Source organism: Xenopus tropicalis, chromosome 2 (assembly GCF_000004195.4).
Source record: "Xenopus tropicalis strain Nigerian chromosome 2, UCB_Xtro_10.0, whole genome shotgun sequence".
Classification (NCBI taxonomy): Eukaryota; Metazoa; Chordata; class Amphibia; order Anura; family Pipidae; genus Xenopus; species Xenopus tropicalis.
The window spans coordinates 75,166,135-75,238,223 of record NC_030678.2 but is presented as its reverse complement, the minus strand read 5'-3'; the positions used below and the strand labels follow the sequence as shown (position 1 = coordinate 75,238,223).

The window sequence follows — 72,089 nt, the reverse complement described above, 5'->3', positions numbered from 1 at the left end:
CAACTTTTCGCGCAAGTTTTAACGCTATGAAAAAATCGGGCGATTTTGCGCAACTTTCAGAATGGCTATGAAAAACTCGCGTTTTTTCGCGCAAATCGTATTGGTAACGAAAAAGTCGTAAAGACGCCGAAAAAATCGCAAAAATACAAAAAAGTCGCAAAATGTTCGTTTTCAAATCGGAATTTTTCCAATTCGTATTCATTTGTAGAAGTAGTACGATAGACAAAAAAGCTTACAGGTTTGTTAATAACTTTTTATTGCAGGTAAACCAGGATCTGTCAAACAGAATATTTGTACTTGGATAGAGATCTTACTGCATGATAGATTACAAAGACTAGTGGTAAATGGAACATTTTCTAATCAAACTAGCTGTGTTAATAGAGTAGTTGAGGAGTCCTTTGCATTTTAATGTGTTTATGAAAGGCTGGCATTGTAAGTGCTGTTTGTATTTTTGCTGATACTAAATTGTTCAAAACTATTGGTTCTCTGCTGGATGTTTCCACCTTGCAGAGATTTGACTAAATTGGAGACTTGGGCAGCAAACTAGCAAATAATGTTGGTAAATACAAGGCTATTAGAAATGACAAAAAAAATTTTTTTTGAGGCTACATTTCTTCATTTAAAGGTGTGTCTCACTTTAAAATGTCAACACCAATTGAATTTTGAATTATAATTGTAAAGATGGACAAACTAACAACTTAAGTAACAAGCAAAGAATTAATGTGAGTTGTGTTTTTTTAAGTAACTTTAATGCTATTTTAGAATGCATTTTATGAATACAGTATTTAGTTATGGTAGACTTACTGGGTAATCTTAAAACCTTTCACTATTTATTCAAGCGGCTTCTAAAGTTGGACCAAAGAATCAGCTCAGATGAGTGCTGAATTTTTTTCAAGTTTGTTGCTTTATTAACCCTACTATATACTTAATAATGTACCTTTTTTTGTTAGTTGTCATTAAATCCAAACTACACTTCAATAGAACACAGTAGAATACAGTCTGTTTGTTGGCTGTTAATAATGTTTAGTGTCAGTGTTTTTATGAACAAATCATTGCCCTTCATCTTACTGAATTTTGCTATTTTCTATTTTATAATAAATTTCACTTAACATTGCAATATATTGTTATAAATACATAGCTACAAGTCAAATATATATATTTCAAACATCTTTATATTAAGCCTTATATGTGCTGATATTAGTGAGTTCTTCTCCTCTTTTTCCTCCTTTCCCTTCCATCTCGACTATGCTGTATTTGTAGCTAATTATTACTATTTCCTCTGTTAAATTTGTCAACAATTCTTAGGATATGTGAAATGTGAATTGATTTTTCTAAACTTGGCCAACTGATATCCACCAGCTCCTATGTCACTGAAGCCATTTTATAGAATCTATCTCATAGTTGCTTTGCCCCATGCTCTGTGCCCTTTGTAGAGGTCAAGTACAAAATTAAGGAAGGTGGGCTATGATTTGTCCTTCTATTGTGCTGTTTTATAAAGACTGACTTTGCAATCCCATTACCTAAAGTATCATATTCCTTGTTTGTACACCTTTAGTCTAGTAATCTAGGCATTGATTATTGTCCTCATTTTGATTCCCAGGCATTCCAGAAAAACATTTTCTCAGAGAAGTCTTATTCAGAAACTCCCTCAGTATTTCAAGTTTAAAATGACTATCTTCAGAACTATAATCTTTTCAAAGCAAATTCTATCATCTCAGATACTTACGAGTAAATGTAGTATATAGATATATATATATATATATATATATATATATATATGGAATGGCCTATCTTTCAAAAATGTCTTTCTATGTTACATTCAGTCTATTCATTTCTCGATAATAAACTCGGGTGTTTTATGTCTGCTGCTGTTTCAACTTCCACGAAACACAGTATGTTATATTCCTGATTAAGTCATCTTGCCCCTCTTAAATGTTACAGTGCAATCTGCAACCCAGAAAAAAAGGATCAGTTTCATTAAATAAAATAACACATTCAATTCTAGAATTCATAGAACATATTCTGTTTGCAAAGTTACCATTTCCTGCACTCTGCACTCTACATTTGGGTTTCACCTTACTATAGGGATAGCTCACCCTGCCATTAACAGTAATTTAAAATAGCCTTCAGCATATGGTCACACAATAAAGTAAATTCATTAACAGAAATCAAACTCTACCCATTGGAGGCTATTTAGTTAAAAGTGTTTGGTTAGGAAACTTTGTTATTGGCCACCCTCTGCTAGAATGTCTTCTGTGTGTCTGGAATATAAACTTCACTATACTTGCTTTTACCCAGTGGCGTAGCGAGGGGGGTGCCGAGGGGGCCATGGCCCCGGGCGGCGTATCAGAAGGGGCGGCGGCGGCTCCTTCTCTCTTACAGGCAACAGGCGCTTTTATAAGGTTGCGCCCGTGCGTATGACGTCACACGTCAGCGACGAGGCGCAACCTTATAGAAGCGCCTGTTGCCTGTAAGAGAGAAGGAGCCGCCGCCGATGGTCTGTTGGGGGTATGTACTATGGGGGAAATTGGGGGCACTGTGTGGGGGCTACTGTCTATGGGGAAATTGGGGCACTTTCCATGGGGGGGGCCAGGTCTTTGTGGGGTATTGTGTATGGGGGCACTTCCTATTGGGGGCACTGTGTATGGGGCAATTGGGGCTCTGTGTATGAGGGCACTTTCTATTGGGGGGCAAGGTCTTTGGGGGGTATTGTCTATGGGGACACTGTGTATGGGGCAATTGGGGCACTGTGTATGGGGGCACTTCCTATTGGGGGCACTTTGTATGGGGCAATTGGGGGCACTGTTTATGGGGGCACTGTGTATGGGGGAACTTTCTATTGGGGGAACTGTGTATGGGGCAATTGGGGCACTGTGTATGGGGGCACTTTCTGTGGGGGGGGCAAGGTCTTTGGGGGGTACTGTCTATGGGGGAACTGTGTATGGGGAAATTGGGGCACTGTGTATGGGGGCACTTCCTATTGGGGGCACTGTCTAAGGGCAATTGGGGGCACTGTGTGGAGGGGGCTGTCTATGGGGACACTGTGTATGGGGCAATTGGAGGCACTGTCTATGGGGAAATTGGGGCACTTTCTATGGGCAATTGGAGGCAATGTGTGTGGGGGGCACTGTGTATGGGGCAATTGGGGGCACTGTGTATGGGGGTACTGTCTATGGGGCAGTTGTATGGGGGGACCGTGGCCAGAATAGCGTTAGGGGGGCCTGGCCAGCATAGTGTTAGGGGGCACTGTGGTAGGGTGACCCCAATACTTTTTATGTCTGTGTGTCCTGTACTGATGGGAGGGGCCCCGTGATTTCTGATGGCGGCCCTGCCACCATGGGCAGCCACGGACGCACAGCTGAATCCACTTTTGACAATTATGACATGCGCACCGCATTTCAAATTCAATCAAAAAAAAAAAAAATTTAATGCTGCTTTTTTTATTTTGTCTATTTTTTTTAAGAATAACTAAATAGAGGGGCGGCAAATTTCCGGTCGGCCCCAGGCGACGAAAGCCCACGCTACGCCACTGCTTTTACCCTTACCTGTTAATTACTTTTGACCAAAAAAAACAAAGTAAATAAATGTGCAGCAATAAACAAGTACATACTCACCAAAGGCTGTACACGTCCTGTAAGGTACTCTCTATAGTCTAGTAGTTAGTTCATATGGAGAAACAGAAGCTAAAACTAAAATAACCTAATTATAAGCAAAATACAGCTGACACAGTAAAACCTGTAATTATGAAATGCATACTTGTATTTGTTTGGGAAAAATATCTGAAAAGTGTATTTAAGACGAAACAAAATATGCTCATTTGTCAGGCTAATCCACTAGGACAAACATTTGACTGCAAAACCACCCTATGCCTAAGTACTATATTGAAATCTATGTACTGTATGTACAGTCACAAAGCTGCACAAATGCTAGTCTTTCCCATAATAATGGATGGTTGAGCATTGGGAGCATTCCCTGTGAGACTTCCCTGTGAGCTGACAGGTAGCGATTTTTACCTAGAAACACTTCAGCAGCAGCACCCATCTTCTCAAAGAAGCACAAGTAGGCACATAACTCTTGGTCAGATTTTTTTTTTTTTTTTAAATAAAATTGATTTTCTCTGGAGGGGTTTTTTTCGGATAAAATGGTTTGGGGAGGCTTAGCCTTAATAAAAATCTGCCCATGGTAATATTGGTGTGTAGGCAGCCATCTCAGTGCATTGTGCCTGAGCTTTCAGAAGGAGCCAGCGCTACACATTAGAACTGCTTTCAGATAACCTATTGTTTCTCCTACTCCCATGTAACTGGAGGAGTCCCAATGTGGACTTCTTACTATTGAGTGCTATTCTAATATCTACTGGGAGCTGCTATCTTGCGACCTTCCCATTGTTCTGTTGATCGGCTGCTGGGAGGGAGGTGATATCACTTCAACTTGCAGCATAGCAGTAAAGTATGACTGAAGTTTACCAAGCACAGGTCACATGGCTGTGGCACCCTGGGAAATAAAGAATATAGCTAGCCCCATGTGAAATTTCAAAATTAAATTTAAAAAAATCTGTGTTTTTGAAAAACGGATTTAATGCAGGATTCTGTTGAAGGAGCTCTATTAACTGATGCGTTTTGAAAAAAAAACATGTGTTCTTATTTTGCTGCCATATATAGAAATATCTCTTTAAAAATTCTTTCTGCAAGATATCTACAGATTTAAATGGGAGCTGTGTAATTGATTAAAGAGGATATTTCACCCAAACATATTTCCAAATGTATTGTATTTTTAGGTGTGTCCAGTGGAGTAACTAGATGTTACTGGGTGCCACAGCAATCTAATTTAGAGCCCCAAACATTGGTATGTTCAACTATTTAAGATAATAAGATATATTGAACTTGCTAATTAATTAGGGACATTCTAGACCCTCTACACTCCTAAGCCCCCGCCCACCCCTGAAAAAGTAGGGTCTGCCTTCTTTGTAGTTCCCCCCCTTACTGAGTCTGCTTCGGAGGCAGAATGAATCCAGGTACTACACTGTAGATATGTGTTACCTTCACATTATAAAAGCAAATTTAAGCATACAGTGGGAGTAATCAAGTGCAGTGTAGTAACAATCTATTTTGGATCTTTACTCTAGACATATGTTACTTGTCATGTGACCTATCAGAGGAACTTTTTTGTTTTCTTTTGAGAACAGGTATGGGATCTATTACCCAGAAACCCATTTTCGAGAAACCTTTCAATGCCACTGTCCATAGAGTATTATTTAATTAAACAATTACTGATTTTCTTTTTTCTGTAATAAAAAGGAAGTACATTTTATTTGAATGTACTTAAGCTAGAAAAAATCTACATTGGTGGTAAAACAATCCTAGTTTTTTGATGCATTAAAAGAGGCAGATAAGCTCAGATGGAGAACCAGTTAGATGTTCATGGGCATCAGAAGTCAATTTGAAAGTAAATCAAAAATAGTACAGGTATGGCACCTGTTTTCCAGAATACTTAGGACCTGGGGATTTCTCGATAAAGGGTCTTTCTGTAATTTGTATCTCAATACTTTAAATCATTTAAACATTAACCCTTTCACTGTCAGCCATTTTGGACAAAGCGGAACTTCTACTGCCAGACAGTTTTTGAACATTTTGCACTGTTTCACTTTAGGGGCCTTTCCTCGGGGGGACTTATAGTTTACCAAGGAAAACAATATATCGTTTTTTTCAGGACAAACTAAGCTTTCAAAATTTGGTAGAATTTTGGTGTAATTCCAATTCTGTAACAAGATATAGGCTTCTAAATGTCTACAAAATGTAAAAAAATCATATTCCATAATATAAACACACATACCAGAAACAAAAATTATTTTATGCACAGAAATATAACTGGTTTGGAAAGTCCCATGTCTCCTGAACGCGCCAATGCCAAATATATATAGTTTTATGGAGATTTCTCACTTATATAGGTCAAAAACTCCTAGCAGTACACTACCAAATTTCCAAAGCACTGCTTCAGAAAGCTGCATACATTCAAGGCCAAAAATTCCACTAACAGAAGGTTTATCCCAGAAAATTACACATTTCTGGAAAGAACAGATTCTGGGGAATCCAGAATAGGCACAACTGTCTGTCTTCTCCAAACTATCAAGTCGCAATGCTTTCCAAAAGTTATAGGTTTTTATCAAAATTTGTGAATTTTTTTTTTTTAAAGCTTCCAGTCTATAGTATCTTATCCCCTACAGGTCATGAAGTAACCAAATAAAATACTCTAAATATGAATGCCAGGAGTCCACTGAACAGTTTGATGCCAAATATGTATAGGTTTACCTAAGTATGTGGCATGTAGGGGCCCCAATGTGAACATACCCCCATATGATCTATCATTTCTGTCATTTCAGCTCCTCCAAAATCAACACATTTACATCATTATATGTGGGATAAAGCTAGTAAAAAGTACACTCACCCCAGAAAGGCATATATTTTTGGAAAGTACACATTCCCCCGAATCTAAAATTAGCAATTTTGATGACCTTTCCAAAAATCCGCTCAAAGCTTCCACTTTGCAGCATATTATCTCCCACATAGTGTTAGGTACTAAGATAAATACCCTGAATTTGAATGCCTGGGGTCCACTGAACAGTTTGATGCCCAATATGTATAAGTTTATCTAAATATGTGACATGTAGGGGCCCCAATGGGAACATATCCCCATATGATGTGTCATTTCAGAAAATCAACACATTTACATCCTTCTTTATGTGGGATAATGCTACAAAAAAGTACGCTTACCCCAGAAAGCCATATATTTTTGGAAAGTACACATTCGTTTGAATCTATAATGGGTACACATTTCCTTTTACTCCAAAGTACCAAGCTGCAAAGTGATCCTAAGTTTGACGATTTTTATGATATTTCAGAAAATCGCCTAAAAAGTTGCAGTTTGCCACATTTATATCACACAATTTCTAGCGTACAATGGCAAATCACCCCAAATGGGAACACCAGAGGTCTACTGAACAGTTTGATGCCCAATATGCATAGATATACCAAAGTCTGTGAAATGTACTGACCCCAAAATGAAAATAGCGCATATGGATTTCTCGCCTGCCAACTCAGCTTTTGCATCCAGAGCCCCCTGACAGCATATTATGTACCGTAACCCCCCCTAACTATACAGAGACCCCAGAAAACCATATATTTTTGGAAAGTACACATTCTGGTGAATTCAAAATAGGTAAAGTTATTTTTGTACACCAAAGTTACACCTGGCAAAGCTATGCTAAAAACAGGTCAGGAACACTTATACAGGGATAATAATGCAATAAAACCACAAAAATTGTGCAAATCAGCGAAACAACAAAATAAGTCACACAACAGTGTAATTAGTGGTCAGAATATCTGATCCAATAGTCACGCTGTCAAAATAAACAGTTTTTAGGGAAAATAAACCAAAAAACGAGTGGTAAAATGGAAAAAAAAAAATAATACAAAAAAAAGTTTGTGTATACACGTGTGTACATATGTAAAAGTAGTGTGACAGTATGTAAGTGTGTATATGAGTGTATATAAGTGTATATGGTGTGCAAAATGAAAAAAAAACAAAAAAAAGTTCTAAATTGTGTGCTGTATGTAGGTATAAATGTATGTAAGTGTGTGTAAGTGTGTGTAAGTGTGTGTAAGTGAGTGTAAGTGTGTAAATGCAAAAAATAAAAATACATTTACCTGTCCAGAAGGGGATCGCATGGCTGGTCGTCCTGCTGCAGTCCTGGTCAGTGGGCCGGCTCTTGGGTGTGAAACAGGAAGCGGAGAGCAAGCAGCAGACGTGATGCAATCGCGTCTGCTGCTTGGGGGGCGGCCCTGCGACGATCGCATCGCAGGGCAGGCATGACAGCCCCCCTTGCTCGTTGCCCAGGGGGCTGTCATTGCTAAAAACTCTCCGCTTCTGCAGAGAGAATCTTTATCTGCCGAAACACGTACGGCGTACGTCGTTGGCAGATAAAGCCTTTTCCTGCAACGACGTGGGCTTATTTATCAATTTTGGAGTTTGTGAATTCAAGTTTTCCTAAACATATTAAATGCTCACATGTTCATTACAAAGGAAAACTTGTTTGAATAAAAAACTCAAATACCTCAAAAAAAACTTGAAATTTTGAGTTTGAAAATACTGCCTATGGCAACTCCCATTAACTTCTATAAAACAAAAACTGTAGTACCGTGTTAGCCAGTGTCAAAAATAATAATAAAAAAAACAACAAAATACAAATACAAGAGTATTGTAGAAATGATACCTATATTGGCTAACAATAAAAATACATTGCAAGCTTTCAGAGCTCTAAGGCCCCTTCATATTTTGCCTGATGAAGGGGCCTTAGAGCTCTGAAAGCTTGCAATGTATTTTTATTGTTAGCCAATATAGGTATCATTTCTACAATACTCTTGTATTTGTATTTTGTTGTTTTTTTTTATTATTATTATTAACTTCTATAGAAACTCACAAGCTTTTAGATGGCAAATTTTTACATTTGAGTTTTCAGGTTTTTTGCACTTCATAAATCCCAGACATTCAAGTTTATTAGCACAAAAAAACTAAAATTGTGAAGACAAAATAAAACTAAAACATTGCTAAATCTCCCCATAAATAAACCCAATAGGATTGTTTTGATACTATGAAATCTAGCCATTGACTCTTATTATCCATAGGGCCCATTTTCCAAGTATGGGTGGAAATGACAGAATCAAGAACAATTCCATTCGTCACTTGTCAAATTCGGATAACACTATTACAATATAATCATTGTGCTCATTGACATACCAAATATTGATTCTTACATCACCATGATTTATGCTAAATCAGTATTGAAATAAATCAGTTTAATCATTTGTAAATCATCTAGTAGTAACAGATCATTATTTTGCCCATTATTTAATATCGGCATGGTGATTCAAGGTTCACTTACAGTGTTGGGGTCCCAAGGTTGATTCATCCAGGACACTTCATGCTATCTTTAGCCTCGATATTGTCCTTGTGTTTGTATGGCTTTCCTCCGGGTACTCATGTTTCTCCCTTTTTCAAAAATATAAAGGAAGTTTATTTGGTTCCTGATTAAATTGACCCTAGTTATGTGATAGGAACTTTAGATTGTAAGCTCCCCTATAGCAGGGACTATGAATGATGAAGAATCTTTGTAAAGACCAGTGTAAATGGCAACACTTTATAAGTAAGTAAGGGATAAAAATAATGATGATGTTAAATTGAAATAATGGTTACAGATGTGGTATGCCATATTTTAATATTGAAATAAAAACTGTAGTTAGTGGTAGTGATAGTAGATTGTATGTCTAGTAGTCCTGCTAAAAAGCTGTTGAGGGGTGAACAAGGATGTCCAAAAATACAGTGCAAAAATATTACTGTTTGCAAAGATAGACTGTTGCAGCCCTTTTTGTTACCAATATGCAGTCATTGCAAATATATCACTTTACATTCTGAAGGTGGATATTTCACTATTATAGGTGAAATATATGTGTCCTCATCTGAGGAAACAAAGGATAAAGGCATAGTAAGAAAAGAAGTTATAGAAAAGCATCCTGGCTTGCCTTAGCTTCCTGTGTCAATCACCGCAATTCAGGTGTGGCAAAAGAATAGGGCGCACATGTCAATATCAAATGTGGACTTTGAAAATATTTGACCACAATTTGCTACGAAATGCATATGCAGTTAGAGTAATTGCAGATGTACATGTACGCTGAGGTGTATTCATTGTTAAATAATAAGTGATGAGCGAATTTTTTTGCAGGCATGGATTCACAGCAAATTCCACATTTCGACATCTTCAAATTTTGTGTGTGAATCTGTGACAAAAATTTCAGAGGGACAAAGAAGGAGCCAAGACAAAAAAGTCGCCACAAAAAAATACTCATTGACTTTGATGCATTTGGAGTAAGAAAAACGGCCATTGACTTTAACGCATTTGGAGTAAGAAAAAAACATGTGCATAAAAAATGTTGGCTGAGTAAGAATTTGTTGTGCATAAAAATTGTTACATGTAAAAAAGTCACCCATTGACTTTAATGCGTTTCGCAAATTTTTCACAGTTTCACCCATTTTTCAGCGAAGTGAAACGGGACAGATTCGCTCATTACTATAAATGATAACCAAAGCCCTGTGTGCACACCTACACTGATTAACAGAATTACTGTTTTCTATTTGACAGCATGAAGTGAGAAAACAGCAGTACATCAAGAGGGCCCTTGTAATCTAGAATCATATAATATTCCAGAATTTAAACCCCACCTCAAGTAATTACATCTAGATTAAACACATGCAAGCTATCACAATGAACAAATCTAATAAAAATACCAATTAACTAGGAAAGAGTTGAGACCCTTCAACTGCTGGGGGGGGCAAGATGTTTTGAGGGCCCAGTGTGGCCCCTGACTGCTAAGCAGTTTCAATATATTTTATTAAAAATGCCTTTTTCATAATATTTAGGGGAGCCCTAAAATGATTGTTTTCTACAGCTCAATAATGTCGACTTACTCAAGATGACAGGGAAATAACAAATATGTGAACCAGATGCAGAAATATGCACTCACATTGTGGCAACATTTTTCTTCCTCACTATAAATATTGCAACTGAGTTCAAGAGCACTTCATTGCACTGGGGTAAGAACACTGGGCAAAATGCCAGTATGTCGTGCCATGGGTGATCAATAGTTACAATTTTGACCTTCCCTGCTCCCCAAAGAACTTATTATTTTTACTAATGTGTATCATGTATACACGATATAGGTAGAGTTGCCACCTGGCCAATATTGGCCAGTGCTTGATGCCAATGTAAAAATAGAAAGGCTGGTATTTTTCCAAAAAAGGTAGTAACCCTGGATATAGGTCATACAATATATAACTGGTATAGATTTTTTTTTAGCTCTGTAGCTACAAATACATTTCAAATATATTTTATAGTCATTAATGCTTTGTAGTTATAATAGCAGATTTAAAACAACGTATTGGAAAAGCATACTTTTACAAGGTTGCCTTAGAATATTCTTTACTTCATAGCAAAAGTGACATCTTGTGGCTGTTTCCAATATTACTGTTGCTAAGACTGCTGGGCTTGTTTTGATACATTTTAAAAATCAATTACAAACTAGCACCCAAGTTGCCTTATTTGTGACTTCTTTGGCATTAAAGGGTAAATCATGAATAACTTATGTGCGCATGACTTACTTTTTGGACAACTACAGTTATGTACTATTTATAATAAATGCATAGGAAAGATGTTTATAGCTGAAGAGAAGACAAAGGGACCATGGTAAGCTAAGCCAGCAAGAACACACATACTGGGCTAACTGCTGGTTTTTTATTGGTTATTATTAATGTATATTTATTGTAATATTTAAGTCATGCCATAAGACGGTACTGTAATAACGGAAAAGTTTGCTTTACTTTTAAAAGTAAGTCATAGTAACCAATAAAATGCTAGCTTATACACACCAGCAAATGCTTGTTAGGTCCAATTATTACATAATCTTTTACGTTCATTTTTTCCTTCTTATGGGGATTGGGTAAGAGCAATTTGGATGGTAGGGTTGTAGCAATTAAATCCCTTTGCTTTGGGTGCTTTCTTTGACCTACACACAGGAGGAGTTTCCTGTTTGTTCATGGATATTTCATACAGACTGGATTTTGCAGAATCTTTCATAAAGTTTTGGTATTTGGAGCTATTCTAAATTTAGTGAATCTTTATTTTTCATAAACATTACATTTTTAGACAGAATCTGAAATGAAATAGAAGAAAAACTATCTTAATTTTTCTTGATTTTTCTTGACTGTTATTGAATGTTTTCAACCCACTATTATCAATAAGGTTTTTTAAAAAATACCCTGCATCAATTCTTTTATGTGCAAGGCAGATCACAAAGTGCGCTGTAAATAGTAAGAGTAACATTACCACTCTGGTGTCTGAATATAGTAACTTACTGTATATAATATATCTTTGTATGCTTCCCGTGATAAAAAGTAAAAACTAAATTTTATAACTAGAAGGTGGATAGGGTGGGCTTGAAACATGGAATATAGATTGTAGTGATCCCCCGCTAGTGGCTTGTGAGCATGGGTTGCTCCCCAGTCCCTTGGATGTTGCTCCCAGTGGCCTCAAAACAGGTTCTTATTTTTGAATTATTGGCTTGAAGGGAAGTTTTGGTCGCATAAAAAACTGGTTTACTGACATACAGAACCTCCTGCAGGCTGCCAGTCCACATTGGGGCTATCAAATAGCCAATAACAGTCCATATTTTGCACCCCCCCCCCGGAGAATGTGGCTCATGGTTAAAAAAGGTTGGGGAAGCCTGCATTACAGTCTTGATGGGTTAATTGCAAGAGAAAGCAGAGAAGGGAAAACTGCCAGTTTCTAAAAAAGGAATGTGCTTTTGAAAGCAAGCTTACGGTACCCTTTGTATCCATGCCATAACCCCTCAGCTCCCTTTTCTTGCCCTGTTGTCTTCCTAGCTCTAGCTAACTTTGAGCATTTAATGACAGCAGCAAGTGCACTACAATTTTTTGCAATGTTTCCACAACAAAATCAGGTTTTGGCATAAAAAAAACCCAAACCAAAAAAAATTCAAACTTTAGCAAATGCCCCCCTTAAAGGCACATTTACTATTGCTCAAGTCTCTGAGTTCCTGTCCTCACTTGTGGTTTCTGTTCTTAACTGCTTCTTCTTACAGCCAATGGCAGGTGTCCTTTTTACAACTGAAAGATTTTGCTTTGTGGTTTTAGAGGTTTGAAATTTTTTCGATGTATTTGTTGCGGTTTTCATGTTTTTTTTCTGCAACTTTTTTAGATCATACTTTTACTTGGAAATAGGAACATTACATTTTTCCACCTCAGACAAGTGACTAATTCTCCAAGGTGAACGTTTCACCTTTTATTTAATCTAACCCTATGACTTTGTCCCTTTAGGATTATTGATTACTTATTGATTATTTGCAATAAGCATCGTTCATTGGAAATATGTGTCAGGAGAGATATATACTGTAAAGGTAGGACTGCAGGGCATGTGTTCTGTCAGATAAAAATGGGCAAGAAAAAAGAAAATCTTGTCCTTTTGCCAGAACACAAAAAGAAAGAAGTACAAGTAGGGCAAAGGTCTGTAAACTGATAGGACAGAAGGGGGATACATTACATTATGACTTAATTTCTCAGCTGGGTGTTGGAAAAGGGTTTTGCAAGCAGAATAACAACAATCAGCACTTATTTCTATTAAAGAAAGGGTTAGATGCCAGTGGTTCATCTTCATTCACTATAGAGGTATTTTACTAAGCAACAATAAGCAAAGTGTAGTACGTCCATGAATGCACCCAGGCCCATCCTTGGGCCCATCCCATAGTTCCAAGTGGGGCCAAGTGAAATGGGGCAGGTTGGGGGCAGGTCATCTGCAGAGGGGTAGATCGGGGAAAGGGCTAGGGCACCACCCAGGGCTATAGTAAAAGTTAATCTGTCCATTAAATACACTGATAATGAGGCAAGTAAGTCTTTAGTGGCATTGCAAAGGATATGCAGTTTTAAGAAAAGTCATACACCATTACTATAGAAGTTTAAGAAGAAATAGTCTCACCACTCAAAAACACCTCAGTGAAATGAATACCCTCCAGTGGAAGTCTCTTGGAGAAGAAAAAAGTCTTCTATTTGTGGTCCCTACACATTGTGGGTGTCATCTGGGGTATATTAACCCAACATCAAAAATGTCAGCATTTACCAGCACATACACCCATGGTTCTAGTTTGAGATCATGTGCTTACATTTTAAAAAGGACGAGTGGCACAATGTAAAAGAGTGATGATAATTTTACCTAATTAGGGGTTTAGAGAGGCAGGAATTTCTTATGGATGTTGTGCTAGGCATGTATAGTGTGCACAGTTCCCCAAAGATTTAAAAATGACCATGGTGTAATAGCTTCCATGAAGAAGTGTTGAATGCACTGTGAAACATACTGAATGAAGCATGATATACAGTATTATTGGATGCAGTGGGTTTGTCCTAAGCCTAATGTTTATTTAATTTTTGATGTGTGATTTAGACTTTTTGAAGTCTTCGGTTTTGGGAGCCTGTCTTGATTTGCACCAAGATTTTTTTTATGGTTTTTATTATTCTTGAATGCACTTTATAGAGTCCAGTACATTGATACATTGTAGGATACAAAGTCCATTAGCTGCTAAAGGTGCTTTTTACTTGATCATAACTGATGTGAGCTACTTTTGGGGCTTTCAGTCCGAAGAATATATATCATATCATAATATATATCCATACCACAGTATGCAAAACCCTTTTCCCCATTATTTTCCTAAATTCTAAATATGCCAACACAATTTACCTGGCCAGGCCAGTACATATCAAAACCTCACTAAAACCGTTCTGTTGGCTATTCAACTATAATCAGCCATTTTAGTGTATGATTTGTATTTCCCTTGTGTTTATAATGCTGCTTTTGGGGAGTCCCCAGCTAGAACGCAAATTTGCATTTAAATTGAGATTTTTTTTTTTTTTTAATGAGAGAGGCCTATGGGAGTCCGAACCTATTATATTTCTGTGTAGGAGAGTTCGAGATTGTATCACATTTTGTTATGCTTTAAATCAGATCTTCAAAATAGCAACAATGCATCTTTAATCCTCACACCTTCGAAAAGGCCACTATGCACTGCAAAACAGAATGTACCAGTCCCCCTTACATCAACAGCCTAGCTATGGAGAAAATAAAATAAAAATATAATTGCAACTGCCCTTCTGGCAGAACTAATCTTCACACACATGAGCTGTGATATAGATTTGTAACAAGAGCCACACATGTGGGAAATGAGAAGAATGCATAATTACTCATCCCCTAAATTGTACTTGGTGTGATGAAGCTGTGAGATGACATACTGTGGCACATCTCTCTCAGCTGATTTGGGGCGAATCTTTAAAAGGTAAATCCAATATACACGTGCAGCAGACAATTTCATTTTCCTCACCTAGGGACACAACCACACCTACAGAAGCTTCCAAAACAGCATAGTGTATTATATCTTTACATCACACACTAGTTTGTGCTCATATTTATTTTACTGTCACAAGTGTTGGTGTAGGTGAAACTGGATAGACCTTTGTTTGTTCAGTTTCTTTATTTTATATGTTTGCTTTCTATTTCTATTATTTTTCCTTACAGAGCACCAACAACAAGTAATTCACCAAATTATTAAATATGGGCAGTATGTTTCTTTTCATGCAGTTTGTTCTTTCTGCTTAAGTGATTAACTTTATCTTGTACAGCAAGATCTGGATGAATTACATTGCCCTCTGATACTGTTAATTAATAACATAGCTGCAATTAGTCCCTGGCTTAGACCATCCCCTCATTTTAATGATGGGTAGGTTCCACAAGCAGGAAAAATTCAGAAAGTTTGTATTAAATATTGCATTGTTTTCTTGTTTTCACTAACTGTCATGGAACTTCAGGAATCATTTATTAGAACTTTAGAATGCACACAGTGCAGGGTTCTTGTCATGGATTCTGTTGGAATATATGACCATTTCATTCAGGGTCCTCCATTCCTATTCAAACTCTTTCAAATGCAGAGGAAGAATTTTGCACTAGGCTAAGCCTATGATTAAGTGCCACCTTTTTGGCATGAATCGCGTTAGGTTGTTCAAGTTTGAGATGTTTTTTAATAAAAAAACAAACATGTTTTATTGCACCACCTTTTGTTAATAGTTTTGTTAACAGTTTTTCAGTCCCAGCCCTTTTTTCATTTATGAGGTAGTTTTGCTTGATATTTTTCCTGTAAGCTGAGGGTTTTTCAAGGCTTGTACACCTGGGCCTTACACACTAATGGATAAACATACCCTATAACTAGAGCTAGCCACAACAATTCTTTATTATTTTGATATAAACATCTCAAAGCTCAGATTGTTATTATTTTATTATTAACATTTTATAAAGCGCCAACATATTTCACAGTGCTGTACAATAAGTACATTGAACATACAGAGTAACATATAAAGCAACCACTTATACAAGAGGTGAAGAGGGTCTTATTGTAAGTGGACAGTTACCTACTGCATAGCAGACAACCATTTACTGTTTGGAGTCAGAATTAGGAGGAATCAAATGAACAGAACTATTACGCTGCACAGCTGGGGTCAGGATCGCAAAAGTGATGTCAAGAACAGGTCAATATCAAACAGGAAGTCTTCTAGAGAACTTGTAGACAATGTACAAAAAGTTACAGGCAAAGTTTTAAAATCAAGATAATCAATAGACAATGGAATCTGAAGGATCCACAGGTAGATATTAATGAGCTTATTTAAAAAAACAGGTTCTTTATCCACTTTCAGGAGGCAAGAAATCTTTACATTCTTGACCTATAGAGAGTAAAAACTGTTGCAAATCAAAATTATTTGTCTAACCTGCAATGGGATGATTTATTAAGGAAGATTAAAAAGATACTATGGTGAGCATATTCTGTCTTGAATTTATTTTTAAGTTTTTTATCCCATCTCAATTGTTTGTTGTTTTTGTTTCTTTTCCTGGTTATTGTGGTCATAATCAAAAACATGGTGTCCCTTTTTTACAACAATTTGTTGAAAACAAATAAAAATAAATAAAAATAACACCACCTAATACCTGCCTACATATTATAGAAGTCAACGTGAAGTATATCCCAGCAAGTTAATTTTTTTCTCTCATTTTACACCACCAACACTTTATCACCTTGCTTGAAAATTAATGGAAAAATGTGATTCTCAATTAAACATATTTATTAAAAATAGGTAAAAATGTAAATTTTGCCACCTAAAACCTGTTGAAATTCCTCTTTATACTGTATATCTTTAGCATTCAAGTAAGTTTGTTCCGCTATATTCCTGTAATCATGTTTTCTCATTTTTCTTAAAAAAAAAAATGGAAGTATGACATTTGCTGTTTTGGCACAACAAGACTTTTCATAAATATGCACACAATTGTGTAAAAGAAAGTCCTGATTGAGTTTATAGCTTTTGCACAGTTTTCGTTACATGTATACCCCTAAATGTTAGGCTTTCCTATAATCTCCTGCCAATCCAAAGCAGCTCAGTATTGAGTGAAAACAAGACTCTTCCACACTAGTGCTATATGACCCACAACTATGATCTAGGACTTTCTAGAATCACTTCCTAGAAGCTTTAGGGAAATAAATTTATTTTGTGTTTTTGACATCTTGCCTGAAAGAAATATGAAAAATAAATTCTACCTGGAACATAACCCATCTTTCCTGCCAAAAGCTCTACAATTTATCTGAAGTACTTGCGATTTTTGCAGCTAGTAAAGAGTGCAGTCAGATTTACAGTTCCCTCTAGGAGGCAACACCATTATTTAAAGCCAAGTTTAATGGCAAGACGCTTATGAATCTTTTGGCTTTGTTGACTTCACTTGACTTTTGGTCTTAGTGGTATTGCTTTATTTTGGTTTCCCTCATCATTTAAAGAAGTTGTAACTCTACAGTCATATCATTTTTTATTTATCTTCTTTTTAATGAATCCATTAATATATTTTTCCAACTCAAACTTTTATGACATGCAATACCCAAATATATATATCTACAATCATGTTTTTACCAACATCCTTTGAGATCTTTGTACATGCTTTGTAATGACAGGGATTAATCTAATAAAAATACAAAGTTTAACAGGTCTAGTAACCAATGACAACCTAGCAGGTGGCCAGTAAATGCAAATGAACTTATTTATTTCTATGGGTTACTAGACCTTTTGGATAATTAGAAAATAACAATGAATATCTGAATCAGAGTATTTCATCTCTGTACTATTGAGGAACACTATGGATGACCAAAACTGATGACCTTGAAACCTAATTTATTTTTGGTAAATAAGCACATCAGTTGGGCTGACTGTGCTTTCCTACTCCATGTGGAAAGTGAAAAGTATTTAATTACATTGTATAATATTTATTTGATGCCAGTGTTTGGTTTCTCCCTAGACCAGCTGAATGCTCAGCTGAATTAAAAAGGCAGGGCCTTTATGGAACTCATAGATAATGACCCCTAAATATCCAAGGTGTGCAACTGCTTAGTTGTGAATGGGCACCTGTAATCCAGAGAATCTACTTAATTTTTAGGCTATGCTTAGGAACATCTCTAAACATCAGCCAAATAAAATACTGTCCTCTGCATACAGAGACACCATTTTACATATAACTCCAAAGAAGATCTCATTGACTTCTACATGATCTTTATGTGATCTCGATCACTATTTTCTGGAGCAATTTTAGCCCGGTTACAAAACTGTGACACTATTCTGAATTTTTCATGCACCATGCAAACTGCAAGTGAAGAGGATTCTGGCTAGTATTTCATCATGGAATTAATCAATCGATAGTAGATGATGTTGAAAAAAGGTACACGTCCATCAAGTGAAACCAGTCAAGTCATATCCCTCTCTTTAAGTGCCTCTTCTCCGGCATAAACAACCCCAGCTTAGCCAACCTTTCCTCATAACTGAGACCTTCTATTCCCTTTATCAGCTTAGTTGCTCCTTTTGGACTTTCTATTTCATTGATATCCTTTTTAAGGATTGCAACCAAAGCTGCCCTGCATATCCATGTCCAGGTCCCCCTGATAGGATGAGATTTCCTGAATGGAGTTTATTGACCTTCATAGTTTTGTATCATCAGCAAACACAGATACATTGCTTACAATGCCTCCCCCAAGTCACCTATAAACAAATGCAATAAAAGAAGGCAAAATATAGAACCCTCTTGCACCCCACTAAGAACCCTACTTCAGGCAGAAAACGGCCCCTTGACAGGCACCCTTTGTACATGATCCTTAAGTTAGTTTTCAATCAATGTACAAACAGCATCACTAATGGCAAAGTCGAAATAGACCCTACTAGGGTCCATAGCAACCAATCAGATTGTTGCTGTTGTTTTTTAACTTGTAGGTTACCGTTCAAATCTAATTGCTGATTGGTTGCTATGAGCAACATTACCGGTGATGTTTGCCTCCAGTGTTAACAATAATAATAATAATAATAATATTATAAATCGAAGGTTACACATGACTTTCAGCTGAACTCTGGAACTTCTCTTTACTGGTCACCAGCACAGCTTTACAGTGATACCTGCCACACACAATCAGTTGTTTAAAATTGATTTTAAAGATTTTTTTATTTACATTATTTTATTTACACACACAGTCATTCTCCTTTTCTATACTATTATTGTATTGCAGGAAATATGCAGTGCTGTGTATACAAGTAACACTTTAAAAAAACATATCTAACATACACTAATCTTTTATTCTTATTTATTGCTACCTGAAGTAATTTGTAGCCAGCTAAAACTGTGACCCTCTCATGAGCCACTAAATTTAAATTATCCTTGGTTATGAAAATTAGTTCTGGGAGTTTATTCCCTATACTTAATGCACTGGCATATCCAATCTATTACATTCCCTTATTTTCCCTAATTTCTTCATTTACATATCTTCACCACTATCTCTAAAATATGAAGGCCAATATCAATATTAACAGCTATCATTATCCAAACAATTCTTACCAGTGTCTTTGCCTCAGCTATCATTTAACTGTCATCTATAGCTTCCTTATTTATTAGCTGCCATGAAAGCCTTGAATAATAAAATATTTCACAACAGATGTTGCAGTCTTCATAATATATCTTAAGAAAACTGTTACTCTTGAATGACAGACATTTTGTTCTCTAGACTTAAGGAGGTATGGGGGATATTTTGGGGGGAGGGTTTCATCCACCTTATGAGCTATAATCCTAAAGACATTCAACTTGCCACAACCCATGCCATAATAGTTACTGGAACGATGCTGAGAGTTATATATTAATATGGAAGGCATTTGAATAAAAAAACTTGAATACCTTGAATTTGTGAGTTTACAAACTTAAAAAAAACTCATAAATCTTGAATTAAAAATATGGTTTGACTTTGCCTAGGACAACTCCCATTGACTTCTACATAAACATGCAAGCTTTTAGATACCAATTATCAGGTCTTTTTGCCCCTAAAAAATATTGGACATTCAAGCTTTTGAACCATACTTGAAAAAATTCAATTTGAATGTTGATAAATCACCCCTCTGCTAACAAATTTGCAAATGTGCTCTGCTTTTAATTTTAAATCAATTCTAATTTTAACTAATTAAATTTTAATTACAAAAAAAAACAATAAAATGATATGCCTTGCTTTCTAAGGGTTTCATAATATTCTGATTGTATTAATTTTTATACAAACTGATTATGATTTTCAATCTGTGTGCCAGTCTGCCCAAGGGAACAATGCTTATTTGTGTTTATTATATAGCCATACAAACAATAACATACAGCAAGTGAAAAGTGTACTATCCCCTGCAGTAACGGAAAAGGAACTCTGTGGTAGTAGTAACAAAATATTGGTCCTGCAAGCTGATCCTCCATTAGGGAGAGACCTCAATCACCCAAGTCTTTTAATAATAGGGTAAAGGTATCTTTTAACTTGTTAACTATGTCTGTACTTTCCCACTGACCAGATACAGCCTCCACATTTTTTGTATAACAATACAGGTATAGGACCCATTATCCAGAATGCTCGGGACCAAGGGTATTCCGGATAAGGGGTCTTTCCGTAATTTGGATCTCCATACCTTAAGTCTACTAAAGAATCAATAAAACATTAATTAAACCCTATGAGATCGTTTTGCATCCAATAAAGATTATTTATTAGTTGGGATCAATTACAAGGTACTGTTTTATTACAACAGAGAAAAAGGAAATTGGTTTAAAATTCTAAATTATTTCATTAAAATGGAGTCTATGGGAGACGGGCATTCCGTAATTCGGAGCTTTCTGGATAATGGGTTTCCGGATAAGGGATCCCATACCTGTATAAAGTTAAAAAAATTCATTAGAAAAAAAAATCATTATTTTTGTACAATTTGTATATTTTGGTCAGATATTTGGTTACCTGTGTGGTAAAACCGAACTAGACATCACTGAACAAGATAGTATATGGTAATATAGTAATATGGTTAATTTGGTCAACACCTGATTCAACAGCATAAATATACTGATCATCATGCATTGCTTATTTTACACATAACGGAAATAACTAGTCCTTTTGGTTTGTTTGTTTGTTTGTTTGTTAAACAAACTGGAGTGGGGAACAGAAAACTCCAGTTTGCCACTATGGGATGGGAAATAGTTGGGACCTGGGGTTTTCTGGATGAGGCATTTTACCATAATTTGGATCTGCTAAAAAAAAAAAAAAACCATTAAACAAACCCAGTAGGTTTGTAGAATTTTCCCTTGGATTCATTTCGATTCATTCAGCTTAGTTAGGATCAAGTATAAATTCTTTTTTATTATTACAGAGAAAAAGGAAATAATTTATATAAAATTGTAAATATATGAATCCAAATTATTTTTTTGGATAGTGGGTTTCTAGATAAGGGATCCTGTACCTGTAAATGGCTATTTATAAAAATGGATGTCACAAAAGTATATGGTAAGATATACATAAACATAATTATGCTAATGAAATACTTACAAAGGAAACTGAGTAATACTGACATATTTACTGACATTTGGAACCAAAAATAGAAATTTATAGTAAAATATACAATACAAAAAACATATAACATGTATTATATTTATAGCTGTTAAATATGGCTCTGTTGTTTATATGTAGAATGTGCCAAAGGTCCTCATTTGGCAAGAAGGATATTAGATGGACTATAATGAAAATTTGTAGCACAAAAACCAATAGACATTCACATAGAAAAATGTATGTTTTTAAGAGTTTAATTCCATGTTAATATAAATATTTTAACATGCAATTGCAAAAAAATAATTTTTTATTTTGTATTTTTTTAAATCAGTGTAGTAGAAAACACTGCATTTTGCCTCACAGTGCACTGCGAAGGCATCAGTTGCTGTCTGTACAAATTACTAGTCATGTAGTCTTTGTGGAAATTTTCATGGGATTTGCAGTAATTATATGACAAAATGCTTGCAAATCTCACTCATTGCTGAATTGAAACACACAGGTCAAATCCTGAACACTTTCAGCTGGGTAATTTGTAAATGTCAATCAGAGTAGGCCCAGTGGAGGTGTGGATTTAAGCAATGAAAGCAGAACAATACTATGGCAACCACAAAAGCATTTCAAACTAGATTACTGCATGCAAAGCACATTCTCTTTCTTCTGCCTATCGTGCCTGAACTAGAGCTCTTCCCATATATTTTAGTGTATGTTTCATGTGCTGGCTATACAAAAAATATAAAATAAATACAATCTTCCTATTCAAAACATATATATATATATATATATATATATATATATATCCTCCTTTAGAAAGCACTCACGGTGTTTAGAAAAAAGGAAATATTTATTTACACAAAAACGTCTACGCGTTTCGATCCATACAGGATCGTGATGACGGCCTGTATGGATCGAAACGCGTAGACGTTTTTGTGTAAATAAATATTTCCTTTTTTCTAAACACCGTGAGTGCTTTCTAAAGGAGGATATGTTAAGTTGTGGTTAGCACCCGGTTTATATTTTTTGTTTTGGTGAGTGCCGATTTTGGGATTATATATATATATATATATATATATACTTCAGTTTTTCCAGAGATTTATGAAAGCCACAATGTACAGACAGATCCAATGTAGCATTATATATCTGAAATATACAGAGTTTTCTATACTGTAATATTGTGACTGCAGGACAGGCACATGTCCTACAATTTTATCACCAAAGAATGGGCTTGAAAGAAAAGCATGCAGTCAACTTAACCATAGCATGGCTTTCACTAGGGAACAATGGCCCAGGAATTGGCTCAAACTAATGTAATGCAATTATTGGAGCTAATATAACTAACCTTAATACTATAAAAGGTTTGTTAATCTTCAGATGTGAGAAATTTGTGGCTCATAGGTACCATAATTGTTTTTGTTTTCCAAGCAAAGTCTTTTAAAGGGGAATGCTTGCAATGGAGATCTTTGTTATGTTAAGTTAGAGCTCAGATAAACAGGAGATGTTTTCTTTTATGCTCTGCGATGAATAGCCCACATGTAATGCATCGGTGTCAATCAAGTGGGTTTTTTTATTGAAAATATTGAAGTGGCTATTGTGTATTATTGTTGTGGCCTTGTACCACAAGCTTGAAGAGCTTCAACAAGGACTTGGTTTATGCATTCAATAAAGCATATTGCATTTATATTATTGCACTGATAAAGAGGTTACCTCCTAGCTTTTGTCCATAGAACCGGCTATTTTGTATTATGTTTTTGTGTTTACAAGCCACTTTTTTCAAAGAACCTTGGATAAAAAAAAGTCATGTTACTTTGTTGTCATATTAGGAAACTTAGAGATTGTTACATCTAGAGAAAGAGTACAGAAAAGTGAAAGAAAACAAGATTGAATAAAAATTGATGATTACTAGAAAAGTTAACATCTACTCTTTTAATAAAAAATGTAAGTTAATGTAAGATAAATGGCACTACAGGCATGGGATCCGATATCCAATTATACAAATTAAGGCATGGCCATCTCTCATAGACTCCATTTTAATCAAATAATTACATTTTTAAAAACTGATTTCCTTTTTCTCTGTAATAATAAAACAGTACCTTGTACTGCAAAACAATCCTATTGGGTTTAATTAATGTTTAAATACTTTTTTAGTACAATTAAAGTATGGAGATCCAAATAATGGAAAGATCCCTTATCTGGAAGACCCCATGTCCTAAGCATTCTGCAATAGCAAAAGGCAATTTATTTCACAAACTAGAACGTAGCTTATAAAAATAATAGTTTGTACCAGGTCTATTAGCCAATTAAACATAACCAACCAATTAAATGTAAAAGTGGCATAAAGATCAGAAGCTGTGTAAAACATGTTTGCATGTACCAGGCCATGCCTTTTCTTAGGTACAGATGGCATCACATCCTCAGTATTTTCCTACAGTAAACTGTAGGATTAACAATTCTTGAGGGAGCTTGGGCCCAAGAGCAAGGCTCAATAGTCAAATCAATCATCAGAAACAGTACTGGTTTGACTGGGTTGTATTGCCTCTACATAAAGGTATTGCTTGAATATCATTAGAGTATAGTAGAAGTATCCCTTCTAAGTAACCCTAATAAAAGTAGGAAAAATAAGCAGAAAAATAATCCCAATGCAAGCACTTTTGCTTTGCGTGAACAATTTCACCTTTGCTGGAATGTAATATAGCTTTTGCAAACCTAGGGAAAAATGCAGTCTAATTAATGTCAAATTAAGAATATTACATGGTAAAATGTACATTACTGCTCTTATTTATACAAATATTTTTTTGATTTACAACTAAATATACAAGTGTGAATTTTCAACTTCTCAAAGTTCGCCTCAGTTCATCCGGGATATTTTCACAGATCTCATATTTACTAAAATATTAATACATCAGATTTCAACTTTCAATCTTTAGTGAAGTCAAGTCATAAAGTCATAAATATCTTTACACTAAAGGTCATTCGAGCATGTCATAACACAGAAAAAAAGTGAAGGAGCTCCCACCCAATGCATAATTTCTAAAAGAAGGCTCTATCAACAGAAATATAAAACACTGGAATCCTTTATAGAAGTGAATAGCATGGCATGTGCCAGAAATAAATGCTTGGATATAATAACACAAACAAACAGAAGATAGGTAGAAATGCTATTCAGAATTCAAAAGGAAATGATGAAGATGCCTGACTTGAAATCCTGAAAGGATACCAGGATATCAAAAGCATTGTAATTAGCTGGTTTCTCTAGCTGTCCCCTAGCTGAAGGATAAGCTTTGAGTATTACAAAAATAGTATATACACTACCACCATAAAAAAATATATTTTTGTACGATATTTGTCTTACAGAGACTAAAGAATATTTATAGAGGCACCAAAAGGTAAAATAACTAATAGAAAGATCATTCAAAAACAGTTTAATTATAAGGTAATCAGATAGACAGATCCGATTAGCCAACAAAACCATCCAACCAGAGCTGAGCAGATCAATTTTCCAAATCAATATTCCTGCCAGTTGTAATGTAGGATCCGCAAATAGCCTTTGCATTTCTTTGTGTAGTTCATCTTTGATTAGGTGCCATTTGTGGACAAATTATCACTAGTCTCACCCAGGTCAGTGCTGTGTGCAGTTAAATTAAGCTGCACACAGTGTTCTGAGACACCAGTATGCTTCTCTCTCTTAGGCTTCATTTTAGCTTACAAGTAGCTAGTGATGAGCGAATCTGTGCCATTTCGCTTCGCCATGAAATCCGTGAAACGGCAAGAAAATTCAAACACATTTGTCGCGCAATTTTTTTGTTGTCCGCATCTATTTTTTGTCGCCGTGGCTATTTTTTGTCACCGCGGCTATTTTTTTTTTGCCCGCGTTTTTTTTTACGCGACTGTGCCCGTTTTTGACGAGGCTAATTTGACGCGCGACAAAAAAATTTTCGCATGCCGAATTTTTCTTTAGAGGTACTGATTTCATGTATTTATCTGAAGGATGTTGGGGGGGAGCTGGAGGATGTTGGGGAGGATGCTGGGGTGGGGAGCTGAAGGATGCTTGGGGGGAGCTGGAGTATGCTGGGGTGGAGAGCTGAAGGATGCTGGGGGGAGCTGAAGGATGCTGGGGAGCTGAAGGATGCTGGGGTGGGGAGCTGAAGGATGCTAAGGTGGGGAGCTGAAGGATGCTGGGGTGGAGCTGGAGGATGTTGGGGAGAATTCTGGGGTGGGGAGCTGAAGGATACTGGGGAGGGGAGCTGCAGGAAGCAGTGGGGGAGCAGAAAGCAGCGGGGAGTGGGCCATAGTATGAGGACACTGGGGGAGGACCAGCAGTGTTTTAGGGGGCCCTGGGCTGGTACCAATGCAAAATGTAACCCCTGGCTACCAGTGTCTGTGTGTCTTTTGTACTGGGGGAGGGGCCATTGGCGGCAAGGCGTGGGCCAGAAAATTTTGTTGTGAGGGACCCCGTGATTTCTGATGGCGGCCCTGTGTAGATGTGTGCTCTGCACAATTGTAGGGATTGCATCGTTTCTGGTGTTTGCCATTAAAATTACATCTGTGCATGATTCTTTAAGCACAAACCTATTGATACAGCCTGTGGTTAGCTGCACATAGCTTTAATGAATGGCATCAATATGTGCAACAATTGTGTCCATTTCTGCGAGACTTGCACTTGCGGCTGTGATAGTAAATAAATCTCCTTCATTTACATCACAAACAAAACACCCTGTTATTCTGTCTGGCAAACATTCTAGCTATGTTTATGATGTCATTCAAACCAAGCTGAATTATTAGTAGAGCAACTGAAATAAAAACTGCCCAGCAATAATTAAAACAGAAATAACAGAAAGGTAAATTTTAAGATGCTAAGTTTTCCATACTAATATCTAGTATCACCATACAAGGTCTCTTTGATAATAAACTGCCCTTTTTTCTCAATTTTGCACAATATATATTTAACACATTTTCATGATACGGACCAGAGCATTTCTGAAGTCGAAAAGTCAAAATGTGTATTACAAGCAGATTAGGTAGGAAATCAATGACACTTAATTAAATTTGATTTTTCATCACATTGAATTTGCCTATTGGATAAATGTGGAATCCCTGTATGGAAGGAGTGTGAGATTAGGCTGTAGAGAACATGTGTCACATGATTAGACTGTGACCACTAAGCCATGAACGTTCCATTACTGCTGTCAGGAGAGAACACAGTTGGGAAAAATCTTTAGTTGTGCTGCATCTGAGAGAAATTCTGTCCAGACAACTCAACTCAGTGGCAGCAAACCAACAATTAAAGTGAGCTTTACATTCTTTGTGCTGAGTATAATAATGCATAATTACAATAAATACATGGAATTAAAGTCTATGCATTGCGATTGCCGTGCATTATAATCAAAGGTGTTTCTTTTTAGGAAAATTATTTTAAAAAGCTGTTTAAATTCTTAGAAATGTATCTGGGAAATCTTTCTTTGTACTGACAGTTTGTGTACTTCATCATCAGCCTATGACACATCAAAATACATTTTTATTCCAAAAAGTAAATTAGGACACAATTCCAAAGTGTTGACTGTTTTACGCCTCCTTTAATCACACATTGTTACAACTCAAATAAAGATTATGCTTAAAATCATCACTTATGTATATCATGGAATCTCAGCTTACTTTGCAACCAAACTTGCACTTTAACCTTGAAAAGGAACTTATAATGCATGAGTCTGCACACATGACTTGCTAAAATTAATTGGAAGCTTAATTATGAACACCCTTTCTGCTTCTCAGCTTCAGGCAGAAGCGGTTCATTGGACACCTACTCCCATCTAACAAGCCGTTATTGAACATGCTAACAACAATCAGCCTTAATTAAATAATCAGCTGTTGAGGGGATGCAATATTCATCAAAAATACTAGAGAAGGGGGATGCATCATTTGTTTCCTATAATTAGCTGACAGCTACCCCTGGGCAATGTTTGGTAATCGAACTGTTTGCATTTGTTTTTCTCACCAAGCTGTTTGGTCAACAGGAGTCTTCAGCTTTTCATTTATTTATTGCACTTTTAGAAAACTGGCACTGTGATATAATTTGTTAGCAAATTGGTTGGATTGTCTCATTGCTTAATCCTTCTTAGACAATCTTCTATATATCAATAACCTGGTTCTGATTACAGTATGTTTCTGTGTTATGGGTAACTTTAATATTAAGAATGCAACATAAATATATATATAGGCCAGGGATAATATAGCTCACCAGTCTAAAGTAATAGGTGGATGAAAAATACATGGACAAACATTACCTGATGTTTTTAAAAAGAGACAGACAATCTCTTAGTTGGGCACAATTTAGGTGAGTACAATTTCCCCTTTTAGATAGCTATATGATTGATTGATTGATTGATTGATAAATAGATAGATAGATGATAGATAGATAGATAGATAGATATAGATGATTGATTGATAGATAGATAGAAAGAAACATGGATAATACATGAAAGAAATATAGATAATAGATGAAAGAAACATAGATAATAGATAGATGATAGATAGATAGATAGATAGATAGATGATAGATAGATAGATAGATAGATGATTGATTGATTGGTTGATTGATAGATAGATGATAGATAGATAGATAGATAGATAATAGATGAAAGAAACATAGATAATAGATAGATGATAGATAGATAGATAGATAGATAGATAGATAGATAGATAGATAGATGATAGATAGATAGATAGATAGATGATAGATAGATAGGAAAAGCACTGCTATGCAAAAAATCAATTAATTCAGTGGAAATAAATGCAAGCAGCAATCAATGATACAACTTTGATTAGGATATCATGTAGTCCGCAGAGATGTTTTGGGCTATTGCCCTTAATTAAACTGTCCCATGTGTCAATATGAATGCACCGGAGGCAACAGGAGTAGTGATGAGCAAATCTGTCCCACAGTGAAAAATTCCCAAATGCGACCTTACATCACCGCAACCAATGTGACATGACCTGTTAGATGCAGTTGTGATTTTTTTGACGCAACCTATTTTCTGACATGACCGCAACTTTTTCCTCACTAAAAAATTGCCAATGCAATTTGCCACAGCAAATCCATGCCTGGAGAAAATTTTCACTCATCACTAAACATGAGGACTATAGGGACATCTACATCCCTGGGTCTTAGTTGCATCCTAAAGTCACATATTTTTGTAGGATTATAATATCAACATGACAAAATTGATCAAACTATTTACAGTTATTCATGTGTAGGAGAGTAAATGTGCTGGAGAGTAAAAGTTTTGCTCACCTTAATTCAGGCAGTCATAAGGGCCCTAGGGCTCAGCCTGTTCACAGATGGGGGCTGTTTTCCTTTCCAGGCTAAAAATGTTGCTTGGCAAATCTGTAGTTGGTCAGGGGTGACAGGTTTCTCTAGTGTTTAAAAAGGGAAGTCACTATGTGTTTGGTCTCTGTGGACTTCCACTTTAGGAAGAGGAAGATGTAGCTGTAAAGCCTGAGGTGAAGAAAAGCTTTTGTATTGGAGGAAAGTTAACCCCGAGGTAACCAAAGCCAGGGCTGCAGGGACCATAGAAATGAGAACCAGGTAGTAAAAACGTAGCTCCTATTGTAGTATGCCCCAGGGATGAAAGATAGTCAGAGCTAGTGATTAAGAGCAGTACTGTGCTCTACCTAGGAGAAGTAGAAGGGTTAGCATTCCCCAGGAAAATCAGCCAGAGTAGGGACTCCAGTGTGGTAGGGACCAGGGTAGAGTGTATTTCCGTAGAGAATCACTGGACAATCCAATACACTGGGGCTGACACCTGTTGAGGGATTACCCATTAATGTGCTATATAGTGTATTGCTGAATTTATTGCCTCATCCTTTACTGTATCCAGAAGGTGCCAAATTTGTGTTTAATAAACTTCAAGTTCATGGATAAGAGCCAGTGGTACCGTTCTTTTGTATTGTCACACCATCTGAGGTTGTAGTTAAACTACATCACCCTTCCTTCAAACACTTCTAGCAAGAGCTCATCTGAAAATCAAGAAAGAGTTACATAAGCACAGATTAGGAAATAGCATCATCATACAAAGAGAAATCCCTGTTTCTCTACACTGTAGATTAAATGCAATTCATATATTTAAAAAAGGCATCAACTAATTGATATTATTAATTCAGTCACAAAATACCTCAGATCCCTAAGGTGACCGATCGAGCTTGCAGCTTGATGGCCCATGTATGTGGCCCTCTGACAGGCCTACTCAAACGATGCCTGGCCAAAAATCATCCAGTGTCAGTTGGGCAGGCTTAAAAATCCCTAGATCCTGTCAATGTGATTCAATTATTTGGCCCTTGGGTGAAATGACTGGATCAATTCAATATTGCTGCAACAAAAAAATTGCAGAGAAAAAACACTCATTGACGTTAATGTATCTGAAGTGAGAAAAAAAGTTGCGGTCATGGGAAAAAAAAAAAACTAGCAGTTGCTGCTCGAAAAGAAGTCACGCAGTAGCTGCATTTCACAAGTTTTTCGTTGTTTTCTGATTTTTTCAGCAGTTTCGCAATTTTTTTGGCAAAGAGAAACAGGACAGATTCGCTCATCACTGCACAGAACAATTTCTATTAAAAATGTAAAAGATACACACACAGTATTCTTTCAAAGGAAATGAAGGAATAAGCACAAGAAAATTGTAGGCATATGACAAAGTGATGGTCAGTTCCATGGCCATTCCCCAGATCTGTGTATTATTTCCTCTTAAAACAAAACTATTCTTAGTAAATTAACATTAAAAGATTAATACAAAAACCCAACCTCCACTTCCAAATATGGTAATACAATGCAATTGTTCCCTGGCAGGTTTTAAGCTGTCCATCCATGCTTATATGTCAAGTACACAGCTGTTGAGATTGTTTCATATGGCTCGTTAGCCACTTGACAGTAATTTTCATACATCTAGATATTTAGTAAGCTTAGCCTTACAATGATTGCCCATTTCCCTGCAGCGAGGTTGTCACTAGGTTCCCTTACTCATATACTGTAGCAAAGAATCAGGCTTCCGGTCCCTGGATCCCTTGCACATACAGTATGTGGACTTTCTCCACTTCTCTTCTTACATTTCTCCACTTCCCCCTTAAACCTCTCCTCTTCTTTTCTGTGTTCAATTAATACTCCTTTAACAACATATAATAGCAGAAGGGGCCCAGAGGCAGAGGGGCCACCATTTTCTTGTTTCTTCATGGGTTTCAATATTGAATGTATCAGTATGTCTCTTAAATTGTGGCAGCTTCTGTAACAAGCCAACAGAGGTTCCTTATCCTGACAAATGTTATGTCTGGCCTCAGTACAGTCCTGACTTCTCTGATAATCTGAATAGTAGTTTCTGCATTGGGAATGTATATGGTCCTATGTAAGAAAGTTTTATGAAAGACAGAAGGGTAATGGTTGGGTCTGTTTAGTACCATCCTTTTTTCTGACTTTAGAAAGAAACAGAGAGAGGACCCAGTGTTGGCCAAACTGGGGACAGATGGTAATTGAAAGTGTTAATCTTTTTTCTCACTTTGAATTGCATAATGATCTGTTATACAGAGTGTACAAGAATACACAAACAGGGGAGGATTTGAAAGAAATGTTGGTACCTAGGGAGTTAATAATGGCTATGTGTAACTTGGCTCATACACAGGGGCGCTTCTGGCCAAATGGGTGCCCTAATCAGAAATTTACTTTTGTGCCCCCTCCCCCAAATATTACGGAAGTAAAAATAAAATAATAAAAAAAACACCTACAATAGGGGCCCCACACACAGTGCCCCCATAGTAAGTGCCCCCAATTGCCCCCATAGATTGATTGAACTATACGGGACAGCGGGATGCACTATAAAAACCGGTGGGACAGTGTTGGCGGGTATGTTATAATATATAAAAGCGTTTTTTTTGAGCAGCTGGGATGGTGCGGGTGCCCCCCTGGGAGTTGGTGCCCTATGCAGACTGAGTACTCTGCTTATAGGGAGCGGCAGCCCTGCTCATACAATTCCCAGGGTTGGACATTTGGGCAGAGATAAAACCTTAGACCGCATTCTTGCAAGGTTTTCTGGCCAGGTATTTACTAAGATGTTGATGCTTTTTGGGCTGCATGCCCTGTCAGTTAACTAGCCAAGTAAGTGCTAAACTTGCACCTTAATAGATGTCCCTTTGAGAGAGGGAGTGTAAATCTTGTTAGCCATTTGGAACCTTCTGGAAGAGGTTACAGGTTCATCTTAGTAATAGTTGACTACGCTACTTGGTACCCACAGGCATCCCCTTTAAGAACACCTACTGCTATACAAGTTGCTACTAAGTTTTTGACCTGCTCTCAAGAGTGGGGCTCCCTAAGGAAATGCTTAACAATCAAGAGACCAATTTTATGTTTACTCTTATACAGTCATTAAAAACCTCAATGTATAACCCACAAACTGATGGTTCAACCTAAATTTAAAGAGCATTTTTGTTACCTCACCTTCCTCAGAAGGCAAACTCTTAGCTAAATGAGTCCCTTTGAGATATTGCTCGGGACAGGGGAAGTAAATTACAAGATTGCACAGTTAGACTCCAGAAGAGATAAACACATCATGTTAACCATGTTCATTGCATGTTAATCTCTTAAATCCTTGAAAAATGTAGGGCACCATATATACCTGTATACATGCTATCTCTGATGACACAGATTTGGGACCACATCTTCTCACCCAGGGGTGAAAGTTAGGTCTCACCCTTTTCACCTCCCTCACAGTGAGGAAGGAGCTGGTAGAAATGCTTAAATTGGGGGTTCTCAAGGAGTCAAACAGTGACTGGTGTAGCCCCATAGTCCTTCTCCCTAATCCAGATGAGCCAATGGGGAGAATTCACAAAAGTGTTGATACTGAGACAAAATAAAAGTGAAAAGGAATAGATTTGTCAGATTTATGACCTTCTATCTCCATTCCTGTGAATTTGTCTTGACACTTTTTAGATTTTGTCTTTACACAACATTTTAAACTGCATTTTACACACTTTTTTTAATTAATTTGTCTTAAGCTCTTTCTAATCTTGTCAGTCTGTCATCATTTCAGTTAATGAATGCAGCATCACATGAGTTATATCCAATAAGTGTTGTCTCACATTAAGGGGTAAATCCCCATTTATATGCCAATGAACCCCCAGTAGTGCACCTCCAAGAGGAGGGAAATCTATATTGGGGGGGAAAAAAAGCAGAACAGATGAGCAGAGAATTGATCTGACACAGGCAAAAGAGTCACTGAGCTCTACTCCATTTTTAAAATGTTGGGGTAAATGTCATTTAAAATGTAATTTTTGTGCAACTGTTGTGCAATTTTTATGCGTTTTAATGACATATTCACAAAAGTTTCTGTAAACCGTCTTTCTTTCATAAAAAAATGAAAAGTGGCAGTTGAGTCAGAATTTAGTCGGATTTTTGTTTGTGAATATGGAAAAAGTATTTTACACCAGTTTTACCACCACTTTTACTGTACCACTTGTTTTTTGTTACAAAAAATCAGCTATTTGGTATTTTTTAAGCTAAAGAGAAATTGTAGCTATTCCATATTTAGTCCTTGCGAGGTAGCTAATTAGATTACAAGTATACAAAAGTATGTTCAGCACAAGCCTTATTCATTGCACTCTTGTTAAACAAGGACATTTTTTGCCCCTTTAAGATAGAAACCCCATTCGTCAAAGTGAATGAATCCCCTTGCACCATTGATGGACAGGGGGTTGCAGACTGTAGCACTTTACATTGATGTGAGGTAGAGCATACATTTTTACACAGATGCGGTTTTGCAGACTGTACCACTTTACATGGACAGGGGGCTGTAGACGGTATGTAGATGAGGATGGGGGGGTTGGTACTGTACCATTTTAAATAGATGGAGGGCAGACTGTACTACCCACCATCCACCTGGGGGAACTATACTTGTAGGGGAGAAATGCAGTGATTGTTTTCCCGCTAAAAGTGAAGTTCCTCCCACTGTACAGAGGTAGTACAGTCTGCCCACCCATCCATGCCAAGTTATGCAGTCCACCCACCTTCATCTGAATACAGTGGTCCCCATCTACGTTAAGTGGTATGGTCCACCCCATCTGTCTATTGTTTGCCCCTCCATCTGCATAAAGTGGCACAATCTGCTCCATCAACATCAAGCGGTACAGTCTGCTCTGTCCGCTTGAAGTGGTACAGTTCACCCCATCCCCAAAAAATTATATTGTCCTTACCCTTTGGAGTAAAGTGGTATGGTCCACCCCCTCCTCGATGTAAAGTGGTATAGTCTTCTTAAACAAATGATAAGGTATACCTTTGGCATTTCAGTAAAAAATACAATGCAGGCAAAAATATGTTAAAACACAATTCCTTTTAAGCATGATCAACCCCTGTACAGTCCCTCCTCCATCTGTACCATGTTGTAAGTTCTACCCCCCCCCCCCCACACTCCCTTTACATCAACTGGTACAGTTCACTTTTACTCCATTTCGTCTTTACTCCATTTCATTGTGGGGAAAAGAGCTATCTGCCCCAAAATGTTGCTTAAAATGTTGTGCAAAAGGCAATCTATTGAAAGTTTTTAAAAGACAAATCCACAGAAGTGGAGATAGAGGTTTGTGAATAAGGTGGAAAATCCTACAAATCTATCTCCACTTTTATTTTGTCTCAATATCACCACTTTTGTGAATTCCCCAATGTGTCATGTTAATCTATAGCTCTAAATATTAAAACTGGGTTCAAATACATTTCCTAGGATCATAATGTTTATTAAAATGTAAGTAAATCAGTATTGTCCCCAGTTCTACCTTACCAAACATTACACATTGATTTCAGGCACAAATACAAATTTTATTTTTTATGACAGCGCTTAAGTTGTACGGGACAGGAATATCCACTAGTTGCCTGAAACTGTTTGCTAATGGCAATGCCTTCTTCTGGGCACTTATCATCACAGTTTATACGGTAGGATTATAAAAGCATGTCAGAACACCCGCCCTGTGCCACAGTCCTGGGAATATTACTGTATATTATTACTGTATAAGCAGACTGTCTTTTTCTTCCAAGCAGGATTTGTTGCTGCTTCTTAATTGAGACAGCTCCTCTAATCAAAGTTGTAATAAAGGCAAATTGCAGAAAACATAGCAAATACCTGAAAATACAAAATTTGCAAGAGTAAGAGTTGTTCTTTCTGATTTGATCCTGATAATATAATTTAAAGGTTTCAGAGAGAGGTTTTAATTGACCTTGAGAGGGGAGAATAGTGATAATGAGAATAGTGATTTTAGCCTTCTCAAATCTATTGGGCACTGCACAGTTTATTTAGTTCTTATGACTGCAATAACTGTTTAATAGCCATTTCTGATTAGGATAAGAACTCAGTCTGATCATGTTGTTGCCATTATTGGAACTAAATCAAATAATGAACAATATACTAGCAAATAAAGTGATATGTATCTCATGTTAGGGATTATACACTTAGGAACAGTAACACAAAACATGAAAGTGTATCAAAAATATAATGTGCTGTTGCCCTGCACTGGTAAAAGTTGTGTGTTTGCTTCAGTAACACTACTATAGCTTATAGAAACTAAGCTGCTATGTAGCTATGGTGGCAGCCATTCAAATTGAAATAGGGCTAAATGACAGTTTACACAGCAGATAACAGATAAGCTCCATAAAAAACCATTGTATATTACAGAGCTTATCTGTTATAAGGTCTCTGGCACACAGGGAGACTAGTCGCCCGCGACAAATTTCCATTGTCGCGGGTGACTAATCACCCCAAATTGCCATCCCACCTGCGAGAATGTAAAACGGCAGTGGGATGGCATATGCAGCCACATTATATTTTAATTACTTTAAATCACTTTTATTTTTTGGTGTTACTGTTCTTTTAACCTGGTCATACATTGAAAATGAGGTGGGCAATATTAGGGCCAGGGCCAAACAATCAGATCACAACTACGGGAATGCAGGCTGTCGACGCAAGGACCACATCAACAAACCAATGCAGTCAGGATTTTTAAACCTGCCCAGTCAGCTTAAAAAAACTAACACCAAAAGTTTTTTTTAAAGTAATGAAAATATAATGTACTGTTGCCCTGCACTGGTAAGACTGGTGTGTTTGCTTCAGTTACTCTATTTTACAGTTTATAATAATAAACCATGACAGTTAGCCATGACAGTTATTCAAGCTGGAAAAAAGGATAAAACGCACAGTTTACATAGCAGATAACAGCAAAAATACCATTCTACCGAGTTTATCTGTTACCTGCTATGTAAACTGTGCGTTTTATCCTTTTGAATGGCTGCCCCCATGGTTACACAGTAGGGTACTTATTTAAACTATAGTACTCTTTCTGAAGCAAATACGCAACTTTTACCAGTGCAGGGCAACAGTACATTATAGTTTAATTACTTTGATACATTTGTTGGTGTTCTTGTTCCTTTAAATCTTGGAGTTTTAGCACAAAAAACAAAGATTGTGAAAAAAAAATTGAATTCGAACATTACTAAATCACCCTCTATGGGGCCACTTTGATACCATCCCAGTTTATTTCTTAATGGATTCTGTCATGACTTTTATGGTATACTTTTTATTTCTAAATTAAACTGTTTACATAGCAAATAATTCAGTCTACCATTTAAACTTTTATTCTCAAACCAACAAATATTGGTGTGTAGGCAGCCATCTCAGTGCATTGTGACTGAGTCTGAGCTTTCAGAAGGAGTCAGTGCTACACATTAGAATTGCTTTCACATAACTTACTGTTTCTCCTACCTATTGGGGCTTAGGCTGAAGCGGAAAAACGCTTGGCGAAAATACAGCCCTACGCCTGCTACTTGTGCCTGCACCTGAATGAATGGGATACGCTCGGGTGCAGGCACATGTAGCCGATATATGTATGAAAACGCCAGACTTTGCATTCTCTCGCGTTTTCATGCGTATATCGGCTACATGTGCCTGCACCCGAGCATATCTCATTCATTCAGGTGCAGGCACAAGTAGCAGGCGTAGGGCTGTATTTTCGCCAAGCGTTTTTCCGCTTGCCGAAAATATCAGCCCTAAGCCACGTCTGCCATCAGCCTAAAGTTCTCACTGCTTCTCACAGTAATTAATGTATTTTGGGTGCCACTACTCACAATCTCTAGTGTATTTAATGTATTTTGAGTGATACTATTTCTGCCCCTCACTGTACAATGTATTTAGGATCTGGAGTTATTGTACATAGAAGTCAATGTACCATTATTGTACAAGTGTATGCTGTGTGTGCATCCTTTACTTTACAAGCTAATTGAGGCTAATTGCACATGTGGTAATTTTTCCATTGTGTATTTGAGCTGACAGAGAAATGCCTAAAGCCACCCAAAATTACTGGGAGACAATATACTGTAGGCAGTTTTGTCTGTTTACCCCCTCGCTAAAATTCAGGATACTACTAGCAGTGCTATTAGCCCATGGAGGCACTGTCATTCATGCAGCTGAATCCTTTAGCAGAGGTGTCAAGGGAGCTGTTATCTCGTTACCTGTCTATTGTTCTGGTAATCAGCTGCTGGGGAGCAGGGAAGGGGGTGATGTCGCAGCAGTAAAGAGAGACTAAAGTTTATCAGAGCACAAGTCACATGACTGTGGGCACCTGAGAAATTTAGGAAATGGCTAGCACCATGTCATATTTTAAAATTAAATATAACAAAACTATTTGCTCTTTTAAAATTAGATTACAGTGCAGAATTCTGTTGGAGCAGTGCTATAAACTGATGGATTTTGACAAAAAATATTTTTCTGTGACCAAATCCCTTTAACAAATAAGAAAAAGACAAACTTATAACAATTAAGAAATGATGGTTATACTAAATTGAATGTCAGTATAACCATTATATAAAATGGGATAAGCACGTCAACCTTCCACAGGTTTTCAACATTTGTGAGTTATAGGAAGTCATTCATAGTCACAGATATCTTTTTCTTTTGGTTTCCCCAGCTCTTACCTCAGTTACTAAAACACCTGAAGAAATTGCTCCTGAGATTGAAATATATTTCTTTAATCCTCTGGCAATTGTCATAAAACAACCCTAAAAAAAGAAGAAGCAAAATATGAAATAACCACTGTCTTTAAATGGACATCCTTTTAAAATGGAGCAGTATTTGTGTTTTATAGCTTGCATATTATACAAGGTTGTGCATCAAACACAGGTGTCACTACTAATATACTTACAGTTACAATAAAACTGAATAAAATACCCTGCATATCATTTACCAAAGCAGATATTGGGAACCTAGCAACCCTAGTACCAATCACAAACTACTAACCTGTGAATGCTACTTGTTGACTGGTTTGAAAAGAAAACTTGTACCTGTTCTTATATTACCCCTATTAAGTCAGTTTCTAAATTGCACAAAATGTCTACATTTCTAAATTTCTACATTGCACATATGTGTGAGACTTGTATTCTGCTCCAAAAGGGAATAGAACTGATGAAATAACATAGGGGTCAGTTGCACCTGGACCAGAAACCCAATAATAAATCTACAAGAAGTGATAAGTTATTATAATTATTTCTCATTGGATATAGAATTACCCCAGTAGCAATGCAAGGATTTTGCTTTCCTGTTGAGGTCTATAGGAAGACTTTGTCAAAATACACAGCATGGCACCTCCTCCTATGCTAAACTATTCTGATTTGCGCATACTGAATGTGATACCTGAATAATATTCACTCTCACTTTTTAATAGTGATGAGCAACATTTTTCGCCAGGCATGGATACGCAGTGAATTTCTCCATTTCACCATTGGCAATTTTTTTGCATTTTTGCTCATCACCACTTTTCAATCCTTTCCCTGCAAGTGTTTTTGCAGATTAAGGGCTCTTATCAAAAAGTGCATTGGTAGGGAACATGCATTTCCCAAAGAGCTTGAATATGGCAACATAGGTGTTACGTTGTTGGAAGGCTGATGCTTTCCTTGGCGCCTATGTAGCAACTAAATCATTGGCAGGGTAAGCATTAAAGTTATGTATAATCAATTTAGATCTGATTTCCACTACTTATCTGAAAACAAATTTTTGAAAATCCATACTAATTTTATATATAAATAGAATGCACAGTGATGGTTCATTGTAAAAGAGGAAAGAATACAAGAGATTTGAGAAATAGGTTTGTGTTTAACCTTAACTATCCAAGTCCAAGGAACAAAAACCTGTTAAAGAGCCATTTATAATACAATTGTTTTGAAAACTAATTTTATCAGTGCCGAATACAACTTATTTTTTACCCCAAAATTACCCAGTTGTTTTCAGTCTCCCTGCCTGCAAAAGATAATTCAAGTATTATACCATCCTCAGGAAAAGTTTCATTTGCTATCCTCAGGAAAAGTCTTGTTTTCTAATATATACTTATGTATTCATAATTTTCCAGTGTTATAATAACATATAAAATATGAAAAAAAAGTCATTAAATACTTTTTAACTTTTTTAAAATATGAAATTAAACTATACTGTGTTTATATATAATATAAAACAGGTACAGGGAAATTGTTAATAAAGGTATAATTGGAGCTGCAACATAAATGACCACTAGATGGCAGAAGTGGATTAGTTATAACGTAAAGGAACTTTTCTTTTAAAAATGTGTATTATTGCATGGTATGATTTGATGATTTTTAAAACTGGTAACAACTAATATGCATGGGGTCATATTTATTAATATGATTTAGAAGCAGAACAAAATACAATTGGGTTGCAATGTTAAAAGTAAAAAAAAAATAGTAGAAACTGGCACAAATGTATTAGATTTGTGTAGAAACAGGCTTTGCTAGTTAAACTGAATAAGATACTATTTATCAATGATGTTGTATGTACTGATGGATGTCTTCCATATGCTTCAATAGATATTTAAATTAAATACCAGCATAACTCTGGCAGACACACCCTTATAAACAGGGTATCCGGAATTTATAAATAGAATGTGTGTTTTATTAGAATTTGTACTGTAAACAGATCAATCTTAGTATAAACACCACAGCTTTATAAATAGGTATTTTATTTATAACAATTTTTTTCATAAATAGGTACCCTAATTTACTAATATAGCGTTTTTTTCTAGCAAAATCTCGACCCCTAGCATGCATTCAATAAGCATCTCAATCCAGGGCACCTCATAGCACATCATAGCACAGTGCTAGCAGGTTCAAGGTAGCCTTCTCTGTGTCCTAAGGACAGAGCTACTATGAACCCTGTGGGGTGGTTTGAGTGCAGGAAAGGGTACCCATATGCGCACTGTATTCATGGGAAAGCACATGTCCCTACCAGGACTGGCAATCTGCAGATTCTGGTGAATGCTAGATGGGCTGCTGTAAGATACAAGATAGCCACTAGTTATTGAACCTAATGGAGCTGTTTGGGAGACTCTGTTTTGGAACACCTGAAAGACCTTTAGTTAAAAAAAAAGACTTTCTTCAATGTGGGGGGGGTGCTGAAGTGCAAACAATATGGTGGTCTACACTTTACAATTCCTCAAATTATAGGAACTGTGTCTATTTATAGTTGAGAAATATACTTTTGCAGGTGGCAAACAAAGGCAATAGTTAATCGGACATGGGTTATCGATTTACTGAAAAAAAGGTGGTGTAGCTACTGTGGGGGCAGGGTACTGAGGCTGAAGTTATCACTGTTAGAACATGCTGTGCTGTGCTGGTGTCAAGGTATCAGGAGAACCATGCAATTTCCATTTTCCCAGTTTGCTCTATTCCTTTTAATGTATATGTGACAGTGCCAGTAAAGTGAACAAAATTTTTTTTACCTGATCATTGGTGAAGTCTGGTGTATTTTGCATACATTTTTCTCTGTCTAGGATTTTTCCAGAGACAGGATTATCACGTCGGCAGCATGCATCAGGCCATGGAGTGGAAGGATACATCTCATGAAAATGGGATCTGTTACCAAAATCATTCAACCCAGAAATACCACAACACGAAAGCTACAAAAAAGGAAAGGATATACCGTAAGTATTTAAGGAAAATATATTCTCTGGATAGAGGAATTACAGGAAGGCCACCTCCTACTGACTCCATTTTAATCAAATAATTTACATTTTTAAAAATAATATCTGTCATAGAACTGTGCTTCGTAATTGATCCCAGCTAAGATATAATTATTCCTTATTGGAGGCAAAACAATTCTATTAGGTTTAATTAAAGTGGACCTGTCACCCAGACATGAAAATCTGTATAATAAAAGTCCTGTTCAAATTAAACATGAAACCCAAATTCATTTTTATATTAACACATCCAAACCCATTATAAAGGCATTTAAAAATCACAGCTGTCAATCATATATTGCTTGCCCCGCCTCTATGCCTTAGGCATAGAGGCGGGGCAGACAGTAACTTTAGCTTTCCATTCAGCACTTCCTAGATGTCACTGCACATCTCACTTCTCCCCTCCCTCCTCCTTATCTAACTGTGTAGCCAGTGCATGGGCATGGGCATCAGGTCCCCCATTGTGGCACATAATTAAGATTTTGGCATGATACAAAGCTTGCCTTAATAACAGTGTCCACAAAATGGTGCCTGCCTGCTTGCTTTGATTGAGTAATTCCAAGATGGAAGGAAACAAGATTTATATTATTTATATAGCGTAAGTAAAGTTTATTTTGCTCAACTAACAATATAGAAAATAATTTGGACTTATTTCTTAGGGTGACAGGTCCGCTTTAATGTCTTACTGATTTTTAGTAAAAAAACCTTATCTGGGAAACCCCAGTCCCGACCATTACTGGATTACAGGTACCACACAAGTAACTCCACTAAGTGCCAATTATAACTGATGACATGACTAGGCACAGTTTAAAAGGATATACAACCCCACTTCCACAAAAGTTGGGACACTGGGCAAAGTATAAATAAAAAGAGAATGGCAATGGGAATTTAATTGAAAATAGTACAACATACCAGAGGGTTGATTCACTAAAGTTCGATATTTTCGAGCGATATTTATAGCATGCGTTAAAAATTTTATTGCGTCTAATTTTTCGCGTCTTAGCGCACGATTCACTAAAAGGATACTTGCGTTAATTTAGACGCGATGCTGTTTGCGTTATTTAAGGCGCAAAGACTATGTTTGTGCAGTATTTGATGGAACGCACGCTAATGAACGCATCGCGCACAAATAGTCGCCCCGTGCGAAAAAACGCACGCCATATACACGGCATTACTTTTGTAAAACTACTTTTAAGAAACTGACCATTTCCCTGCAAACTGGAGGCTGCATTACTTTAGGGCCAACACATACTTGAATAAATCACACTGCAAAGTCCATATTGTGTTGCCAAAAGCTCATTAACTGTACTTTTCTATAACTACCGCCTGCCCCAAGCAGGTGTTATTTTTCGCACAGACAAATGAGATATTTAGCACATCTAAGTGTTTGTGAATCATGCGTTAGTATTATTTCTGCGCGCAAATTAACGCATGCGGTAGCGCAAAATTTAACGCATGCGATATGTGACAACGCACGCGATAATACTTTAGCGAATTGCATGGGGTTTTTCGCATCAATTTTAACGTAAAAAAACGTGTGATAAAACTTATCGACCTTTAGTGAATCAACCCTCAGATGTTGAAACTAAGATATTTTACTGTTTTCTTAATTATATATGCTTATTTTGAATATGATGCCATTAATATAAAAGCTGGGACAAGGGCAAGTTTTCCTCTCTGTGGCATCACCTCTTCTTTAAACAAAACTCTAAGTTTTGGGATCTGAGGAGAACAATTGCTGTAGTTCTGAAAGAGAAATGTTTTTTCAATTGTTGCCTAATATAGGATTTTAGCTGCTTAACAGTTTGGAATTTTGTCTTGGTTTTTGTTTCATAATGCGCCAAATGTTTTAATGGGTGACAGGACTGCAGGCAACCCAGTTTAGTACCAGGTCTCTTTTAATAGGGAGCCATGCTGTTGTAATTAGCACAGAATGTGGTTTGGCCTTGTCTTGCTGAAATAAGCAAGGCCTTCCCTGAATGGCAGCATATGTTGCTCCAAAAATCTGTATATATAATTTTGCATTAATGGTGCTTTCCCAGATGTGTAAGCTAGCAATGCCATGTGCGCTAACGCACACTCATACCATCACCAATGCTGGCTTTGGAACTGAGTGCAGATAGCAAGCCAATGGTCCTTCTCCCTGTAGACAAATTTTGATTCATAAGACCACAGGACAATTTTCCACTTTGCCTTAGTCCATCCTAAATGAGCTTTGACCCAAAGATTGTGGCAGTGTTTCAGGATCATGTCTATATATAGTTATTCTTTGCATGGTAGAGTAATAACTTGCATTTGTGGATACAGCAATAAACAAGGACAAGGCTTTGTGTGCAGAGATTTCTCTTGATGTTATTATGTATTGCAGATGGTGAATTCCCCAAATTATTTGCAATTTTATATTGAGGAAAGATATTTTGAAATTGTTTCAATATTTGCCCCTGTCCAGTATTTTGCAGAGTGAGGCAGCCCTCTCCCTTTACTTCTGAGAGTTCAGCCTCTCTGGAATCCACTCTTTTAAGCATTATACAACTTTTCCTGTTTTTTGTTGCCCTTGTCCAAACTTTTTTGAAGTGTGTTGCTGACATCAACATTTAAAATACGCATATATCTTTCAACATTTGATATGTTTTCTTGGTACTATTTGCAATTAGATATATGGTTAAATGATTTGCCGATCCGAATATAAGCCAAGGTACCTAATTTTACATAAGAAAACTGGAAAAATGTACTGACTCGAGTATAAGCCTAGGGTGGGAAATGCAGAAGCTACTACTAAGTTTCAATAATCAAAATAAATACCAATAAAATCACATTAATTGAGGTTGATCGTATACTGTCAATTATTTACTGTACTGTATGTGTTCAACTTCAAATTGATTAATAATAATTAACAGTATTCACCTGTATTAGCAACACTGATCACATGATATGGATATACCTGATCAGTATTGCTAATACTAGTAAATACTGTACTTAGGTACTATTTATAGGTAATTATTAATTGATTGAAGTTAAACACACCTGAGTTTCACTTCAATCAAACTGCAGGGCCTGGATTAAAGGACAAGAAAAGTGTAAAAGTAAATATAGGTCCATGGAAAAGCACACCTTCATCCTCCTTTGTAGAGCTCATAATTCGCACAACTTTTCATCCATTTACGAGTGCTTCCAAAAAAATGCAGGGTAAAGCAAAAAGAAAATCCCATAATGCAACACTCTGTATCCAAGGCCAAGACAAGGAGCATGTGCATTACATAGCATTACTAATAGGCGCATGTGCAGAAAATAAAATTTGTGAGCACACTTTGTCTATTGCCCGCTATGTCTGCGGTTGCTATGGTGACGCTATAGTAGACACTCATGCAAACTATTTGTTCAGTGTTTGTGCTTCTTCCATATATGCATACTTCCCTGCCTTGCCTGCAGCGTTATGTCCTTACCTGCAGGGGTGCAAGACGTCACTTCCACCGAGGCAGCACCTGATTTCAACTTCCGCCCCTAAGTTTATGCCACCCTAGGCCCGGGCCTTTGTGGCCTCGCCACAAATCCAGGCGCGCAGAAGTTTATCCGGTAATTCCATTCCCTTTGTATTTACATTTTTACAGTGTCCCAACTTTTTTGAAAATGGGATTGTACATTTTAGGGTATCCATTGCTCTTGTGCAACCATGCAATCTACAGTTTGTTTATTTTCAAGTAAGCCGTGATTTTTCTGTAAATTATATCCTTACAATATACAAGAGTCATGAATATCCTGTAACTAACATCCTTATAAGCAGTGGTTTAGTTATTCAGGGTTCAGTTATAATAGGTGCTTAGTGATGTCTTAGTGATTTCTGTTACATGTCTCACTGAAACTTGTGTATTATGATAATGTAAAATATAAGACTATTAAGAAGTCACTTTGGAGTTCCATGACCTATATAAAAGCACTTGGCCTTCAGCCTTGTGATATTATATGTTCATGGAACTTCTCCGTATCTTATAATTTGTCCAGCTGCACCTTGTGACTGACACAATCACTACTCCTCTGCTCGCACCCCACAGCATGCTGTCCGCCCTACTTATATTAAAAGTAAATTTCACTCTGCCTTTCTAGTGGCTACTTACTTTTCCAACAATAAAAATATATTATTTTAGGAAGTTAACATACATAAGCCAAAATGAGTTAAATATGTGTCCACATTTGCAGTAATAGTTAATACAAGAAAGGGTTACTGTGGAGAAGCAAAATGTGTGTGTCTGTCTCTGTGTGTGTATGTGTGTGTGACTTGTGCATTCTTGTGTTGCCTTCATAAAGGTGTATTACACAGTTGTATTATCACTATTAACAGGATATTTTACAGAGGGCTCATTTACAAGCCTGGAGATCTAAAACCAAGTAGATGCCAATTAGCATTTTTACCACAGACGAAAGTTGTGAAAGAGCATGAATTCTGGGGAAAACCAGTGTTGGTAAAAACATAGCAATCTGACTGCATTTTAGCAATTGTTTATGAATTAGCCCTCAGATGCTTGAAGGTTATTTGTTATTAGAATTTAAGTAGGGTTTGTTCACTGCTTGATTGCATTTTACTCTCTGAATTGATACCATAAACTGCAATGTGAGTTCTTACCAAAGATTTATTTTTGATTCTATAGTATGTGTGTCATTTACGTGTACCTTATAAAGTATCTTACTGCTATCATGATGGTGTTCCAGGACTGACTGAAGACTTCGGAAGCATTATCCCCTTTGTAAAATCTTTGCAGTTCCACCAGGAATTGTTCTTGCTTGACCTGTAAAAGTGGACATCAAAACTGTATAAAGGAATAACTATATATATGTATAAATATATATATGTGTGTATTTATATATATATGTCCACCAGGAAATAAGTATCCTTACGTAGAAACACTTTTTATAAAAAGTAGTTGTAGCCGAAATGTCAATCTCCACAAATAAATGACCTAGGTGTTTCTACGTAAGAACTGCGAGTGTGGACCTTTCTTTCCTGCTAAAAACATGAACATTAATATTATTAAAAAAAGTTAATGAACTCATTCATTCCAGATATATGCATTTTTAAATAATTGTCCCTATATTTTACAGCAATAAAATTTTGCACACTGCCCATATTTACTTTGCAGCAATAAACAATTCCACTAATAACAAATGCATCTTTGAAGAACCTGGTTACAAAAGCCTCTACTCAGGCCCCAACTCCCACTGGGGCCTATGCAGAGGCCTTTTGTATCCAGACTGACGATTTGAAAGGTTATAAATGGGCATTCTTGGCAAATAAGTGACATAAGTGCAGCAAAATGAATTTATGTAAGATTCCACAAATATGCACAATAAATATAAAGCTGCATTAGCACATTTAATATGCAAAGATATAGAGAATCATTTTTTGTTTAAGAAAGTACCGTTTTCTGGTAGCTCAGTGCAAGAATAACTCCAGTAAGTTCCATAATAAAGAAGAGTAAAACCAGCACAAAGAACTGCAAAAAGAAAACAGGATCACATCAGAGTTATTTTATGTTATGCTAGTACTATTGCTGAATTTTTGTGCATAATATTATCACAAGAGGCAGACAATCATTTGCCCACTAAATAGAACCCCTTGTGCTATCCACTGTGTGCTGAAATCCCATACTGGCTACTGAGTGGTAAGGATCAGTAGTGATGCTTTAGTAAACATCTAAACCACTGCCTGGTTGGTTAATTTACTCCTAGTGGTAGACTCAGTGGCGTAGCGTGGGCTTTCGTCGCCTGGGGCCGACCGGAAATTTGCCGCCCCTCTATTTAGTTATTCTTAAAAAAAATAGACAAAATAAAAAAAGCAGCATTAAATTTTTTTTTTTTTTTTTATTGAATTTGAAATGCGGTGCGCGTGTCATAATTGTCAAAAGTGGATTCAGCTGTGCGTCCGTGGCTGCCCATGGTGGCAGGGCCGCCATCAGAAATCACGGGGCCCCTCCCATCAGTACAGGACACACAGACATAAAAAGTATTAGGGTCACCCTACCACAGTGCCCCCTAACACTATGCTGGCCAGGCCCCCCTAACGCTATTCTGGCCACGGTCCCCCCATACAACTGCCCCATAGACAGTACCCCCATACACAGTGCCTCCAATTGCCCATAGAAAGTGCCCCAATTTCCCCATAGACAGTGCCTCCAATTGCCCCATACAGTGTCCCCATAGACAGCCCCCTCCACACAGTGCCCCCAATTGCCCTTAGACAGTGCCCCCAATAGGAAGTGCCCCCATACACAGTGCCCCAATTTCCCCATACACAGTTCCCCCATAGACAGTACCCCCCAAAGACCTTGCCCCCCCCCACAGAAAGTTCCCCCATACACAGTGCCCCAATTGCCCCATACACAGTTCCCCCAATAGAAAGTGCCCCCATACACAGTGCCCCCAATTGCCCCATACAAAGTGCCCCCAATAGGAAGTTCCCCCATACACAGTGCCCCAATTGCCCCCATAGACAATACCCCCCAAAGACCTTGCCCCCCAATAGAAAGTGCCCTCATACACAGAGCCCCAATTGCCCCATACACAGTGCCCCCAATAGGAAGTGCCCCCATACACAATACCCCACAAAGACCTGCCCCCCCCATGGAAAGTGCCCCAATTTCCCCATAGACAGTAGCCCCCACACAGTGCCCCCAATTTCCCCCATAGTACATACCCCCAACAGACCATCGGCGGCGGCTCCTTCTCTCTTACAGGCAACAGGCGCTTCTATAAGGTTGCGCCTCGTCGCTGACGTGTGACGTCATACGCACGGGCGCAACCTTATAAAAGCGCCTGTTGCCTGTAAGAGAGAAGGAGCCGCCGCCGCCCCTTCTGATACGCCGCCCGGGGCCATGGCCCCCTCGGCACCCCCCTCGCTACGCCACTGGTGGTAGAGTCTATTGCATTTATTAGAACAGGACTGCACAATTGCAGCTATGGCATTCCAGAGATTAACCAAGCTGAAATGAAATGTCAGTGTATGAGTTCTAACAGCTTTAAAAGTTTGAGTTCAAGAATCAGGTATCAATAGTTTTCTATATTTGTATGAGAGAGAGTAAGATTTGGAAGGGACTGAGTGACCATAAGAATTGAATATAGAAAGGGTTTTGAAAGGGGAGTAAGTCCAAAAGAGAGTTACAGCAGTGCTATCATAAATCAGACTTCTAAACTTGCAAAACGCAGAGACTGTATTTGGGAATAGAGACTGTGCTTCTCAGTGAAGGCATTTCAAACCCTCAGATGATGCAGCCTAGTTGGTGTCCAATTATTGAACCAGACCAGACACTGGCATACAAATAGCAGCTCAGCCACAACAGAAAAGAAAATGCCAGTAACAATCTGATTGGCTGTTGATGGCTCCACCTGCATTTTCAAACCTTGAATTATTGTCATCAATTGACTAACTATGCAAAGTTTGGGGGCCCTGACAATAATACTGTGATTGGCTGTTGATGACTCTGCCCACTTTTTCTAACCTTGAATATGTAGTTGCCCAGTAATTGACTGTGCAAAGTTTGGGAACCCTGGCATTAAAACAATAGAATTCAATAGGTGTAATCTGGCTGTTGGTGGCTCTGCCCACTTTTTCAAAACTAAACTGCAGTTTCCTGGTGACCAACCGTGAAGAGTTTGTGGACCCTGGTGTTAATACTGTGAGAATGGCAGCAGGTAGGTAGGTAAAATCTGATTGGCTGTCTGTGGCTCCAACCCGCTTTTTCTAACCTTGAACTTCAGTTACCCGGTGCCTAACTCTGCAATGTTTGGGGACCCTGGTGTTATTACTGTCAGAATGGCAGCAGATAGAAATTCCCCACCGAAAGTCCATAGGTAAAATCTGATTGGCTGTTTGTAGTTCCACCCACTTTTGGGCATCCAACAAATACCATCTTTTCATCAGGTTGACCATCGAAGCTTCAAGGCAGCATTTTAATATACAAATTAAATTTCTCCATTAAAAATAAATGGGTGAAGTTTTATTGGCTGTTACTATCTCCTCCCACTTTGGATTGTCCAACACATTTTGCTGTTTCCTTCGGGGTGACACCATGATTATGTTATCCAAGTTGGTGAGTTTAGCTTCAAAGCTGTAAGAATGGCACAGTCACTGTCAATGGAAAAATTGGGGTGTTCTGAGCACCCCCACATTAAGACAGAAGGGCTTTGCTATAGGGTGAAGAAGTGTGGAGAGTTTGGGTGTTGTACCCCTAAAACTGTTGGAGGTGAAGCCTTTAGAAAATGGGGGGCAATAAGTATAAGATTAAGAAGAATCGGAAAAATAGGAACAGTTAGTTGGTTTTTCAGACCAACCTAATTATTTTCACCTTACCAGTAAGAGCAGGGTTTTGTTTTTTCGAATGGCTCCAAAGCATCCCAGGAATCCAAGCAATGAGAGAGCAATACCTATAATCAGCAAAATGTATCCCCCTGCACTCAGTAATGGATTAGAGATGACAACTCTCTGAAACCCATCTGGATCAGCAACAAGCCAAATGCCAACTGCTAAAAGGCAGACCCCTCCGATCTGGAAAAATCAAAAGAAAAATAGATTACTGGGTGCAGTTTATTTTACTGAATATTCAGTATATTCTGTTTGTATGTACCCTCGCTTCACTTAGGCTTCTACCTAAAACCTTTAAAGTATAGATATAATATAGGTATTCTAATGTTACGCTATCCACTCATATAGGGATTTAAGGACTTGTTTGCAGATTGAGAGATGATGTACAGTATGTTGACTGCTATATGGTACAACTCAGTACACCCCACCAGACACTAGACAATAGTTTTGTAAAGGAGTTGGGGACCCCCGTAACTTGCATGCCACACTGTATAATTTACAATAAAAGATTTTTGCAAAGGGGATATAGTTCTCCATTGAATTGCCATTATTCTGTTGCCCATGCCACTTGGTGAAAGCTATGCTAGAACACGAAGGGGAAAAAATTGTACCTATTGTAAATGTCAGGCAAATTCCTCCAATGTCACTATAGCATCTGTCACTGAGGTAGGACACAGGCATTAACTTACATACCCATCAACTGCATACAATTTAAATCATGGGTACAAAAAAAAGATTGTGAGCAGGCAGAATATACAGGACTCCTGTACTTACCATTTTTAATGACAGGTTTAAAGCAGAGGAATAAAATGTGCTTCTGGTCTGCACCTTGCACCCCCAGTTATAATAAAAAGTGCATCAGGAGAATAGGTGCTTGATGCAAATGCTTTATCATGTATTAGCATATTTTGTGCATAGTCCCTGCGCCTGCTGTTGTGGGAAGGAGATTAACATTTTGGTTTGGGTAGGCTACCAGTAGAAGATATTCCATAGGAGAGCTATAACTAGAAATATATATGACGATTGGCCTCTTTTTAGGGAGGCTAAACCTCCCATCTTAGTTATTCTCTACCTATGTTTGGTGGTAAATAGTGCTGAGCAAATTTTTTCACCAGGCATGGATTCACAGCGAAATTACGCATTTCGCCATTGTCAAATTTTTCACAAAACACCCGCAACATTTAGCAGTGGAAAATTCATAGGCGTGTAAAAAAAGGTTGCGTCATCACTAGTGGTAAATAATGCACCTTGTCTGCCATTTGTCACCCATTTACACTCCGCTTACCTAATTCTCATTCAATATCACTTTTCTGTTCTTTCCTTCCCTCAACTTACCTTGTTGCTCTGTCACTAAAAACACTCCCCTTATGATGCACCTTGACATTGGTGAAGTGACCAACGTGCATGTGATTCTGTTATGCCAATTCTGCTTCTACATTCAAAAGCATCAATGAAACTTATAAAATGTCTGTTTGGCCACTATTTCATAATATAATCCTTTTGATAAACCTTCATAATCTGTGCTTTACAAGCAGGATAGAACTTCACAAATCTACATATAGTTAATATCCATTTAATATAAAATAGGAATTGTCAGTGCAGGCAGTTAGGCTTTTTTTTATAGTAAGAAAACAAATATTTTCAGTACAGTGGCATAGCTAGAAGTCACTGGGCCCTTCCCCCAAACAGTGGTGATTTTCACTATGGCCTCTATTTTTCTGCCAACCACCCCCCCCCACACACACACATACACACACACAAGCCACACTGGTGTTTCACTTGTTATAACCTTGCCAGCAGCATGAGGTAAAATGGGAAATATTTTTTAAATGATTCATTAGGTACCTATCTAGGGTTACAAATTAGAATTTCTCTGAGTGAAATAAAAGAAGAGGAAGCAGAATTACCCTGTCCCCTTGTGTCTGTCCCTAGTGCCAACTTTTAACCATATCATTGTAAACAATTTTAACCCCAGCAACCCCTTCCACATTGGTTCCACTACTGCATAACAATAAATTTGAAGACTTTTGCTCTTGACGAAGCGTGAAACACGAGCTGTATATCAAGCTGCATTGTGATATGACTGCTTATTCATCACACATTTGTAAGTAGCCTGTATTTTAATAAATGGTATTGTGCTATTTCTGTATTGTCTCCTTTCTCGTCTATTTACCTCAATAAATCACGGTTTAAAACCTCTTGAACATTTTGACATTTACCTCTTTCGGTCTGGTGAGTGGGACACTCAATAATAAATAGGCTGTTCTCTATTTGGTGCTCCTGTTGCATGTTTTTTGCACATTGCATCCAGCCCTACTATAAATGAGCCCTCCATGACACAACTCCTCATTCTGTTACAAACTGTAGATGTTTTGCATACTCTGAGTATAGGACATACCATTGTTATTTTGTCATAACATGTTAAATGTATCTATGCACATATATAACAAATGTACTATTTTGGTGGGGGAATGATAGTTTAAATGTTTGCTTTACATTCATGTAATAGAAGGCAACAATACCCATTTCAGAAATATACATCATTTAGTTCTCAAGGAACTATAACTCCCCTTATTCATTGGCAGTTGTGCTTTTCCACACCAAAGACTGCCTATCCCCAATCTATGTATTTGAGTCTGTCTGGCTGCTCAGTGAATATTTTCTGTGTATCCTCCAATTTTCACAATTGAATTATAAAACTGTATACTTACAAATATAAGAACATTGAAGAGAAACATCATGTACGTCACAAACTTTAAAACCCCCATCTTTGAAATGTATCCTGTAAGACAAATTGTTTTTGAGTTTTTTTTACCTTTACTGGTGTATTCATATCGAAAACATTACAGGAAAATTAGATAGGCAACAGCACTCCATTTCCTTTCCTATATTATTTTCCAAAGGGCCTGTGACCCTGTTCTATTGCAACAATGTATAAGTATTGTGCCACAATTATGAATGATGCACCCAACTACATGAATTTTGAAATATTTATTAAACTTCTTTTTATGGTGGTGCCATTTCTAAAAGCTTTGTCCCAAGCTACAAAGTATACATTTAATTCCAGTAAAAGAACAATATAGAAGAAATATAAGAAAGTATGCATATTTTGCTTTCTAGTTAAATATAAAGTGGGTTATGCCATATCTGACAAAAATGCATAATGTTTTGGGGGTCACGCTTACTTTCTCAAGTGCAGAGTTACCCCTAAATATCATGGGAAAATGGTAACAGTACTCCATTTTCTTTGGGCAGTTGGGGTTGGCAGTTACCTTTTCCATACTGTCAAAGATTATTGAAATTCTGGGTTACATATTTTCTATGCCTGGATGACAGATTTCATATACTGCAATTGTTTAATGCCTTTTGAATACAAAAACATTAATGAACATGAATCCCTAAAAAAATTAACATTATAATGTTGATCCAAAGGAAATGTGTGTTTTTTAAAACCTAGAAAATAATACAAATGAATTATTTTCTAGAAATATAAAAAATACATTCCAGTAAAATCACTGAGACATTTAGGATCAACTATTATTATCTTAAATGTTATATCTACTCATCAGCAGTTTGTTCTTAGACATCACACAAACAACTCTGGTCTCTGGTCATCTTTGATCAAAATTGAGAAAAAAAATAAGATCTGCTAGCAGTGATATCTAATAATAGGTTTACTTATTGTATAATTTATAACTCCTATTATAATAATTTGTTAATACAGCTTACATACCTTATGGAAAATCTTCTAACTGTCAGCACAGTAGCCAACCATTTGTATTGTGACACGCAAACATTTGCCACATGTCTGAGTCAGGCTTTCACAACAGCATCACTAAGACCTTCATGAATAGACACCTCATTATCATGGAACAGGAGCTAACAATTAGTGCCATTAATGAGCTACAGAAATGCAGCTGGGAACTTGTCCAAAAAAGCTCATAATGCAAGAGGTCATTAAATAATAACGTGTGGATTCACAGTAGAATCTGATCTTACTGTGAGAGGCTATAGTTTAATTAATTGCACAGTCATTTACAGGTTGCCTTGAGTATTTCAGGTGTCACTGATATAACAGGGAAGCCCTTATGAATATTCTATTTACTACCCATTAAATATTAATATTCACAATTTGTTGACCAGAAGAGTTCTAGAGGATAAAGATAGCCAAGTAACCGATAGGCTGAAATGAAATGATTCATACTTGAAAGTGATATAATTATATAAATGATTTAGAAGAAACTTGAATGATTTTACTAGTATGTAAATACAGTACGTGTATATTTCTATTACATTTTTTTAAGAGTTCAATTTTATCAAACAAAATGCCTGAAGTAGATGTAGTAAAATGCATGTAGTAGCATTAGATGTATTATATATAGTACTATATATACCAGTATTTACAGATTTACAGCTTATGTAAACGTAGGAATCCTACATTGACTACGGGAGTGTACTGTTGGAGGCAATTATAAAACAGCGGAATGCATTACTCTGTAAGCACCCCCCTTAGCTTACATTCAGGGTGGTAAAGAGGGTACAACTGTACCGGGCCCCGTTAAATCTTCTTTCTTAGGTAGGCCCGGTTGTGTCACAAAAATTATGCAATTTATATAGGTTACACATAAAGTTACACCGAAACTTACAAAATTTCCACAAAAACTGCTTACAAAGCTACGTAACTTGCTTAGAATTGAAGTAACTTGCATATTAATCAAAATACAATGCAAAGAAGCTTTGCAGGGACAAACTCCACTGACTCCCAATGCACTTAAAGTAAATTCCACTGCCCCCAATGAACTGACTGACTTATTAGCACATTATTCATTTTAACTATTTATATGTACTGCTTATTATAGAGTAACATCAGCTGTTTATATTGGGATCCATTTACTAAATTATATCAGCATCTCCAACATGAACATTCCAGCAGGGGAATGACTGGATATTGGGCCCCACAGCAACATCATTGGGCCCCTACGCTTACACAATTTATATAACTTTTGCAAAAACTTACATTACTTTTAAAGAAACTTATGTTACTTACATATAAACTTCAATGAACCCCACAATTAAAATATTGACTTATAACATTAATTGTTTTTACTATTTTTATTTACTACTACTGACTAGTTATTTGGTCCCACAGCAAGATCATTGGGCCCCTAAACGTACGCAGTTTATGTACTTTATGCAAAAACATAAGTAACTTCCATATCAAGCAATGACAGCACAGAGCAGGGGCAGCTTGGTGGGAAGGGGTTAAATTTAGGGCAAACTCCACTGACCCCCAATAAACTGACTGAATTATTAGCACATTAATCAATGGAACTCTTGAACTGCTTATTAAAGAGTAACATCAGCTGTTTATATTGCACACACAAGGGGCGTGGAAAATATTTTGGTACTGCATGCTTGTGTTCATGGGGGGGCCCCAAAGTTTCTGATGGTGGCCCTGTTTACATTAGTAATATTTTAACTTTGACTTTGTAAACCAAACTAGGTAAGAGAACCTTAACCTCACTTAAGCTCTCTAGCATGGTAGCCTGTTAAGCAAAGGATAGCTTACAAAATCCTTCTGCTAACATTCAAAGCCATTTACTCCTCTGCTCCTCACTACATTTCTTCACTGGTCTCTCTGCATGTTCCTGGTCATCTCCTCCGCTCCTCTCAGAGCCTCCGTCTTTTTACACCATCCACACCCACTGCGCTCTCTTGTCTTAAACCTTTCTATCCCGCTGCTCCTTACCTCTGGGACTCTATCCCTGAATCCCTCCGTATGGAAACACTCACTAACTCTCTTTAAGAAAAAGCTCAGCTGTTACCTTCTGGAGCACTAAAACATTATTTTGCCCAGTCCTGCGCTTAAGGGCAAATGCCCATACCTAGTGCACTCTTACCTTCCAATTTGTGCCTGTATGTTACCCAACCACTTAGATTGTAAGCTCTACAGGGCAGGGACCTCCTTCCTACTGTGTCTCATACCAAATGGCACATATATATATATATATATATATATATATATATTGTATTTATTTATTTATTATATCACTTGTCCTCCCTGTGTGTAATTTTGTATTCTGTAAGAATGTACAGCGCTGCGTACCCTTGTGGCACTTTATAAATAAAGTTATACATACATACATACATACAAGAGAAGGAAATAGGTCTTGATTGAACATATGTTGGCTACATTATTGTTGGGAGTTTTGCTTGTCCTTTGTTTTGTAAACTAAACTATTTGTGTTGAAACATTTCTTTATCAGAATCTTGTCTTTATTTTCCTCTTGTATTTTGGCAATGGCCTAAGTGAGGTGAGTGTGTGATCACCAAGTTCAACACCTTACTGCATGGCGTTTATCCATGGATTCCACACTTTCTCGAATATTTCAGGGCAACCCCGCCTCGTATAAATGAGCTTGTAAAGAGGGATCACGTAGTTAACCTGTTGTTCCCATAGGGCTAATGTGGGTGGTCTGTGGGCTTTCCAATGTAGAACAATGCACTTTTTTGCTAGTGTAAAGAGAATTGCTAGTAGTGTTCTAGAAGCTTCCATGGGGATCAGCTCTTCCACCTGGTTAAGAAGCATAGTTACTCGGTCTGGTGGTATAGGAATTGTGAGGATGTCTGTGAGGTGTCTTGAGATGAAACCATATGTAAAAAATCTGCAGGCATTAAATGGCACTGTAGGCATTCATTGGGGTGGATAGGAGATTTTGTTTAGGCATGAAGTAGTGAGTAAAGCTGGCCATACACGGGCAGATTCGTTCGCTTGGCGATGTTGCCAAGTGAGCGGATCTTCACCCGATATCCCCACCTACGGGTGGCCGATATCGGGTAGGCATGTAGGCGAACGATCGAATTCTACACGAGGCAATGGGGCAGTCGGTTCGGGAACCGCATCAACGAGCCGATGCGGTCTCCGATCCGACTGGATTTTCTAACCTGCCCGATTGATATCTGGCCAATTTCAGGGCAGATATCGGTTGGCCAGGCCCCTCGGTTCTGCCCCTACACGAGCCGATAAGCTGCCGAATCGGTCCAAGGGACCAATATCGGCAGCTATAATCGGCCCGTGTATGGGGACCTTTAGATTCTGTGCAGAAATTTAAATTGCTGTAGCTTATCTCTTGTACTTACCAGATATGTGACCAATTTTCATGATTTGTATTGCTTTATAGGGATAAGAAAAAGCAAAAGCACTCAGGCTACAAGGGAAAATCCTTTAAAAAATTTATTGCGGAGGTGCAATAAAAAATTTTTTAAAGGATTTTCCCTTGTAGCCTGAGTGCTTTTGCTTTTTGTTGCTTTGCAGTTTTGGGAGGGTGCCGATCCCTCTAGCAGAGTGCACCGGGCGTTCAATTTTGGAGAGCTAGGGTGTGCGGAAACGGTCTCTGTTGTGCTTTATAGGGATAAGAAACATGTCAAGCATTAACCTTGGCTATCTAAATAAAAATTGTTAACTATGTCAGGATTTTCTTCGTCTTTAGTGTGTGGAGTTTTAAAAACTTAACATTAAACCTATACGCAGTGGAACTGAGTATAGCCTCTAAGGGCTGAACAGTAAGACCTAATTCTGATCCCTCACCCTAGTGGCAAGTAGGACCTGATAATTCTACACAGGGGCTAAGCAGTTACAAATTTATAATTAATACAGGTATGGAATCCATTATCCATAAACCTGTTATCCAGAAAGCTCGGTATTATGGCCATCTCCCATAAACTCCATAATAAGCAAATAATTTTTTTTTAATTATTTCCCTTTTCTCTTGTACCTGATCCCGAATAAGAAATAATCAACCCTTATTGGAGGCCAAACAATCCTGTTAGGTTTAATCAAAGGAATACTGTCATGTTTTTTTCATAACTCATCAGTTAATAGAGCTTCTCCAGCAGAATCCTGAATTGAAATTTTAATATTACATTTTGAAATTTCACATGGGGCTAGCCATATTCTTAATTTCCCAGCATGCCACAGCCATATGACCTGTGCTCTGATAAACTTCAGTCATACTTTACGGCTGAGCTGCAAGTTGAAGTGATATCACCCCCCTCCCTTTAGCTGATCAGCAGAACAATGGGAAGGTAGCAAGATAGCAGCTCCCAGTAGATATCAGTATAGCACTTATTAGTAAACAAAAGGAATTCTGGGAATGAATTCCAAACTCTTAAAAAAATCCCATTTACATGGGTTTATCCTATAGGCCAGTGCTGTCCAACTGGCGGCCGCGACCCCCCTCTGTGTGGCCCCCCACCTGTCTGGCTGCTTTGATGGCTTACTCTTGTGTAAGCTTTGAATGGTATCAGTACTGTGATTAACTGCCCCCCCCCCCCCCCCCCGCATGGTTCTCACCTCAGATTCAGGCTGTAATCAGGCTGTATTGTTTAAATATTTAATCCCCTGTGTTGTTCACACCTTTTAATCTCTGCATTGTTCACCCCCTGCAGTGTTCACACCTCAGGCTCAGGCTGTAATTACCCCCATTGTTCCCCTGTTCACACCTCAGGAGGAGTAGAAACCCACAAATAATCCCTGCACACTACAAAAAGAACATATACTGAGGTGGTACTGCAATTAAAAAGTTTTTTAATATGTAGTTATTGTGCAGACTGTAGGAGCAGTGCCAGCATTGTGTCACTGTATGCTGCCTGTGTGTGCCATACACACAGGCAGCATAGGGCAAGCAGAGTATGGCACACACAGGCAGGGTAGGGAAGGCAGAGTATGGCACACACAGGCAGGGTAGGGAAGGCAGAGTATGGCACACACAGGCAGGGTAGGGAAGGCAGAGTATGGCACACACAGGCAGAGTAGGGCAGGCAGAGTATGGCACACACAGGCCAAGTTTGGCACAAACCAGCCAAGAATGGCACACACAGTGAAAGTATGGTGCGCAGGCAGGGTAGGGCAGGCAGAGTATGGCACACACAGGCAGGGTAGGGTTTTTGCTGTACTACAACCATTAATATGGGTATGGTCATGTGATAACATGGGTGTGGTTTCAAGTGGGTGCGGTTTCAAAAAGGGGAGTGGTCAAAACTGGCTTCCATTATCGGCCCTCCACCACGTAGGTCGGAAAAATTTCGGCCCTCGGTACAACAGAAGTTGGACAGCACTGCTGTAATCACCCCCATTGTTCCCCTGTTCACACCTCAGGAGGAGTAGAAACCCACAAATAATCCCTGCACACTACAAAAAGAACATATACTGAGGTGGTACTGCAATTAAAAAGTTTTTTAATATGTAGTTATTGTGCAGACTGTAGGAGCAGTGCCAGCATTGTGTCACTGTATGCTGCCTGTGTGTGCCATACACACAGGCAGCATAGGGCAAGCAGAGTATGGCACACACAGGCAGGGTAGGGAAGGCAGAGTATGGCACACACAGGCAGGGTAGGGAAGGCAGAGTATGGCACACACAGGCAGGGTAGGGAAGGCAGAGTATGGCACACACAGGCAGAGTAGGGCAGGCAGAGTATGGCACACACAGGCCAAGTTTGGCACAAACCAGCCAAGAATGGCACACACAGTGAAAGTATGGCACACGCAGGCAGGATAGGGAAGGCAGAGTATGGCACACACAGGCAGGGTAGGGTAGGCAGAGTATGGCACACACAGGTAGGGTTGGGAAGGCAGAGTATGGCACACACAGGCAGGGTAGGGAAGGCAGAGTATGGCACACACATGCAGAGTAGGGCAGGCAGAGTATGGCACACACAGGCCAAGTTTGGCACAAACCAGCCAAGACTGGCACACACAGTGAAAGTATGGCACACGCAGGCAGGGTAGGGAAGGCAGAGTATGGCACACACAGGCAGGGTAGGGAAGGCAGAGTATGGCACACACAGGTAGGGTAGGGAAGGCAGAGTATGGCACACACAGGCAGGGTAGGGAAGGCAGAGTATGGCACACACAGGCAGGGTAGGGCAGGCAGAGTATGGCACACACAGGCCAAGTATGGCACAAACCAGCCAAGAATGGCACACACAGTGAAAGTATGGTGCGCAGGCAGGGTAGGGCAGGCAGAGTATGGCACACACAGGCAGGGTAGGGTTTTTGCTGTACTACAACCATTAATATGGGTGTGGTCATGTGATAACATGGGTGTGGTTTCAAGTGGGTGCGGTTTCAAAAAGGGGAGTGGTCAAAACTGGCTTCCATTATCGGCCCTCCACCACGTAGGTCGGAAAAATTCCGGCCCTCGGTACAACAGAAGTTGGACAGCACTGCTATAGGCTAAAGCTCACCCACTGGGTTTGAAGCTGAAGCCAGGACAATAGCTGATCAGATTCTCAACTACAGACCGGTTTCGCCCTTTCCTTTTGTTTGCTTTTGTCTGTAGTCTCCTCAACCTTATTTATTCACTTATTAGTAAGAAATCCAAGTCTGTCTTGGATGTTACATGGGAGTAGGAGAAACAATACGATACCTTCTGAACTTGGGCAAAATACACTGAGATGGCTGCCTACACATCAATATTACAACTAAAAAAAATACATTTGTTGGTTCAAGAAAAATATGTTAAATGGTAGAGTGAATTAATTGCTATGTAAGCAGTGTAATTTAGAAATAAAAGGTACACCATAGAAATCATGACAGTATGCCTTTAATGTTTAAATGTTTTTTTAAGTAGACAAGGTATGGAGATCCAAGTAATGAAAATAAGGAAAACGTTAGGTCCCAAGCATGTCTGTACATTCCACCAGCAACATAGAGGTGTTGGCGTTAAATTACATGATGTTTTCTAGACTACAGATCTTTGTCTTTTCCTTAAGTAGATTGGATCTGGGTCTTAAGATAGAAAAAATAAATGTGGACCACATAAGAGAAGTCACCTTTTTTTTAGCAAATGTGTGCTTTGGTCAGGGGCGGGCCAAGCCGACCGGGTGCCCTAGGCAACCTGGTTGGCCAACTCCACCCACCTCCCCGCAACCCCCCCCCCCCGACTGGCGCATGCGAGCCAAAGCACAAGAGGAGGTGCGGTGCGATTTGATCGGTCATTGCCTCCGCCGCTAATGACAAGCGGCAGAGGCAATGACAAAGTAGCCCTAGGGGTAGGCAGGAGAGGCTCCTGCCTGGCGCCCCTCAATCGTTGTGCCCTAGGCAGCTGCCTCTTCTGCCTACCCCTAGTTCCAGCCCTGGCTTTGGTACACTGACGGTACTGGATAAAAGGAAGGAGAATTCTGAACTGTACCAGTTGGTGATGGATGAAGCTAAAGCCACTCAGGGCTGTTTCTCAGCCTGTGTATAAAGAAATTATTGCATTATCCCAGTGTCAGAGGAAGAGCCCCTTTATTGTTAATTAAATATTGTTAAGCATTAGCAAGCATACAGTACAATACTGATATAGTATAAGATCAGAAAGTAACCCACACATGCATACATATACAGTACAGGTATCAGATCCCTTATCCGGAAACCCATTATCCAGAAAGTTCCAAATTACAGAAAGGCCATCTCCCAAAGACTCCATTTTAATCAAATAATTCACATTTTTAAAAATGATTCCCTTATTCTCTGTAGTAATAAAACAGTACCTTGTACTTAATCCCAACTAATATATAATTACTACTTATTGGAGGCAAAACAATCCTATTGGGTTTATTTAATGTTTAAATATTTTTTTTAGTAAACTTAAGGTAGGAGATCCAAATTACAAAAAGATCCCTTATCCAAAAAACCCCAGGTCCCGAGCATTCTGGATAACAGGTCCTATACCTGTACATACTGTAAGAGTGCCAACATGTCTGAGTGGTAATGTAAGCTTGAGCAATAAGTGTGTTACTATTACGTTGACATTTTATAGGCAGTGTCCTGTTACTATGTTTGTTTATGTGATAGTATGTCAGGTATCGCCTGCAGAATAGGTCTTAATGTTAATTGGATATTATAAGCTGAGAAAATGAGCAGCTTCTCAAAGAACTAAGCTGCTGGAAAATATCACGTTAGAAAGGAGATCCTAGCTGTTTTACTTTTGTATTAAAATTAAAATACACATTCATTTTTCATGAGAAAGCACTGTGTCATCTTTGTCAGTCACTTTTTGTCACCATCCATTGATGCTTCAAATCTTTCTCAATTAAATATTAAAATGAAATTCAACAAGAGAAAAAACAGGTTCCTCATTGTTCAGCATAACAATGAAATTATAAATTTTTCACTAGTGACCGACATCCAGATGCAACAAGGATCTCATGGCCACAAAACCTCTTATCTCAAGATAGTAACATGAAAAAGAACGTTAAGAAAACACATCTACCAATTAAACCTACTATACAAAAGCCTTTTTCAGGTCTAGCAACTTAAAGCAACTAGTAAATGGTACCATTTGCTTTATATAGGTAAGTAGGATTGTAGAATTTGCACCTTAGGACACTTATTACAACATGACCTAACTAAAAAAGATAAAATAAACATATTAGCCAATATTAACAGCCATATATATAATTATTATTTTTTTAATTCTTTTAATTAAGGCAGATACATTAAGATTTTATGTATGCATAAAATAAAAAAAATATTTTTGGGCATTTTTATTACATTTGTTTATTGTTCATTGCTGGCTCAGAAAAAAAGATGTATCACATTTTGCCTTGTATGAATAATGCATGATTTATTGACCAGTATTGGTAACAAAATCATATTTTTACTGTGTACAGTATTAACTAAACATAGTAATGGAATTAAATAATAAACCTGGTGAAAGAGACACTATTATGACACCTATGGGTGAGCAAGTAACTAAAACTGCACTTAACTGATGTTAATTAGTGATTAGGAAGCTATTTAAGTATATGATATTCACTTGCAAAATATAATTGATAAAGGTCCCAGTGTGAATCAAAATGTTGAAATGCAAAGTGTTTAAAAATAAAGTCCAAATGTGTGTCTGCACTCTAATACCAAATTCCAAAAATAGGTGCTATTGACCAAAAAATGTAAATACTTGTTAAAAAAAAAAAAAAAGCAGACAAATACATGAAAATAGTGCTAATTTATTTCACTGCATTACCCATGCAGTACAGTGAAATAAATTAGCACTATTTTCACGTATTGGTGTGCTGACCCTTTTTTCACAAGTATATACTGCATATACCTGTATATATTCAAATGAAAAAATGGGCACTTATAGGACTTATGAATCAGTGAAAAAACAGAGCAGCATACCCGGGGGACACAGGAGCTCAGTCAGTGAGCAGTAAGGGGATTGTTCTTGCACCTATGCCCCTAGGTTAGATAACTGACCCCTAAGATCAACTGCCAAGTTTTTCCACAGTGCAGCTTATTTACCAGAATTTCATCATAAGAGACATGAACTAATAGCGTCTGCCACTAACTTACACGTAAGTTAACAATATGGACCCAAATTAAAATCTAAAATTTTGGGTAATTATATGCAAATTGCAGGGCATGCTTTTCATCTTCCATTTGTGTGTGATCAGTGTCTCTTCTGGCATGTAGTGACAATAATGGTATTATCATTTGATTCAGTTGCAGCTATGGGCACAACCCACTAATTGCCCTGTCATTACTACAAGGTCCAAACCTTGAGTAATTCCTTTGTGTTTTCAAACAAGATGCATCTTCACATATTAATGAAATTACAAACCCCTGTGAGACTAGCACAGGCTTATGCATTATTCAGAATGATTTGGATCATTGTTCTTTGGGAGACTTCCACCTAACAGTAGTTGGTGATAGATGAAAGACTGACCAAACACTATGCTCCTGAGGCAATAAGGGTTTGAATGTTTTCCTTGGAGTGAAAACAGCATAAAACAACCATTATTTCAATTTTGCATCAAGTTTTCCCCCCTTGATTTTGTTTCTGTAGGGCCTTCAGAGCAAATGCACTTTTCAGGGTTGAGAACAATGTAGAATAAATTAATTTGTTCAGTGTCATGCGCCTGAACACACAGGCAAAATTTGTGACCAGATACATTATGCACATTCAATATGTTCAACATTTTTGCACTGGCATTTTTACATGAAATCTATGAAAATACATTTTAAACTCATTCAATTGACATCTGGAATGCATACAAAGAGCAGACCACAGCCTGCCTGCTCAGTGTAACAGCATCATTGATACATGATCCAGCCCTGATTAAAAATTTATCAGTTTGGCAATCAGTTTTGGCTCATACAGGCAAGAGGCTGTTGATTTGGTCAAACATTAACAAGATAGTGGCCTGTTCTTTTTTACCTAATATGGTACTTTCCTTATACTAAGACTATATAAGCAGGCTCCTTTCTCCCCTCCAGTATATCTGCATGTCACTTCAGTATTAGCTTGTATAGTACAGTACAGCACAATATATGGCACTCTGTAAATATGAAATCACCTAGGTGAGAATAATGTATTAATGAGAATACACCTGTATTCAACATGAGCACTATTCATCATTGTTTGTTTATCAACTCTATCTCCCCTTCCTCTCCTTGTAATTAGGTCATTTATTTAAATATAGATTAAACTGAGATCATTTATATATAAACAGACCCACCCTTTACCCTAACTGGTGTGCCAGTTCCTGTCTGGCAAGGAGGAGGAGACTATACAGGAGATTAAAATGGGAAAATGAGCTAATAAACTGTATGCTCCTCCTTCTGAAATTGCTTTGAGGAACTGGGAATTAGAAGGTCAAAGTAGTTTCAATTTGCTTGTTCTGCATTTGTTAAAACAATAAAAAAAAACTTTATTAAGTAAAAAAGGCAAACTATAAGATGAAAAATGTTGTCTCCTTATTCTGCAATACTTTTGTTTATCTACAGAAATATATTATTGTGTAGTTTTTTTTTGTTTTGTATCCCAGTACTTTATGCATTAGTGTTACATAAAACATTTTTATTTGAGAAAACATGTATTATGTTCTGCTAATGTAACAAATATTTGAAATTAAATATAAATATGTGGGTTAAAGTGGTCATACAAGGGCAGATTTGGCAGCTTATCTATCAGTGTACGGAGCCATCCAATGGGCCTATCTGACTGATATCTGATTATAGTTACATAGTTACATAGGGTTGAAAAAAGACCATCAAGTTTAACCCATCCAAGTAAACCCAGCACACACAACCTATACTTACCAATCTATACACTCACATACATAAACTATATATACTAACATTAATACTAACTGTAGATATTAGTATCACAATAGCCTTGGATATTCTGCTTGTTCAAGAACTTATCCAGGCCCCTCTTAAAGGCATTAACAGAATCTGCCATTACCACATCTCTAGGAAGGGCATTCCACAGCCTCACTGCCCTCACCGTGAAAAACCACCTACGCTGCTTCAAATGAAAGCTCCGTTCCTCTAATCTGAAGAACACCCCTATCTGCCTATAATCCCCTCTAATGTACTGTACAGAGTAATCATGTCCCCTCGCAAGCACCTCTTTTCCAGAGAAAATAACCCCAACCTCGACAGTCTAACCTCATAGCTTAAATCTTCCATCCCCTTTTGATTATGGCATTGAGGACCACATTGCCTCGTTGAGTTGGTCCTTGTCTCCATGGCCCACATCCCTGTCATTGTGATCTGATTATTTGCTCCTAGGGTCAAAAGATTGGATTAGCCCAATATTGCCCACCTTAGGTGGCATATCAGGGAAAGATCTGCTCTTTTAAGTGGATCTTATGATGTATGGCCAGCTTTTCTCTCTCCCTGATACCTACACATGCTACAAAATTCTAGTACAGATTTTGGCGCATAAAGGTATTTGCACATTATTTTTTCTTATGTTTTTTGGCAAAGTAAAAGTATAAAAAAAGTCTTCAGACATCAAATATCATATATTTTTAACAAGTATGCATGACTAAATTTAAATTCTTAGTCACAATAGCATTTTGTTTTAGCCAAATATGTGGTGTTTTTCACAATTAATTTGCAATCACATGTTTTAATTGTTTGGTTTTTAATTCGCTACAAAATATATTTTTCATTGAACTGCCCACAAAGCAGTGTTAATTTGTACAGTATTTGACTTACCATTTTAATTCATTAATGTGCAATAGTAATATGGACCTAGCATTTGCCACTTATAGGGTAACATCTGCAGTTTTATTAAAAGCTTTTCACAAGATGCATTTAGATTTTTTTAATATTTAATGGGCACAAGCCACTTAGCTGCTTCCCTAAAGATTCTCTCTAAAGAGTCATAAACATAGAACAAATGTAATATTGTCTGATGATATTTGCTACATGATTTGGAAAGGAGGGATAATGAAACATTTGTGAGTTAGATCTTTAAATAAGCACACAAATGCCTATATTTATCAACCAGATAAAGGTTTGCACTCTGCCATATATACTTAGATACTCTTAGATATTATTGGAAAATGACAGTTGCAGACTGCCACAACACCTACTCATGAAATTCAAAGTTATGCTAGTAATAGTAATATATAAATATATTTATAGTTCCTGCATTTTCAGAGTGTTAGAGGTTTTGTAGTTAATGGATAGTGGGTCAAAATGTGGAAAGTGGAAAGGTTCTATGGACTGCAACTCTGTTGTTGATAGACTAGAAAAAGACATGGGAAAAACTGTATATTATTCTTTGCATTCTCTGTTAGACATTGACTCTCACAACATTAATGGGGGAATTTCTCATGTCCCCAGCAAATTCTCTAGTCTAGAGCAACACAGAGTGGTGAGTTGCCATTGTTTTTACAGAAGAGAATGGACTTATTTTACAACCTTTGTTCCCAGCGACCATATATCTCAGACATCTCCTAGCTGCATTACAGGTTCTCAGGACACCTAATGTGGGCTCAGGTTAATGTCATTAGGAGAATAAACATGTCACAATGACTCAGTCATTTATGAGACAACTGTGATCTAAGGCTTCACTGAAATACTACACTCTCTAATGCAGAGAAACTCCTGTAACAGGCCAGTGTATGTTGTGTTTTATTTTGAATTATGTCCTAAATATGATACATGGTGAAACTGATTTATGGTTATTCCCTTCCTGCCCAACCATTATATGTAAAAGCAATCTGCACACCTACATATATAGATTGTAAGCTGTACGGGGCAGGGACCTCCATCCTCTTGTCATTGACACTTATCTTATTGCAACTATATCTTTAATTTATTTGTGTTTATTGTAATACTTTGTATTTATCTGTTATCTTAATAACCCCCTGTTTGTATTAATGTATTCTACTGTACAGCGCTGCATACATAAGTAGCACTTTATAAATAAAAATATACATACATACATGCATGTGATTGTGCTCTCCTAGACAATTATTTCCAGGGAAGCACATGGCTACAGAGTGAACTGACTTACCACAGCACATTGATAACATCAGCTCTCAGAAAACCTAAAGAATAAATATTATTTTGTGCATATTCACATTACTCTGTTCATACAGAGTATGTTTATACTATCAGTACAATTGTAAATTAAATGTGTTATTTTGTAATTATTACTTTTATTATTTCTATGATTGTGCACATCTGAATGATCCACATGATAAAGGACTCTCCCACAGGTCTGGACTAGGATTCAAAATAGGCCCCCCGCATTTGAAGTATAGAGAAAACTAAACAGCCCCCCATTAGCCCAATCAATAGTCATTGTAAATGGCATCATACAGCAGCCCCTCTGGCATTTGCCAGAATCCACAGATTGCCAGTCCAGACTTTCTCTCCCACCACCTGTATCCGAAGAACACAATGCTGTGGAACACAGGCAGCACAGCATTCAGAGGTTGTGCAGCTATTGCTTGTTTCCTTTGCACTCATTTTTTGTACTGTACACCCTGCTTTCAGCTTTGTAAATATGCCTTTATGTATGTTAAATTTCACACATTAACCCTGTAGGGCTGTCCTCTATGGAAAAATCATTATAATGACTCTGTAGGACTCTGATTATGATTATTTCCTGTTTCACCTATGCTGTATCACATACAATTTGGGGAAAATGTGGATACAGTTAATTTACCTCAGACTTTTTTTAACTGTATAGGCATATTCTGCATCTAATTAATTCTAAATATGTACTTTTCAAACCTATAGCTGTCTCCTAACTACACATTCCCTGTCACCCTACCTTTCCCATTATCTATTTCAGTGGAAGTATGCTAGAATAAAAAGCATGCTATAATGCAATTCTAATAATTTAAAACATAAAAAAAAGAAAGCAAGTTCCACACTACATTTATGGGCCTCAAGAAGGGTGAATTTAGTCTGCAGTTTGGATCTGTACAGCAGCTACCCTGGTAGTACATTAAAACTCAGTGGGTAAACCTCAGCCAGTAGTAAAGTGCAAATGCTAATTTCTTGTTTTGCAGCATAATATGAAGTAACCCTTCTGATAATCGGTCATGTAACTGCATATTGTTCGACAGAGAACTATTCAGACATTCAATTAGCATACAAAATTTTTGGACACACTTAACATAAAGTGCCCTCTAGTGTTACTCAACTGTAGCCACATAACAGGTCTCTCTTTTTTTTATCTTTACTTTTTCATAGATAGATTGAACAAGGACAAAAATATTCCCAGTATCAAATTATGTCAATTATGAACACATGGCAAGTATGCTGTCAGTTGCGTAACTATAGAGGAAGCAGACCCAGGGGCCTGGGGGATGTGGGGCCAGACCCCAGGGTCTGCTTCCTCTATAGCTTTAGCTAACCACCCTCCCCACCGCATTCCTACCTGAGAGCTAGCGGGGATGGGGGGATGTTAGATAATACAGGGTGGGGAGGTGGGATGCTAGATAATGCTTTATTGCAAGCCAGGCCCCTCCAAATAGATTTTTGCCTGGCGTGGTCAAGGAACATCACTGTATGCTGTAGGGGTCATTTACATTTCCCCAGGGTGCAAGTGCTAGAACACAAAGGGGAACAAAACAGTTCATCTACAATGTGAGTGAGTACTTATGTCCAGACCTGCTCCTAAAAACTTGTATTAAGTGCATTTTATCCTGCTCTAATGAACTGCATGCAATAGTAAACATGGTTGCCAGAGAATCCTGGAACCACATTGATCCTAGGTTTGCCGATAATTCCAAGGTTTGCCTATCAACTTGTAGCAAGCAAATCAGATGCTAATCCCATTACATATGGAACCATTCCCACTCTAAAACTATGGCTTGGAACTTGCACATGATTCACCAACAGCAGGGGCTATTTTGCTACCACTTGGCGCCTCACACAAGTTCTGGCAGAAAATATGGTGTTTGTATTCAAAGTTTGTACTTAGCAGTTTGTATTATCTTGGCCAATGAGCCCTGATGAGCCCATCAGCCAATATCCAGAAAATAATGCCTGCTTTATCATTATAACATAAAATTTAAACATTTGGTAATATAAAACCAACATATGTTACAAATTCTCAAAAAAAAAACATTGAAAAATGCAGGAACATTTGATTTTTGTCACCCCAAAAAATATCAATTGCTTTATATGTGGTTATTTTCCTTCCTGCATCTCTAACAGTTACAGACTGAAGGAGATCAATGCAAAATAACAGGAAGATCGTTTCCATGCTGCATGGGAGGGGCACACTGTCCCACGCTGCTGCCTAATCTTTGCCTAATTGACACTCTCTTTCATGCTTTTAGTTACATGCAATCTTGGGTCCTCCTGTCTCCATATCAAGACATTCCCCAACAAAGACTTCTATAGTCTATCATGCTGTTCATATTTTATTTTATAGTTTAGTTCAAACTAAAAAGCCGGCTCGATGCAGTTCACTGATTTCATGTTCATTAAGGCTGAGAGTATTTTTAGAAATCTTTTCTTCTAATAAGACGCTATCAGGAAAACAGAGATCATAAATAAGAATTAGCCAACACACATATTCTGAACATAACAGGGATTTATAATTATGGGGTATCTACAGGTAAGCCACATTTTTAAAATTTTATTTGCATGTGTGTGTTTACATGTGTACCTCTGTCTTTTTATTTGTGTCTATGTTTGCATGTGAGTGTACATATATCTTAGGCTAATGTAATACAGGTATAGGATCTGTTATCCAGAAACCTATTATCCATAAATCCCTGAATTACGGACATTTAAAGCAATTAATTGAAAATTTTAAAACATAACTCCTTTTACTCTGTAATAATAAAACAGTACTTTGTATTTGATCCTAACAAAAATATAAGTTTAAATGTTTAATGTTTAAATTAATTCTTAGTATGTAGATCCAAATTACAGAATGTCCCTTATCTGGAAAACTCCATGTCCCAAGCATTCTGGATACATACGCACTTAAGAGACATTATTTATTGTTTATTTTATATGAAGGTGTTTTGCCAATGGATCTATTAATATTTTAAAGTTGTTACAAATGTATATAATTTACTGTGTAGCTGAATTGGGCTAGGGCTGATTTTAAGGTACAGCATAGAGCCATTTACCCTGGACCCCCAGCACCATGGGCTATATAATAAATGTTTTTTAAGTACAAAAGTTGTACTATAATGGGAAGGGTGCATGCTATTAGCCATGCTTTTACTTATTATTATTATGTAATTGCAGCATCTGCAATTACATCTTTTAGCTATCTTGCACGAACATTTGACTAGAGCACCAATAAGCCCAGTGCACAATGGAATCGCTTTACTCAATCTGTTCTTAAAGGAGAACTAAACCCTAAAAATGAATATGGCTAGAAATGCCATATTTTATATTATAAACTGACTGCACTGGCTTAAAGTTTCAGCATCTCTATAGTAGTAATGATATAGGTCGTTACAGTTGTTACAGGAGCTCCCCATCTTGGATTCTGTGCAAAAAGTCAGACAAGTTAAAATAGAGATGGAAAGGGGTATTGCAGCTAGGAGTAAAAGTAATCCAAAATTATTTTTTAAATATGTAAATAGTAATAGGCCTTGATAAAACCCCAATGTAAGGGGTGAAACGCGCATTGGCACTTTTTAGTTTCAAATCAGGCAGGGTCTATCTCTTTTTATTGTTTACCTGATGGGGAGCTTTTCTTTGTAAGTATTAGGCACTGGGGAGTTGTTTGCATGAGGGACAGGTTTGACCCATTTCTTGCCACTGGGACTAATTACAGGTGAGCGTAGTATTTGGTCACTGTATGAAATGTGTGTGGGTTTGATTTGGTCTGATTTCACACACTGATGGCAGGATCTTTTAGCCACTTTTTTAGATAGTGATATCTGAGTTATAGTGGTTCAGGAATCTAGTATATAATCCAGTATTCCACGTGTGTTATAACCCAGTAGTGCAATTGTTTACTGACTTTTTTTTCTCCCTTAGGAGTTTGATCCCCCTTACCAGGTAACCCTGCGCTGTTTGGATAATTTTAACACATTTTATTTTTTAAATTTTTCTGTTATTACACATACTCATGGTGTGCATTTTATCTATACTTAATAAAAATTTTAAATGAGGAACTTTGTCTTGGACATTCAAGAAAGGGAGGTGCATCTTTATGGTTATACTTTTTCTTTTGTAAAATAATAGGTTCATATAATTATGATCTTGCACACCTTCTTTGATTAATTTTATTCTTTGACAAAAATGAAGCAAGAAGGGGTGGGACCCTTATTATCACAGGGGGGTCAGATGGTTGATGAGAACAGGGAAAAAGCAGAAATTTTGAACTCTTATTTTTCATCTGTCTATACAACTGAGGAGCCAGCTAATCAAGGCTTCCCTTTTAATAGACCCAATTCTGGTAATATACAGTAACTACTGATGCATGGGTCACTCGGGAGGAAATTCAAGAGAGACTTGAACGTGTAAAGGTAAACAAAGGTCCAGGACCAGATGGTATTCATCCCAGGGTGTTAAACGAGATTAGCTCTGTGATTGCCAAACCTTGTCACGGCATGGTGCCGAGAGACTGGGGAATTGCTAATGTGGTGCCGTTATTTAAAAAAGATTCCCGCTCTCAGCCTGAAAACTATAGGCCTGTTAGTCTGACATCAGTGGTAGGCAGTGGTGGTAGTGGTGCAAGCATCAGTTTAATGATTTTTGGTGGGTACTACTTTGCCCCCATTAATACGCCTATAGTGTGCAAAAAGTGTTTTTTTTTCACTTTATACATTAAGACAGTCCAGTCTAGAAATCCAACTCACACCTTCTGAATTAAACTGTCAATGGGGACAGGTAGTTGCATTTCAAGATGAGTTGGGTACCTGATTTACATAACTTTGCTTTCTTCAGGTTGGGGCCCCAGCTTTCCTGCATATTTAGGGGCTGCTGTACTTCAAACATGCTATATAGTATGACAATTTAAATTTACAGGTATCTGGAAACATGTTATCTCCTATATAATGTATATATGCCACTATAGGCAAATAGTTCTAATTTTTAAATATGATTTCCTTTTTTCTGAAATAATAGAACAGTACCTTGGTACTGTTCTATTACTGATGGTAACTAAGTTGCTTGAATCTGTATTGGTGGCAAAACAATCCTAACAGACTTAAGTTATGGAGATCCAAATTATGAAAAGATCCCTTATCTGAAAAACCCCAGCTCCCAAGCATTCTGGATAAAAGCATTTTTTTAGTTTATTTACTTAAATAACATATTGCAACTTTTTTAGAAAAAAATGTTTTTTCAGAAAAACATGGCATTTGGTGTAATAGAATATATTTGTTTAAAACAGCTTTTACAGCTGATTTATGCAGGTAAACAGTGTAAAATATATGGCATATTTCTAAAGCTGCGTTTTTCTCCATATGTGCGATTTGACACCATAAAATTTTAATGCAGAAACAGAACTGAGCTCAATATTTATGACTGTGCATATACTGCCCGAACACCATGTTAAGACAGCAGCCAATTCTGGCAGAAGTCTCTGTATAAGAAAACACAAAAAAGTGGCAATGGCAACTGTAGTTTGTATTTGAGGTTTTTTTAACAGCTTCATATATATGAACTTAAAACTGTTGTTCTCATAGCATTTTCCAAGCTTCATATTCATATAACAACAACATGCTGATTAAAGAGCATTTAAAGGAGAAGGAAAGGCCAATAGGATTGCCAATAAAGTAGCCACAATAGTGCAAGCTAGAATGCAATATTTATTCTGTAAAAAGCTTTATCATACCTGATTTAACATCCCTAGAAGCTCCCTGTGTTTGTTTAAGATAGCATCTGCCATTTTAGCTTGGTCTCAGTAACTTCCATGCTGCTGGTAGCAC

At 37.5% G+C, this 72,089-nt stretch overlaps 1 protein-coding gene across 1 annotated transcript; it reads right to left on the bottom strand.

Moving 5' to 3' along the window:
* Nucleotides 1-34,271: 34,271 nt before the first annotated feature.
* On the bottom strand, nt 34,272-52,750 carry LOC100487852 (tetraspanin-18). Its single transcript, XM_031896355.1, has 8 exons — nt 52,667-52,750; nt 51,645-51,715; nt 48,922-49,116; nt 45,995-46,069; nt 45,266-45,364; nt 40,347-40,523; nt 37,537-37,620; nt 34,272-34,696 (listed from the first exon to the last, which is right to left on the bottom strand). Exons 2-8 carry the CDS (start codon nt 51,699-51,701, stop codon nt 34,649-34,651), a joined length of 735 nt encoding a protein of 244 aa, XP_031752215.1. The 5' UTR covers nt 51,702-51,715; nt 52,667-52,750; the 3' UTR covers nt 34,272-34,648.
* Nucleotides 52,751-72,089: the final 19,339 nt, after the last annotated feature.

What these genes read in the sequence shown, in the direction of transcription:
- LOC100487852 (XM_031896355.1), bottom strand. Translation starts at nt 51,701, where the DNA reads ATGGGGGTTTTAAAGTTTGTGACGTACATGATGTTTCTCTTCAATGTT. An exon ending in CACTGAGCTACCAGAAAACG is followed by an intron (nt 45,365 to 45,994) that starts GTACTTTCTTAA and finishes CCACTTTTACAG; the next exon opens with GTCAAGCAAGAACAATTCCT. An exon ending in GGAACACCATCATGATAGCA is followed by an intron (nt 40,524 to 45,265) that starts GTAAGATACTTT and finishes CCTTTTTTGTAG; the next exon opens with CTTTCGTGTTGTGGTATTTC.